The sequence below is a fragment of the Oncorhynchus mykiss genome, chromosome 2 (assembly GCF_013265735.2).
Source record: "Oncorhynchus mykiss isolate Arlee chromosome 2, USDA_OmykA_1.1, whole genome shotgun sequence".
Lineage (NCBI taxonomy): Eukaryota > Metazoa > Chordata > Actinopteri > Salmoniformes > Salmonidae > Oncorhynchus > Oncorhynchus mykiss.
Window position 1 is genome coordinate 35,555,988 of NC_048566.1, and position 72,089 is coordinate 35,628,076.

Below are 72,089 nucleotides of genomic sequence, written 5' to 3' on the forward strand. Positions count from 1 at the left end.
ACAACACAACACTAAACAATACATTAATTGCACTATAACGGTGACAAACGGCACCCACAAACTGTAAGGGGTATGTTAGGGCCTACATAAAGTTGTCCCAACTGCAGTCCCAACAGCAGAGTCCCAACACCTTATCACTGCTAAACATGCTTTAAATGGAGCCTTGTCTGGCAGCGAAACAATTCATTCAGCCTCAGTTACTACCTTAAAAAAACATAGCTGATATGCTGACTTGATTAAACAAATGTGGTTTCTACTGACAATTGAGGTGTACAAACTATGGCATAAGGGGACGACAAGCGGATAAGAGGCTATCTGTAATTTCGATTAAGACTTTAATGAGCGAGCGACGACAGATGTAGTCAATATAACTATTTGTTCAGCACTTTTGAAATGTACAGCGACAAAATTCAGAACATGGGCCGTTCTCACAGTGTTCTCCCTGTACACCAAGTCAGAATCATAGGATAAATAAATGGGGCATATAAAAAGACAATGAAATCTCTAACAATATTCAATGATTACATTTCTCTAAAACAGATTAGGTGAAATTAAGAGGTGGAAATAGACCAAATTATTAGGGTGAGGCACATTGAGCGCCGTTTGGGTCTTTGCGTGTCAAAAAATATACACGTCATATAACACTATTTGAAATGTTAAATAAGCTTTTAATTTGACACGTCAAATAACACAATTCTATTATAGAATGTTGTGTGTGCTGAATTTGCACGTGCAAGCCAAGCGCCACTACTAGTATCAGTAGCACTGTCAAAGCTGTACAAAAAAAGTTTTCAAACAAGCACACATCGGCCACGAACTGTCACGGTCGTCCTCCTCTTCATCTGAAGAGGAGAGGCGAGAAGGATCAGAGGACCAAAATGCGGCGTGGTATGTGTTCATGATGACTATTTAATAGAAGAAAGCACTGAACACTGAATACAAAAACAAATAACGACCGTGAAGCTACAAATGAGACCTGTGCTGACACAAGCCACTAACATAGACAATCACCCACAAACAAACAGTGCAACCCAGGCTACCTAAGTATGATTCTCAATCAGAGACAACTAATGACACCAGCCTCTGATTGAGAACCATACTAGGCCGAAACATACAACTCTCCAAATCATAGAAAAACAAACATAGACTGCCCACCCAACTCACGCCCTGATCATACTAAATAAATACAAAACAAAGGAAATAAAGGTCAGAACGTGACACGAACAATGTGTTTACAATATCGCGTTGGTGAAAATAGACCAAATTATTAGGGTGAGGCACATGGGCTACAGTGGCGGTTCTAGACCATTTCAACAAGGGGGCCAAGCTGGGGCCATTGGTACTGTTAGAGAGGCCAGTTACATTAGACGTTATTGTTGTCACCTTTCTTCTTCACTGCGTTGCAGGTATTAGCAGGCAAAAGACCATGTTCATAATCATCAGTGTCTAATAACGGATGTAAGAAAAGAACAATAGCAAAAATTAGTTATGTAAAAATGATTTCATACTCCACATTTAGGGGGGCCACAAGGGGGTTCAAAATTATTGTCAATTACTGCCCCCCCCAGAACCGCCACTGATTGGCTACCAACAGCTTACTACACAACCTACACTTAGTATTACTTTCTTAGCTCATTATACATTTATCCCTTATATATTGCATAATTTATGCAGCAGCATACCAGACATTGTTGGACTCACCTTGTGAAGGTGGCGCAGCGGTCCTTTGTGGGCAAATGTTGTCATCAAACCTTGTCATCAAAGTCTGGCATTCTCTGGATTTATGGTGGGAGCTTGAAAAAAAAACACAGCAGGCTAACGTTAGTGGTTTCTTTGCAACGCTTGCAGTTAGCCACTGATTCCTTCCAAACGACTCATTGTTGAATTTGCGATTTCCAACTTGTCGTGTAATCTTTATGTACAATGGCCGATGAGCACCGATACGTTTTATCTGTAATTTTTCGTCATTATTTATCTTCATATGACAAGGATTAAAAAAGGATTTGCCAGTAGATTGTTGACTTGATGACAACGGATGATGACTGCTAGCTAAGACTTTGAAAGTAAGATGTTGATATGATTAGTCCAATCAAAGCTAGATATAGCGGGATTTGATGTCATTCTATCTGTTGCCAATGACCTTGAGCCATCTTGGATGGGCACTTCTAATATAACTCTATGCAAAAATCTTCGAGCTCTAACCTTAGATTTGGGGATGACATACTGTCCCATGAGTGACAGAAAACTCAGCCAATCATGACAGAAAACTCAGCCAAAATAACAAGTAAAACAGGCAGGTACCCCTCCCCCCAAAAAGTTTTTATATATATGCACATATGCACATACATTTTATATATATACCTTAAAGTGTGGTGCCCACCTGCCCTGGATGATGGGTCACCACTGTTACTGTACCACTCTGCCATATGCTTCCTCACCAACTGGACCATTCCAAACCCACCACCGTGACCTATACTCCATCAATTTAAAAATCATACAATGTGATTTTCTGGATTTTTGTTTTAGATTCCATCTCTCACAGTTGAAGTGTACCTATGATAAAAATTACAGACCTCTACATGCTTTGTAAGTAGGAAAACCTGCAAAATCGGCAGTGTATCAAATACTTGTTCTCCCCACTGTAAATAAATATATTTTGGTGGTTTGCCTTTGTATGTAAATTTGGCATTAATATGTGTCACATATCAGTTTACAAACAATCTAAAAGATATACATATATATATCATTCAGTTAATAAAGCTGCATACACACATGGTCTCTTTTTTGTTTTCTTGAGAAAGGCAGCTCCAAAATGCAGGTGTTCAGCCTAGCTCAGTGCTTTCTGGGGTGGTAGTGCGAACCAGCAGAAAATAGGAGCATTGCGCTGTGATTGGCTCAGTGTTCTGTCACTCATGGGAACAGTACGTCATAGCATAGTTTAAGTCCTTTAGTAAGGATAGACATCCAAAATGTCAGCCCTTTGGGTCCTGCCATAGAGTTACATTACAATTCCCCTTCCAAGAAGGCTCAAGGTCATTGGCCACAGATAAAATGACGTCAAATCACGTTATACGTAGAGTAGCTTTGATTGGACTGATCATGTCAACATCTTACTTTCAAAGTCTGAGCTAGCAGTCATCATAATGAATCAAGTTGACAATCTACTGACAAATCTTTTTTAATACTTGTCATATGAAGAGAAATAATGAAGAGAAATTATAGATAAAACGTATCGGTGCTCACAGCGAGTTAGAAATCGCAAATTCAATAATTAGTCGTATATTGAGCGCGTCCGTCACTCATTAATGTCATAATCGAAATTAAGGATTGCCTCTTATCTGCTTGTCGTCCCCTTATGCCATAGTTTGTACATCTCAATTGTCAGTAGAAACCACATTTGTTGAAGCAAGTCAGCCATATCAGCTATGTTTTTTTTAGCGTAGTAAATGAGGCTGAATGAACTGTTTCGCTGCCAAACAAGGCTCCATTGAAAGCCAGGTATAGCAGTGGTAAGGTGTTGGGACTGCTGTTGGGACTGCTGTTGGGACTGCCGTTGTTGGGGCAGCTTTATGTAGGCCCAAATAGTTTGTGGGCATCGTTTGTCACCGTTATAGTGCAATTAATGTATTGTTTAGTGTTCTGTTTTGTGGTGGCTTTGCTGGCATCCATCCCACATGATTTTTTTTTGCCCCACCAAGATTTACATGCTAAAATCGCTACTGATGGATATATTGTAAGGTGACGGCTACATTTAGCGTGCATTGAAAGAAATGGAAGTTGTTAAAGAAGTTGTTAAGTTGTTAAAGAAAACATGCTCCGTCCAGTTCAACGAAATGTTGAACGTTTTCAAATATTTGAATGATTCCTATAACGACATGATATCTGAGGAGGATTTTTTAATTTTTTATTGTTAAATTGATATGAACCCAAGGGGGAGCATATTAAAGGCATTTATTACGGTTTCAGGGTGCGGCCCCTAGCACCAGAGAAACATGATGACTGCACTGGTGAGAAAGAGGATGGTAAAGCTACTGACAGCGTGTCCCAAACCTCCAGCCGCAGGTCTACGGGGAGTGTACGCTCACGTGTATCCTCCACATCCTCAGCCTGTATCCGAGGCTGAAACAGCAGCATTGTTAACAAAGGCTGCTGCTCTCAAGTTCAAACACCATCAAGAGGACAAGGAGCAATGAAACTCACAAAAGATGGAACTGAGAAAAAAGAAAGGAGACTTGAGCTGCAAACTGAAAAAGCAGCTGCCTCAGCAAAGCTCATCGTCTAGACATCTGTAGGGAAAGAAATGCCAAGTCGACAACAATAGATGGCGTGAATGACTACTTTGAGGAAATGGCAGAGATGCAGGCTGTCAGACCTTGAATTTCACACAGGGAGGAAGAGCACTGCTGCCAGACATGCACCAAGTGTGCGTACCCAAAAGCAGGACCCAAATTTATTGAGTACATTGACATTCAATCAGCCCAGGCTCACCGTGTTTCAGCTCAATCAGCACAGTCAGGACACAATGTGATTCGGACAGCAGCTCATGGAGAGCACACTGCTGCACAAGACTCTAACCCAAGTCTGCAGACTTACAGTATACAGGACAGGGCCCAGGCAGACACTCTGTGCTGACCGACTCGCATAGAGGGCCAACGGGAGAACAGGTAAGACTCTCCAATTCACAGGACGGTGCTAAGGACATTTCACAGGAAAACATAGAAGAAACCCCTCTCGTCACCATTCTCCATAGACAGAATTAAGTTACTGCTATGTTAGTCAAATAGCAACATCATTCCTTTCTGCCACCCAGAGACATGATGGTGACATTTTACAGTACAGGTCTTTCATTCAGTCATTTGAATATGGTATAGAGGGTAGAGCCCAAACTAGCCAAGACAAAATGCACTTCCTCTAACAATCCACCAGAGGGCAGGCTCGAGAGCTAGTTAGGAGCTGCCAACACATGGCTCCGCATAGGGCTTATTGACGGAGAACTTCAGGAATGAACACAAGATTGCCAATGCATACATGGAGAAGGCTTTTAGCATGTCTAGCATTAAATCCAAAGACTAAAAGGCATTACAGAGCTATGCGTTATGGAAGGAAGTCCAGTGCATGGCAGACTTATTTTGGAAGAGATGCAGGAAAGAACAAACTCTTGCAGGAAAGACAAAAGTGAGAAAGTGAAACGCAGCTTCAGTGAAGTACATGTGGTCCTGGTGGTGGACCCCACGGATACTTAGAAAGGTTTATGAGACCATGCCTTGCTCTAAGGGGTTACCCCTTGAGTCGATGTCTGCGGCCCCGCGGTTTGGCCTGTAAAAAAAAAAGATCATGACCCGTCTATGGAAAGATGAGCCTCTCACACACATGCACATGTTGGTTGATTTGCTCATTGATGCCCACAGGCCTCACAAGACTCGTCTGAAGGTCCACGGGAAAAAATGAATGATTGTACATGTAGAGAATACAGTATACAGTATACAGTATTAACTCAGCAACAAACAAAAAACTTCCCTTTTTCAGGATCCTGTCTTTTTAAAATAATTCTTAAAAATCCAAATAACTTCACAGATCTTCATTGTAAAGTGTTTAAACATTGCTTTCAAATGCTTGGTCAATCACCCACAAACAATTAATGAACATGCAACTATGGAACGGTTGTTAAGACACTAACAGCTTACAGACGGTAGGCAATTAAGGTCACAGTTATGAAAACTTAGGACACTAAAGAGGCCTTTCTACTAACTCTGAAAAACACCAAAAGAAAGATGCCCAGGGTCCCTGCTCATCTGCGTGAACGTGCCTTAGGCATGCTGCAAGGAGGCATGAGAACTGCAGATGTGGCCAAGGCAATAAATTGCAATGTCCAAACTGTGAGACGCCTAAGACAACGCTACAGGGAGACAGGATGAGCAGCTGATCATCCTCGCAGTGGCAGACCACGTGTAAAAACACCTGCACAGGATCGGTACATCTGAACATCACACCTGTGGGACAGGTACAGGATGGCAACAACAACTGCCCGAGTTACACCAGGAGCGCACAATCACTCCATCAGTGCTCAGACTGTCCGCAATAGGCTGAGAGAGGCCGGACTGAGGCCTTGTAGGCCTGTTGTAAGGCAGGTCCTCACCAGATATCACCATCACCTATGGGCACAAACCCACCGTCGCTGGACCAGACAGGACTGGCAAAAAGTGATTTTCACTGATGAGTCGTGGTTTTGTCTCACCAGAGGTGATGGTCGGATGCGTGTTTATTGTCGAAGGAATGAGCGTTACACCGAGGCCTGTACTCTGGAGCGGGATCGATTTGGAGGTGGAGGGTCTGTCATGGTCTGGGGCGGTGTGTCACAGCATCATCAGACTGAGCTTGTTGTCATTGCAGGAAATCTCAACGCTGTGCGTTACAGAGAAGACATCCTCCTCCCTCATGTGATACCCTTCCTGCAGCCTCATCCTGACATGACCCTCCAGCATAACAATGCCACCAGCCATACTGCTCATTCTGTGCATGATTTCCTGTAAGACAGGAATGTCAGTGTTCTGCCATGGCCAGCGAAGAGCCCGGATCTCAATCCCATTGAGCACTTCTGGGACCTGTTGGATCGGGGGGTGAGGGCTAGGGCCATTCCCCGCAGAAAGGTCCAGGAACTTGCAGGTGCCTTGGTGGAAGAGTGGGGTAACATCTCACAGCAATAACTGGCAAATCTGGTCCATGAGATGCACTGCAGTACTTAATGCAGCTGGTGGCCACACCAGATACTGACTGTTACTTTTGATTTTGAACCCCCCTTTGTTCAGGGATACATTATTCCATTTCATGTCTGTGGAAATTGTTCAGTTTATGTCTCAGTTGTTGAATCTTGTTAAGTTCATACAAATATTTACATATGTTACGTTTGCTGAAAATGAACGCAGTTGACAGTGAGAGGACGTTTATTTTTATGTTGAGTTTACTACTGTACTGTTGCGCTAGGAACATGGACTTGATAGGCGCTGTCACGTTCTGACCTTAGTTCCTTTGTTTTGTCTTTTGTTTTAGTATGGTCAGGGTGTGAGTTGGGTGGGTTGTCTAAGTTAGTTTTTCTATGATTTTCTATTTCTGTGTTTGGCCTGATATGGTTCTCAATCAGAGGCAGCTGTCAATCGTTGTCCCTGATTGAGAACCATATTTAGGTAGCCTGTTTTCTATTGTGTTTTGTGGGTGGTTATTTTTAGTCTTTGTGTGTCTGCACCAGATAGAACTGTTTCGGTTTTCACTTCGTTGTTTTGTTTTTGAAAGTGTTCAGTTTCGTTAAAATAAGATGAACACTTACCACGCTGCGCATCGGTCCTCTCCTTCTTCCCAAGACAACCGTTACAGAACCACCCACCAAAAAAGGACCAAGTAGTGTGGTAACAGGCAGCAGCAGCAGGAGCAGCACTATAAGGAGGAATGGACATGGGAGGACATTCTGGACGGCAAGGGTTGCTACACATGGGAGGAGATCCTGGCTGGAAGGGATCGCCTCCCATGGGAACAGGTGGAGGCAGCCAGGAGAGTGGAGGCAGCAGCTAAAGGGAGCCAGCGCTTTGTGGGAACACGGCTGGCAAGGAAGCCCGAGAGGCAGCCCCAAAATGTATTGGGGGGGAGGCACACGGAGAGTGTGCTTACCGTGGAGAGAGAGGGACCGGACAGGCACCGTGTTATGCCGTGAGGCGCACGGTGTCCCCGGTGCGTGTGCATAGCCCGGTGCGGTACATTCCAGCTCCCCGTATCGGCCGGGCTAGAGTGGGCATTGAGCCAGGAGCCATGAAGCCGGCTCTACACATCTGGTCTCCAGTGTGTCTCCTCGGGCCGGGGTACATGGCACCAGCCTTACGCATGGTGTCCCCGGTTCGCCAGCACAGCCCAGTGCGGGCTATTCCACCTCGCCGCACTGGCCTGGCTACGGGGAGCTTTCAACCAGGTAAGGTTGGGCAGGCTCGGTGCTCAAGAGCTCCAGTGCGCCTTCACGGTCCGGTCTATCCGGTGCCACCTCCACGCACCAGCCCTCCGGTGGCAGCCCCCCGCACCAGGCTGTCTCTCCTTCTCCTCCATACAGGTGCTCCCGCCTCTCCAGCGCCACCAGAGCCTCCCGCCTGTCCTGAGCCGCCAGACCCTCCCGTCTGTCCTGAGCCGCCAGAGCCTCCCGTCTGTCCTGAGCCGCCAGAGCCTCCCGTCTGTCCTGAGCCGCCAGAGCCTCCCGTCTGTCCTGAGCCGCCAGAGCCTCCCGTCTGTCCTGAGCCGCCAGAGCCTCCCGTCTGTCCTGAGCCGCCAGAGCTGCCCGTCTGTCCTGAGCCACCAGAGCCGCCCGTCCGGCGCTGCCGGAGTCTCCCGCCTGTCCGGCGCTGCCGGAGTCTCCTGCCTGTCCGGGGCTGCCGGAATCTCCCGTCCATTTGGACCCGTGGCTTGGGTCCTCAGTCCGAGGTCGGCGGCAAGGGTCGCCTCATTAAAGAGGCCACGGAGGCGGGTAGAGAGGCGGAGAAGGACTATGGTGGAGTGGGGTCCACGTCCCGCGCCAGAGCCGCCACCGCGGACAGACACCCACCCAGACCCTCCCCTATAGGTTTAGGTTTTGCGGCCGGAGTCCGCACCTTTGGGGGAAGTACTGTCACGTTCTGACCTTAGTTCCTTTGTTTTGTCTTTTGTTTTAGTATGGTCAGGGTGTGAGTTGGGTGGGTTGTCTATGTTAGTTTTTCTATGATTTTCTATTTCTATGTTTGGCCTGATATGGTTCTCAATCAGAGGCAGCTGTCAATCGTTGTCCCTGATTGAGAACCATATTTAGGTAGCCTGTTTTCTATTGTGTTTTGTGGGTGGTTATTTTTAGTCTTTGTGTGTCTGCACCAGATAGAACTGTTTCGGTTTTCACTTTGTTGTTTTGTTTTTGAAAGTGACCAGTTTCATTAAAATAAGATGAACACTTACCAAACTTTGGTCCTCTCCTTCTTCCCAAGACAACCGTTACAGGCGCATACAGATACCTTACACTACATTGTAACCGCGAAGCGCTTCCTTTTCAGGTTCAGGTGCCTTTTCATTTTAAACACCAGTGGTGCAGCTATTGCTTTCTAAAAGCCAATTTATGCTTGATCCGAAAATGTGGTCGGCTTCATATGGAGAGTGTGACGCAATTACGGAACCCCTGAGACATGCAGAGGCTAAATCGAGCTCCATACCGTGCCTCCCACATTTTGTAACAATGCAGAGGGCGCCACATAGTTCCTCATTGACATGATTGGCTGACGGTAGGTGGGGGTGTGAGGTTCTGTATAAACACAAACTCACTTCTTTGACAACTTCCTTCACAACAGCTCTGAACTGCTCCACAAAGAGCAAGAAGTATAAACGCCCTGACTTCTGCAGAGGCCATATCACTGTAAATGCTGTACGGCCAATGCAGACTCTGACCATGAAGCGCTTTTAAAAGACAATTTATGCATTATCTGGAAATGTGGTCGGAGGTGCCATATGGATGGTGTGACGCAATTGTGGCTCCCCCGGAGGCATGCAGAGGCCAAATGTTGCTCCATACCGCATAGCCATGCACCGCCACAATCTTGTAACAATACGGAGGGCTCAAAATAGCTCCGCATTGACATGTTTGGTGGACGCTAGCTGGGGGTGGGAGGGGCAGAATGCCCAGTATAAGCACAAACTCACTTCCTTGACCACTTCTTTCACAACAGCTCTGCAAAGAATATGCAGTGCATTCGGAAAGTATTCAAACCCCTTGACTTTTTACACTTTGTGACGTTACAGCCTTATTCTAATAAGGTTGAAATAGTTTTTTCCCCATCAATCTACAGACAATACTCCATAATGACAAAGCAAAACAGGTTTTTAGAAACGTTTGCAGATGTATTAAACAAAAAAATCTGAAATATCACATTAACATAAGTATTCTGACCCTTTACTCCCTACTTTGTTGAAGCACATTTGGCAGCAATTACAGCCTCAAGTCTTCTTGGGTATGACTCTACAAGCTTGGCACACCTAATTTGGGGAGTTTCTCCCACTCTTCTCTGCAGATGCTCTCAAGCTCTGTCAGGCTGGATGGGGAGAGTCACTGCACAGCTATTATCAGGTCTCTCCAGAGGTTTTCGAACGGGTTCAAATCCGGCCTCTGGCTGGACCACTGAAGGGCATTTAGAGACTTGTCCCGAAGCCACTCCTGGATTGGCTTGGCTGTGTGCTTAGGGTCGATGTCCTGTTGGAAGGTGAATCTTCACGCCTGAATACTTAAGTAAATAAGGTATTTCTGATTATTTTTTTGATAAATTTGAAAACATTTCTAAAATCCAGTTTTTGCTTTGTTATTATGGGGTATTGTGTGCAGATTGATGAGGATTTTCTTTGAAATCCATTTTGGAACAAGGCTGTAATGTAACTAAATGTGGAGAAAAAAAAAAGTCAAGGGGCCTGATTACAAAACAGTGGCTGCGCCAGAGCAATGTAGCAAACAGAGCAGCTGCATCCCCACTTTCAAAATAGGGGTGCGAATGTATGTTTTTGCACCCCTACTTTTTTTTTTACTAGAAACTATCATGATCCATTGGGTATTTTGATATTTTCAGTGATTAGTAACGTACACAATCTCCCCCGTCGTCTCAAGATGAATGGTTTTGCCCCCTTGAAAGTTTTGAAATTCAAATGCAAAACTGAAGGAATAGAGAAAAAACAAGAAATCGTTTGACCTCTACTTTTCCAAATCACGTCTTTGTCAGTCCTTCCCCATTGTGAAAAAAACAGAAACATTCCAAAAGTAAAATTACACTTCCTTAAAAAACATTACAAAAATACCTTCAAAACTTGCTTCGTTGTGCAACTAGTAAATATTACTTTTTGAAAATGTACAACCACCAGGCACATACAGTACGAGCTGACACAGGACTGTAAAATCAAGCATTTACCAAAACTATTAAAAGAGGCATAGTAGCGTGGATTGAATTATGTTGATTTATGACTACATGCACATTTGCTTTAAAACTACACAAAATTATAGTATTACTGCTTTTGAATAATTTATCGAAATATAAAAGCGATGGGGATTGTAGTGTTGGTTGATCAGTATGAATTGATGGGTTTGGGTTGATTATGGTCTAGATACAGTACAGTATGGCTGGGTGGTATGTGTGGATTGGTGGGGTTTGATGGGTTGGTTGATGTGTTCGACTTCCTCGATTGCAGCACCAGGTTGGAGGGAGAAGTAACAGACTGAGGACATGAAGTGACAGCTCACACCCATCAGAGACTCACACAGGGCTCACAGTCAACAGGAAGAGAGAGCACACAGAGAGAGGTAATGTGCTGATTCAGTCTTATTCTTTGCATGGCAAAAATAAATATGTATTTTTTAAGTGCTTGGAAAAAAATGGGCAACTCTGGGCACAACTTGAAATGCTTTAACAAAACGAGTAACTCCTTGTTCCTTGGTAGAAACAATTGTTACTTTGTTTGTTACAATGACTCCCCATGTGACTTAGGTAAAAAGTAAGTAATTACTCTGTTACCATGTGGTTTTTAAAATAGATTCCAGACAATTAGGGTAAAATAAAACATTACTAGGACTTTGATATCTTCTCTCCATGCATTAAATTACAGTTGGGAAAAAAAATGTGCTAAGAAGTTTGTAACAATTTATAAACGTGTCATGAAAAGATCATGTCAGATGTTAGGAATGCCTCTGTATTCACAGCTGGCAATGGGATGAATTGTTATGGTTATGGTCAACAAGAAGGCCTGCACTCTGTTGAAGCTCCCTATTCACCACTTTATTGACAACGCTACGATCCAAAACGGATCATCATCAAGTCAAACTGAGTGCTCACTTTAAAAAAAAATACACATTTCATCTCACATGATCACTACGCATGACGCATGGTGGGCGTGGAAACAATTCAATTTTGTGCACAATCCATCATAATTCATCACAGAGGTATATATGGTCATATGTATACTCTTTCTGTGCTGCAGAGCTGTGGACACAGACAAGGAGACCATAGAAAGAGGTGAAAGAGGACACATCCTGGTGTTGTGGGTGATTAATCGAGGCAGTGGAGGCAGCATGTGGGTCCTCATCTGGGCAGCTCTACTCTTCTCTCTGGCAGAGAGAGCAACATGTCAAAGTAGGGTCCCTTTAATCATTAAAGTGTCATACATTTTGAAATCATGACTATTTGTATAGATGAGGTAGTTGCAGTGGTAAGGCAATTAAAACCCATTTTAATCTAAAAATGATTCTGTATCATCAAAAATGTTACGGACAAGTGAAGTAGTATCCAAGTGCTTCCTGTATTACTCATGATTATTAATTTCCCTCCATCAGGACAGGTCCCTACTGCAGCAGCTCCATCAGCTGCAAACACAAACAGCATCATCTTCAGTCCAGAAGAAATAACAGCACAGACTGGCCTATGTGCTGTTATTTCATGTACTTTCAATCACTCTGATAGAGTCAAGCAGAACGCAGCAGTATGGTACAAATACCCTGCAAATGGCAAACGTAAAAAGGTTAATCATATAATTTTCCACTCCAAAAATTCCTCTAAAGCTCAGGAGGGTTATAACCACAGAGTGTATCTACTGGAGCCAGACCTGACAAAGGGGAACTGTAGCGTGATCATCAACGACATCAGAGAGAATGATGCTGGACAGTATCAATTCAAAATTAAAGGAAGAACATTTAAACTCACAGTAACAGGTATAGCATGACTATGTACACTGTAACAGGTACAATTAAATGTGTATGCTGACTGCAACATACAGGTTCATACCTCCAATTCACAAATGCCAAGATACCCCTCCCCAAGTCTCCCTTTCCAAAGTCTGCTTTTTTATTAAATAGTGGTGGAATTTTTGGGGCAGTTTAACATGGGTCTAATTATGTTTCTCTGATGTCTGGTGCACATATGTCAAATTCACTTCAGAGTTTGTATTTTCTGTGTCCAGCTCTGACCCAGAAGCCCTCAGTGTTGACTCCTCCTCTGACAGAGGGAGAACCAGCGACCCTGACCTGCACCGCCCCGGGGATCTGCTCTGGAACTCCTCCTAACATCACATGGACATGGAGAGGGACAGGAGACAACATCACTGAGCTCAGAGACAACACCACTACACAAAGGAGAGAGGATCTGACCCGCGTCACAACAACCCACTTCTCAACTTTGACCTTTACCCCCTCAGCTAAGCATCACGGCAACAAGGTCACGTGTCTGGTGACCTTCAATGGAGGCGTCACCACCAAGAAGACACTGAAATTGAATGTGACACGTAAGTACTGTACATTATCTGACCTTGTGCTTCAGCAGAAATGAAGTGGGCAGAGTGAGAGAGAAGCTGCAAGTCACCCTAAAAGAAGAAGAAGAAAAACACGGATGTAAAGATATAAGTTAAGATACTTTGTTAGAGAGCCACAGCTTCCCAGTCCCACCCAATATGAATGCAACATATAGATAGATGTACAGTACATGCTTTGGTTGAGAAAATATGCTTTTTTCTTCAGAGGATTCATAGTATTCTGAGCCACTTCTGAAATCATACATGTGTTGTTCTCTTTGTAGAGGAAGTATCTAAAGACATCTTGGCTATGCTGTTGAACCCACCACTGATTACTGCATTTGTGATTGGTGCAGCCTGCTCAGCCACCATCGGTTGTATCATCCTGTGTTTCACAGGGAAAAATAAAAAGTACATGCATTCTATTACTGTCGAACAGATACTATTCACTGAGTATGTTGTTTTAAAAATCAATTGCAGATTGTCTTACATATCTATATTTACTGTCAAGAACATCAGATTAATTGTCAAAAGTGCCAATGCCTTTCACCATATTGTAATGGAAGTGCTTTCTAACCCCTCCAAAATACAGTTATTGAATAATTTAATTTGTAATATTTTCCTTAGGCGCAAAGAGAGGACCCCAAAGAACTCAGACTCCAAAAGCCCTTTCACGAACCTGGAGATGGTGGCATGTGAAGACCAACAGGTGCCGTACCAGTTTCTTTCTTTATTCAGCTTTACCAACATTCAGTTGGCATTGACATGCCAACAGGAGTTTACAAGACAACACGAACAGGTCTGGGACCACCAAGCTAACAAAAGACTCCCAACACAGTTATTTATGTAATGTTCTCCATAGAGAGATGCAGGACAGGCAGTGATGGGCGAACAGACACATCTGCAGGTGGAGCTGAGGGAGGGAACTGAAAACGGAGGGCTCCAGACCAGTGGAGCTGCGGGACACTCGGCCCCAGGGGAAGAACCAAAAGAGGTGGACTACGCCAGTATCAACTACTCCCTACTGAAGAAGAAGACACCTGAGGAGGCAGAGAAGAAGACCACTCCCACAGAGTCCGACTACGTCGAAATCAAACGAGAGAAGAAGAATGAGGGGGGAAAAGATGGTGGAGAGGGGAGTGGCGTGATGGAAGAGGTGGAAGGGGAGAAGGGGGAGGAGATGATAGGGAAGGACGTGGAGAACGAGAACGGTAAGCCAGTACGAGAGACAGATGAAGATACAGCACTTTACTCCAACGTCAAGGCTATTATTGGTGGAGAGTGACACAGCAATTTTGTCTAAAAACGTGGGAGATAGCACACAGTACTATCGCTTCTATTATACAGCACTGCTGTGTTTTCTCATATTCCAGACTGAATGTTTTATGATGATACAGAGACTTTGTTTAACTAAAGCTACTGTGGGTAATAGTTTTGGTACTTCTTTATTTTTCAGCCCTGTGTCAGCTGAAGCAAGTATTTCTGGGAGGGTTATACATATTTTTTAAGGAAGTTCATGTAATGTTACTTTTGTAATGATTCTGTCTTGTGTCACCATGGGAAGGACTGACAAAGACATGGTTTGGAGAAGTAGAGGTCAAACCATTTCATGTTTTGGCATTTTGATTTAATCCTAAACCTATTTATTGAGGTACTACCTTACTTTTGATGGTTGTGTGTATTTATAAATGTATGAGGAAAAGGAAGTAACCAGCACATTGCCCTTGATAGTACCACTGATCTTTAATAAGCTTTTGTGAGTTTTTTAAAATAGCACCCTTATGTAGACCTAGCCCCACCCACATCCGTTCCACGCATCGAATGGGGTTGGAGGCAAGGTGAAAAACAAATCAGTGCTACCAAATATAACAATATGCATTTCATAAATATTCGAATAAAGTGTGTACATAAAACGTATTAAAACACGTCTGTAAAACCACAATGAGGACATCAACCTACCAAGCAAGTTTTCATAAATCCTTGGGTACAGTGTAAGAAAAACGTCAGAGTAATCTGAAATAGGGGCATAATTCATTTTCAAATGTACAACATAAAATACATAGGCATTTCAAATTTAAGACCTTAAGGAAATAGTGTATGGAGGGTGAAAATCCCAAAACATTCTCCTTTGCTCAGAGTATTATTTATCTCACCTCCCCTGTCTGATATCTTAACCTTCTCTATGCCACAAAATCTAAAGGTAGAAATGTCATGTTTAGGTCATTAGAATGTACTGCGACTGTATAATCCCGGTCGTTTCTACTAATTGAATTTGTATGTTCACTGATTCTCTGTTTGAGAGAACGATAGGGTTTTACCTACATAGCACAGCCCACATGGACATTTAATAATGTAGATAACATGAGTGGTGGCAACACAATCTCACATTCAATACGTGCATTTGTGTACATAATGCATTTTAGCAAATTGTGTGCGTATTTGTGTTGCTTAATTCGTGAGAAAATACACGAATTGATGTGCTACTTATTTCGTTCGAAAAGACTAATTTAACCACTAGGCTCCATACAAGCCTTTGCAAAAACCATTGACACGACAGCCTATATTTAATTGTTGTTCTTCTTTATGGCTAATTCGTCGTTATGAATATACAAAAATGTTGCCTTCATTTTATCCTGTTTTAAAATGTGTATTTGTATGCCTATATGTACTGTTTTAGACTTGCTGAACAGAATTTGTGAGAAAATACACACATTACGTGCGACTTAATTCATGGGAAAAAAATTGTTTTATTAATGCCAATGCTGTTTTCTATGCTTGATTTCGTTTAATACTTTGGGATACTGGTGCACTTGTAATCAGAAAGGGCATTTTTTCGTATAGGCAACAGTACACGATTTTCGTCATTACGCATTACATATTTCGTGGAGCCTAAATTACACAATTGTCTTCATAATGCATTTATTACATGTTAAACAAGTTAATGTAAAATAATGAATTATGTTGGCTTACACTTATGGCACTTCCAAGGCCTTTCCATGATGATTATTACGGTCATGCCAATCATGTTATATACTTAGGCTACTGTAACGCGTTCAAACCGTTAGCAAGTCAGAATGTCAGTTTCCAGGTACCGACGAGCACTTAAACGCTGTATTATGCTGGCTTCACATTCTCGTGGGAAATGGGAAGTTGTAACTCCGACATGATTGTGTTCAAGTGCTTTTGAATTCGGAACAATGTTTAAACCGATAAGATTGGCAATATAATTTTCTAATTTCCCACTTGTTATTCCTATTTGGGGGGTCATTCAAGTGAAACATCCCAGTAGGAACTAGGAATTTCTGAGAACTCCGATAGCATTTGAACGAGGCATTAGTATGTGTAATAGACAACAGTAGGGTCTGGGTCGCAGGGTGTCCAGCCCTCATACCCATTCACGACCACCGCGGAGCGAGTGTCAGTAGCCTACTGTGTGTCCGTAAAGTCAACTAGTATAATTATTGTTTGTGAAGTAAGTATGGTGATTATTATTAAGGTTCTGGTCGTCTGAGATTCCAACAGGCTATACAACAAACAGTATAACTATAGAATTAAGAAACTAAGTAAATAAAGTAATAATGAAATTAATGCACAAAATAAAATATAACATTGACAAATGTTTGGTTGCTTTAACATATCTACACAATTCTATTTTCAAGAAGCGGTACCAATGTTTAGCCTACATCCAATGTCTAGGCTACTGTCTTCAGATGTCTTATTCGACTAGTAGTTGTTCTGAAATGTTTATTGCTTGCCTACATTTTACTCCATCCTCTATGTTTAATATAACACACACATACATGAATTATTAATTTCGGGTATCCTACCCTGATGTGAAGTTTGTTCTATGGAAAGTATTTGACTCTGGCCACAAAATGCGGGAAATTAGAAGGGGGGGGGGGGGGGGGGCTCTTTCCTGTTGAAATCACTTCTATTTTGGGACTGCAAGGCCTGGCACACGTCAGAATCATTTTGGTAGCTCATGTTGACCAGTATTGTGTGCTGCAGAAAGTATTTGACAAGAGCCGCAAAATTAAGGAAATTAGAAATCTACACACCTGATTAAACTAGTTTGAGTGGTTCATTACTTTAATCCACATGTGTCAAACCCCTATGGGAGGTCCGAGTGTCTGCAGGTTTTTGCTCCAACCTTGAATGATAAATCAAGGTCACGAATTACTAGGGAACTCCGCTCACCTGGTTAGGTTGTCGAGGTGTTAATTGAAATGAAAAACCAAAAACCCGCAGACACTCGGTCCTCTGTGGAATGAGTTTGACACCCCTGCCTAATAGAGCTAAACTCAGCAATAAAAATAAATGTCCTCTCATTGTCAACTGCATTAATTTTCAGCAAACTTAACATGTGTAAATATTTGTATGAACATAACAAGATTCAACAACTGAGCCATAAACTGAACAAGTTCCACAAACCTGTGACTAACAGAAATTGAATAATGTGTCCCTGAACAAAGGGGGGGTCAAAATCAAAAGTAACAGGCAGTATCTGGTGTGGCCACCAGCTGCATTAAGTACTGCAGTGCATCTCCTCCTCAGGGACTGCACCAGATTTGCCAGTTCTTGCTGTGAGATGTTACCCCTCTCTTCCACCAAGGCACCTGCAAGTTCCCGGACATTCCTGGGGGGAATGGCCCTAGCCCTCACCCCCCGATCCAGGTCGGGGGGTGAGGTCCCAGAGGTCCCAGACATGCTCAATGGGGTTGAGATCTGGGCTCTTCTCTGGCCATGGCAGAACACTGACATTCTTGTCTTGCATGAAATCACGCACAGAACAAGCAGTATGGCTGGTGGCATTGTCATGCTGGAGGGTCATGTCAAGATGAGCCTGCAGGAAGGGTACCACATGAGGGAGGAGGATGTCCTCCCTGTAAAGCACAGCGTTGAGATTGCCTGCAATGACAACAAGCTCCGTCCGATGATGCTGTGACACACCGCCCCAGGCCATGACGGACCTTCCACCTCCAAATCAATCTCGCTCCAGAGTACAGGCCTTGGTCTCGCTCTCTCTCTCTCCCCCCCCCCCCTCTCTCTCCCCCCCCCCCTCTCTCTCTCCCCCTCTCCCTCTCTCCATCCATCCTCTGGCTGCATTTTAAGTGGAGACCTTTTCTCTTTTAATTCAGCTTTCTTCCCATTTCTTGTGTTTTCAAAAACCAAACCAGGTTGTAGTTTAAACATGCCAACCAACTGGAGGAGATTATTCAAACAATTGTAGCTTAAAATAAGTAACCAAATCCCACTGGCCCAGGTACTGTTTAATCTGTCAACTAACAACACTCACTATGCACCTGAGGCTATGGCAGGTAACCTATATCTAGGTTACAATAGTAGTCAACAGTTTGTATGACACATTTTTACATTACAGTCTGACGTGTCGTCGGAAGAAGAAGAAGAGGACCAAAGTGCAGTGTGGTACGTATTCATAATAATTTGAATGAAGATGAATACTGAACAAACACAACAAACCGACAAACGAACAGTTCTGTAAGGTGCAACAAAAACACTAAACAGAAAATAACTACCCACAACCCATAGTGGGAGAACAGGCTACCTAAGTATGGTTCTCAATCAGAGACAACGTTTGCCAGCTGCTTCTGATTGGGAACCATACCAGGCCAAACACATAGAAATAGAAAACATAGAACACAAAACATAGAATGCCCACCCCAACTCACGTCCTGACCAAACTAAAATAGAGACATAAAAAAAGAACTAAGGTCAGGACGTGACAATGTGGGGTAATGTTAAAGCCTCAAGCTTAGTTTTAGTACCAGGCAAGGTCCATTATCAGATCTGACCCATATGACTGAGTCATTGAAACCCATGTCACCTTCAAACACACACACAGCACTTCTTTAATGGGGTTGAAAAGGGTCAGGGCTTGACGTTTAATGTGAACTCAACATCATCTCCTTAGTTGGCCAAACTCTCTTTATGAATTGCTATTCTTAGTAGAGTTTGTATCTCACAATTCAAGCCCCATGCCAGAGTGGACCTCCCCTGGTGCATTCCATCAGTCAAAGTTATGTGTATAGGGCTATTCTTTCTGACACTTTCGTATCCACCTTTCATGCAGAATGGCTCCTGGCTCCAGCTGTAAGCTGTGTCCTAGTTATAACACATCAATAGGAGTCGCATCAAAGAAGTGCCTGTTCTGTGGTGCAACAATAAAGCTAAAGGTCAAGTTAGATGCCCAAAAAATGAAGGCAACTGATGAATGGACAAATAAGACAATGAAGACTTGGAAGATATGCAACCTTAGTTAATGCAGCAAACAAGCTGGTAAGCTTTATTATGTTTTCCTCAAAAAATATTTCTGCATTTCTAGCATAGGGAAATGATTGGCCCTATGCACTTATTTGTTATTGTCTCATTGTGTAATTTACACATATTCTAAGTCAGAACCGTCCAGAGTAGTGATGCTAGTCGGGCGGGTGGGTGCGGGCAACGATCGGTTGAAAAGCATGCACTTAGTTTTACTGGCTTTTAAGAGCAGTTGGAGGCCACAGAAGGAGTGTTGTATAGCATTTAAGCTCGTTTGGAGGTTTGTTATATATGAATGAGTGATGGTGCAGAACGGCATAGGCAAGATGCAGTAGATGGTATAGAGTACAGTATATACATATGAGATGAGTAATGTAGGGAATATAAACATAAAGTGGCATAGTTTAAAGTGGCTAGTGATACATGTATTACATAAAGATGGCAAGATGCAGTAGATGATATAGAGTACAGTATATACATATACATATGAGATGAGTAATGTAGGGTATGTAAACATTATATTAAGTGGCATTGTTTAAAGTGGCTGTGATACATTTTTACATCAATTTCCATTATTAAAGTGGCTGGAGTTGAGTCAGTAGGTTGGCAGCAGCCACTCAATGTTAGTGGTGGCTGTTAAACAGTCTGATGGCCTTGAGATAGAAGCTGATTTTTAGTCTCTCGGTCCCTGATTTGATGCACCTGTACTGACCTCGCCTTCTGGATGATAGCGGGGTGAACAGGCAGAGGCTCGGGTGGTTGTTGTCCTTGATGATCTTTCTGGCCTTCCTGTGACATCGGGTGGTGTAGGTGTCCTGGGGGGCAGGTAGTTTGCCCCCTGTGATGCGTTGTGCAGACCTCACTACCCTCTGGAGAGCCTTACAGTTGTGGGTGGCGCAGTTGCCGTACCAGGCGGTGATACAGCCCGGATGCTGTCGGTTGTGCATCTGTAGAAGTTTGTGAGTGCTTTTGGTGACAAGCCAAATTTCTTCAGCCTCCTGACGTTGAAGAGGAGCTGCTGCGCCTTCTTCACAACGCTGTCAGTGTGGGTGGACCAATTCAGTTTGTCCGTGATGTGTATGCCGAGGAACTTAACTTACTACCCTCTCCACTACTGTCCCGTCGATGTGGATAGTGGGGTGCTCCCTCTGCTGTTTTCTGAAGTCCACAATCATCTCCTTTGTTTTCTTGATGTTGAGTGTGAGGTTATTTTCCTGACACCACACTCCGAGGGCCCTCACCTCCTCACTGTAGGCCGTCTCGTCGTTTTTGGTAATCAAGCCTACCACTGTAGTGTACTTGATTGAGTCTCCACAATGTCTGTGCGCCAGTCACTCCCTCCTTTTCCCATTGGGGGAGGTGTATGGCAGTGTCTGGAAACATTGTAGGTCCTCTCTGATCTTACACTTATCCTGGGATAGTGGCTCACTCCCCTCAGTGAGTTTGTCCAGGAGTGAGGTCGAGAGGGGGTTTACTTGATTTGGGAGTATCTAGAGTTGACTATTGATATATGCCATTGGATGAGTTGGTGTTTTTATACTCTGAAGTACCAGGAACGAGATTAGAACCTTGTCTTCGAGACCAAACTGAACGATCATTTATAGCGAATGCTATCTGGCTATGGGATACTCCTCTCTCAAGTAAAAGTCTTTCTTTGTGAACAGTTCCTATTATCTGTGGTTTGTCATGTCGACTAGGGGGATGGATCTTTGCTATAAAATATCTCAGTTGCCATTATGTTGACACTCTCAACGGTTCATTAGAGATGGTGAATTGTTGAAAGTCAAATGCTATTGCAATGCTTAATTATTATTAAAGATGTAGTTAAAGTATAACTCTGACTGGTGTGTGAAGTTTGTCTCTCTCTTTAATAATACAGAAATGAATCCACCACACTAATCCAAGTTTATCATTTTAAAAGGCTAATTGATCATTAGAAAACCCTTTTGCAATTATGTTAGCACAGCTGAAAACTGTTTGGATTAAAGAAGCAGTAAAACTGGCCTTCGTTTGACTGGTTGAGTATCTGGAGCATCATCATTTGTGGATTCAATTACAGGCTCAAAATGGCCAGAAACAAAGAACTTTCTACTGAAACTCATCAGTCTATTCCCCGCCTGAGAAATGAAGGCTATTCCATGCAAGAAATTGCCTAGAACCTGAAGATCTCGTACAACACTGTGTACTACTACCTTCACAAAACAGTGCAAACTGGCGCTAACCAGAAAAGAAAGAGGAGTGGGAGGCCCCGGTGCACAACTGAGCAAGAGGACAAGTACATTAGAATGTCTAGTTTGAGAAACCGACGCCTCGCAAGTCCTCAACTGGCAGCTTCATTAAATAGTACCCGCAAAACACCAGTCTCAACATCAACAGTGAAGCGGCGACTCCGGGATGCTGGCCTTCTAGGCAGAGTTCCTATGTCCAGTGTCTGTTCTTTTGCCCATCTTAATCTTTTCTTTTTATTGGCCAGTCTAAGATATGGCTTTTTCTTTGCAACTCTGCCTAGAAGGCCAGCATCCCAGAGTCGCCTCTTCACTGTTGACGTTGAGACTGAGGTTTTGCGAGATACATACACTATATATACAAAAGTATGTGGACACCCCTTCAAATTTGTGGATTCGACTATATCAGCCATATGTATAAAATCAAGCACACAGCCATGCAATCTCTATAGACTAACATTGGCAGTAGACTGGCCTTACTGAAGAGCACAGTGACTTTCTACGTGGCACCGTCATAGGATGCCACCTTTCCAACAAATCAGTTAATCAAATTTCTGCTCTGCTAGAGCTGCCCCGGTAAACTGTAAGGGCTGTTAGTGTGAAGTGGAAACGTCTAGAGGCAACAACGGCTCAGCCGTGAAGTGGTAGGCCTTACAAACTCACAGAATGGGACCGCGGAGTGCTGACGAACGTAGCGAGTAAAAATCATCTGTCTTCGATCGCAACGTCAGCCCAAACCTGTTCGTCGGAAGCTTCATGAAATGGGTTTCCATGAGCGAGAAGCCACACACAGGCCTAAGATTACCATGTGCATTGCCAACCGTCGGCTGGAGTGGTGTAAAGCTCGCCGCCATTGGACTCTGGAGCAGTGGAAACGCATTCTCTGGAGTGTTGAGTCACGCTTCCCCATCTGGCAGGCTGACGGAGGAATCTGGGTTTGGCAATGCCAGGAGAACGCTACCTGCCCGCTACCTGCCTACTGTAAAGTTTGCTAGAGGAGGAATAATGGTCTGGGCGGTTTTTCATAGTTTGGGCTACGCCCCTTAGTTCCAGTGAACGGAAATCTTAATGCTATAGCATACAATGACATTCTAGCCAATTCTGTGTTTCCAACATTGTGGCAACAGTTTGGGGAAGGCCTTTTCCTGTTTCAGCATGACAATACCCCTGTGCACATAGCAAAGTCCATACGGAAATGGTTTGTTGAGATTGGTGTGAAAGAACTTGACTGGCCTGCACAGAGCCCTGACCTCAACCACATTAAACACCTATGGGATGAATTGGAACGCTGACTCTGAGTCAGGCCTAATCGCCCAACATCAGTGCCTAACCTCACTAATGCTCTTGTGGGTGAATGGAAGCAAGTCCCGCAGCAATGTTCTAAGATCTAGCGGAAAGCCTTCCCAGAAGAGTGGAGGCTGTTATAGCAGCAAAGGGGGGACAAACTCCATATTAATGCCCATGATTTTGGAATGAGATGTTCGACGAGCAGGTGTCCACATACTTTTGGTAATGTAGTGTATTTCAAAATTGCCTTGTGAATGTAATATGCTACAGTTTTCACACCCATCAAAATAGACTGAAAATCACATTTCCATGATTTCTATCCATTGTGTGATCAAATCATTGATGCAAAAAAAGTATGCATTTTTAATATAAAAATACACTTTAAAATCATAACAGGAACTCGTTTTCATCAAGTCTGTCTTGATCATTTGGCCATAGGCTCTCATCAACATCACAGTAGATGTCACAGTAGCTCAAGCACCTGGGGAAAAACCTTTAGGCATGGTGAATCTAAGCCCTAGATACTCTAGGTCTGGATTGCTGTCATTGCATGCCTCATCCATGGCTTGAAAGAGTTTGACATGCTCATATGGATGGCAATCATACACATTCCACCTGTTTTGTAATCATATACAGTATTTTACAGTATTGTAGTGTACTTATGTATTTTAGTGGCCGTTTGTGGCTCAGTTAGTAAGAGCATGGCACTAGCAACATCTGAGTTGTGGGTTCGATTCCCACTGGGGTCACATACAAAAATGTGTAGACTCACCGTTATCACTTAGGATAAAAGTGCTTGCTATGTTTAATGGCATACAGTTGAAGTCACCTTAGCCAAATACTGTGAAACTCAGGTTTCACAGTTCCTGATATTTAATCCTAGTGAAAATCCCTTAACTTCCTGACTGATGTCTTGAGATGTTGCGTCAATATGTCCACATAATTGTACGATCTTTGTCCCCATGTACAGTTGCAAACCGTGGTCTGGCTTTTATGGCGGTTTTGGAGCAGTGGCTTCTTCCTTGCTGAGCGGCCTTTCAGGTTATGTCGATACAGGACTCGTTTTACTGTGGATATAGATACTTTGGTACCTGTTTCCTCCATTATCTTCACAAGGTCCTTTGCTTCCAATTGCTTCCAAGGATGCACCATACTTGGGGAGGTCTACAATTGTTTTGCTGAAGTCTTGGCCCTCTTTGATTTTCCCATCATGTCAAGCAAAGTGGCACTGAGTTTGAAGGTAGGCCTTGAAATACATCCACAGGTACACCTCCAATTGACTCAAATGATGTCAATTAGCCTATCAGAAGGTCATTTTCTGGAATTTTCCAAGCTGTTTGAAGGCACAGTCAACTTAGTGTATGTAAACATCTGACCCACTGGAATTATGATACAGTGAATTATAAATCAAATAATCTGTCTAAACAATTGTTGGAAAAATGCAGGTCACAAGCTCACTCATAAGTGTATGTAAACTTCCGACTTCAACTGTACAGTACCTGTCAAAAGTTTAGACACACCTACTCACTCAATGGCTTTCTTTTTACTATTTTCTCCATTGTAGAATAATAGTGAGGACATCAAAATGATGAAATAACACAAGGAATCATGTAGTTACCAAAAAGTGTCAAACACTGTGACGGTCCTCATGAGAGCCAGTTTCATCATAGTGTTTGATGGTTTTTGCGACTGCTCTTTATTAAGAAACTTAACATTCTTGAAGTTTTCCAGATTGACTGACCTTTTTGTCTTAAAGTAATGATGCTGTTTCTCTTTGCTTATTTGAGCTGTTCTCGCCGCCATAATATGGACTTGATATTTTACCAAATAGATCCATCTTCTGTATACCACCCTAACTTTGTCACAACACAACTGATTGGCTCAAACGCATTAAGAAGGAAAGAAATTGCACAAATTAAATTTTATCAAGGCTAATCTGTTAATTGAAATGCATTCCAGGTGACTATCTCACAAAGATGGTTGAGAGAATGCCAAGAGTGTGCACAGCTGTCGTCAAGGCAAAGGGTGGCTACTTTGAAGAATCTTAAATATAAAATGTATTTTGATTTGTTTAACACTTTTTTGGTCACTACATGATTCCATATGTGTCATTTCATTTTGATGTCTTCACTGTTTTTCTACAATGTAGAAAATAGTACAAATAAAGAACAACCTGGAATGAGTAGGTGTAAACTTTTGACTGGTACTACATATATCATATACATAAACATAATAACTGTTTAGGGGATAGATTTGTTACATACATCTCTGATCTTGTCAATATCATTTTTTTTTACTTACTGTGAATATAATCAGAATAGTCATCATCATAATAATACATTAAAGTATCATACTTTATATGTTCATACATTACGAGACCAACCTATTTAAAATCTATAGGTTTACCAAACGGTTAAGTGATTATAAATTAAGAGCAGTCGGATTAAGTAATCGTGAAATGTATTTGAACAAATGAGAAGACCATCATATCAAAAGTAATGTGAGTATTGCATTGTGAAAAGCAATTACTTTCTATGAACATGTGAAACAGGTTTTTCTCGATGAAACACTAATTAACTTTAGTGAAAAAGTGACTGTATGATTGTGTGTGTTGTACTTAGTCTATTGAAAATGTGCTTAGAGTTTTGAAACTGCCTTTTTGATAAATCTGTTCAGAGTTGTTTACTAAGCATTGTGACAATGTACCATATACTTGGGAAAATTGCATACAAAAAAACTGTACTATTCTAATCTTGCTTTCCTCTTTGTCCATCATAGTTTCCTTTTGCAAACTTGAAATACCCTTCAACATAACTGGAGAGCTTGACCGCAAAGGAGGGTTCCTGCATTACAATCAAATGCACTGTTGCCAGGTTTATAAAAATGAACAAGATCAATGGTTTTGGATGAAAAACGCAAAGTGGAATGACACCATGCATGATTTCACTGCCACAATTATAAACAGTAACACAAAGGCCCAAACCCCTGTCCCTGAATTTGCCGACAGAATAAAGCAAATTGGTTCTGTGAATTTTGGATGGGCCACACAAAGCGACTGCATCCTACTCATCAACAACCTGGAAAAGACCGACAGTGAGATCTACAAATCCAGATATATAGGAAAGGTTGGAAAATTGATGACTGAAGCAGGTGTGAATCTTACAGTTGAAGGCAAGTTCACCTTATAGATACATCTGGATATCAATTTCCAATAATAATCCAAATAATCACAGTTATTCGATTGACAGTGTTGTCTGTACCTATATGCACCGGTTACAATATATATTAGTGTACATGATGCTTTTTGCAATAGGGTAGAGGTCTTGAACACACCCATGGTCTTAGAAAATGTACCTTGGACTGACGGAGGCACAATGCTGCGTTCAAGATCTATACCCTCTTACATTTTGTAATGTACAATATAATGTTCTGTCTCTGTCTGATGTCTTGCCACTGCAGATGATCCGTGCCAGGTTAGAGTTGAGAAGTTGAACCCATCAACAGTTAGAGTCGATGCTTCACGTCACGGGCATGTGGATCACACCCAGAGTTCACAGGGCTTGGTCAGACCGTAACGCCTTTCCACCTACGAGGAAAACCGTGAAAGCAGTATGGTCAGCTTTAATGCTAGCTGGCAGGATGATGGGAGGGTGCTGTCCTGTCAACCACAGGGGACCAAACACCAGTGTGTGAGCAAGAGCATCAAGCTGAAGGTTGAATGTGAGTTCATTACTGACTTTCTAGTTCAAACTGTGTTCATCATATCGCGGAAGTTCAGCGTGATTGAAATATAAAGGCAATGTTCCCGTGTATTCACGGTAAACGCTGCATATGTCGGCTCAATCTGGAATTACCTTTAAATGTATATGTTTTAGCGATACAGATTGAATAAAGCGCTTGATTGGCCTTATCATGTCCATTGCATTATTTTTGTTTAAACCATTTTTTTTATAACAAAGAAATTACCCTACTAATTTGATATGATGTTTTGTGCTTCTTGTTTTCAGAATTTAGCCATTTTTATGATTACTTTTTTGTCTTCTCTTTGAAAGATTCCCCTAAGGAGACGAAGGCTGTTGTAAATTTGTCAAATGTGAAGGACGGTCTGTCAATCCTTACTTGTCCCAGCAGAGGGCACCCCAATGCTACCCACTCCTGGTTCAGTCAAAAGTCTGTGGAACAGAATTGTTGATGCCATCTATCACATCTACACAGGGCGGGAATTACTACTGCAAAGCTGTAAACCAACATGGGACCCACGACTCAAATATTGTTACAATCAAATGTTAATTGTGAGATATTCCCTATTTGTGTAGTCCAGACATACATTTTGTATCATTAGGGAAATAATTAATTTAAATAATGTTTTTGGCAGTCTCTGTCTCACATCCATGCTTATATTGTGGAATTGACTTTTTAATACATAGACAATGAAGGCAGCCTACACAGTTTTTATTCAATTGGAATACTCTCTCTTTCAGATGCTCCTGTAGGAGTGCACATTGAAACAAATAAGGATTTGTCTACAATCAAAGAAGGAGATCAAATCAAATTAACTTGCATAGTGCAGAAAAGCAACCCTGAAGTGCATTCATGGTCTTGGTTCAAAGACAAGGACAAAATAACCAATATTTTAAATGAGTATACCTTCAGCAGTGTACAGCCAGAGGACAGAGGTCATTACTACTGTGAGGCGAGCAATGATGTTATCAGGAACTACTCAATAATATATACTGTGCTGTAGAAATTAATATACAGTACCTGTCAAAAGTTTGGATACACCTACTCATTCAAGGGGTTTTCTTTATTTTTTTACATTGTAGAATAATAGTGAGGACATCAAAACTATGAAATAACACATATGGAATCATGTAGTAACCTGTCAAGTATACTCCCTCTCCGGCCTCTAGGTCACCAGACTGGTGATTATTACACACACCTGTCACTATCGTCACGCGCACCAGCACTTGTTGACACTCACCTGGACTCCATCACCTCCTTGATTACCTGTACTATTTATGTCACTCCCTTTGGTTCCGTCCCCAGGCGTTATTGTTTCTGTATCTGTTTCCTCGCAAGGCTGCTGGCCCAGACGGCATCCCTAGTCGCGTCCTCAGAGCATGCGCAGACCAGCTGGGTGGTGTGTTTACGGACATATTCAATCGCTCCCTATCCCAGTCTGTTGTCCCCACATGCTTCAATATGGCGACCATTGTTCCTGTACCCAAGAAGGCAAAGATAACTGAACTAAATGACTACTGCCCCATAGCACTCTCTTCTATTATCATGAAGTGTTTTGACAGACTAGTTAAGGCCACCTTACCTGCCATCCTAGACCCACTTCAGTTTGCATACTGCCCCAACAAGTCCACAGATTATGTAATCGCCATCACACTGCACACTGCCCTATCCCATCTGGACAAAAATAACACCAATGTAAGAATGTTGTTCATTGACTACAGCTCAGCATTCAACACCATAGTACCCTCCAAGCTCATCATCAAGCTGTCGAACTGCTTTGCTTTATCTTGGCCAGGTCGCAATTGTAAATGAGAACTTGTTCTCAACTTGCCTACCTGGTTAAATAAAGGTAAAATAAAATAAAATAAAAAAAGCTGGATGCCCTGGGTCTCAACCCCGCCCTGTGCAACTGGGTCCTGGACTTTCTGACGGGCTGCCCCCAGGTGGTGAAGGTAGGAAACAACATCTCCACTTTGCTGACTCTCAACACTAGGGCCCCACAAGGGTGTGTGCTCAGCCCTCTACTGTACTCCCTGTTCACCCTCGACTGCATGGCCATGTACGCCTCCAGCTCAATCATCAACTTTTCAGACAACACAACAGTAGTGGGCCTGATCACCAACAACGATGAGACAGTCTACAGGGAGGAGGTGAGGGCATTCGGAGTATGGTGTCAGGAAAACAACCTCTCACTCAACGTCAACAAAACAGAGGAGATGATTGTGGGCTTTAGGAAACAGCAGAGGGAGCACCCCCCGAACCACATCAAAGGCCCGGTGGAGAAGGTGGAAAGTTTTAAGTTCCTGGGCGTACACATCACAGACAAACTGAAATGGTCCACCCACACAGACAGTGTGGTGAAGAAGGCGCAGCAGCGCCTCTTGAACCTCAGGAGGCTGAAGAAATTTGGCTTGTCACCTAAAACCCTGACAAACTTTTACAGATGCACAATCGAGAGCATCCTGTTGGGCTGTATCACAGCCTGGTACGGCAACTGCACCGCCCTCAACCGCAAGGCTCTCCAGAGAGTGGTGTGGTCTGAACGCATCACCAGGGAAAACTAGATAATAAAAAAAGATAATCAAGGACAACAACCACCCAAGCCATTGCCTGTTCACACCATTATCACCCAGAAGGCGAGGTCAGTACAGGTGCATCAAAGCTGGGACCGAGAGATGGAAAAACAGCTTCTATCTCAAGGCCATCAGACTGCTAAACAGCAATCATTAACTCAGAGAGGCTGCTGCCGACATTGAGACCCAATCACTAGACACTTTAATAAATGCCACTTTAAATAATGCCACTGTAATAATTTGTACATATCTTACATTACTCATGCCACATGTATATACTGTATTTTATACCATCAACTGCACCTTGCCTATGCCGCTCGGCCATCGCGCATCCATATACTTACAGTATACAGTGCCTTGCGAAAGTATTCGGCCCCCTTGAACTTTGCGACCTTTTGCCACATTTCAGGCTTCAAACATAAAGATATAAAACTGTATTTTTTTTGTGAAGAATCAACAACAAGTGGGACACAATCATGAAGTGGAACGACATTTATTGGATATTTCAAACTTTTTTAACAAATCAAAAACTGAAAAATTGGGCGTGCAAAATTATTCAGCCCCCTTAAGTTAATACTTTGTAGCGCCACCTTTTGCTGCGATTACAGCTGTAAGTCGCTTGGGGTATGTCTCTATCAGTTTTGCACATCGAGAGACTGAATTTTTTTCCCATTCCTCCTTGCAAAACAGCTCGAGCTCAGTGAGGTTGGATGGAGAGCATTTGTGAACAGCATTTTTCAGTTCTTTCCACAGATTCTCGATTGGATTCAGGTCTGGACTTTGACTTGGCCATTCTAACACCTGGATATGTTTATTTTTGAACCATTCCATTGTAGATTTTGCTTTATGTTTTGGATCATTGTCTTGTTGGAAGACAAGTCTCTGTCCCAGTCTCAGGTCTTTTGCAGACTCCATCAGGTTTTCTTCCAGAATGGTCCTGTATTTGGCTCCATCCATCTTCCCATCAATTTTAACCATCTTCCCTGTCCCTGCTGAAGAAAAGCAGGCCCAAACCATGATGCTGCCACCACCATGTTTGACAGTGGGGATGGTGTGTTCAGCAGCTGTGTTTCTTTTACGCCAAACATAACGTTTTGCATTGTTGCCAAAAAGTTCAATTTTGGTTTCATCTGACCAGAGCACCTTCTTCCACATGTTTGGTGTGTCTCCCAGGTGGCTTGTGGCAAACTTTAAACACCACTTTTTATGGATATCTTTAAGAAATGGCTTTCTTCTTGCCACTCTTCCATAAAGGCCAGATTTGTGCAATATACGACTGATTGTTGTCCTATGGACAGAGTCTCCCACCTCAGCTGTAGATCTCTGCAGTTCATCCAGAGTGATCATGGGCCTCTTGGCTGCATCTCTGATCAGTCTTCTCCTTGTATGAGCTGAAAGTTTAGAGGGACGGCCAGGTCTTGGTAGATTTGCAGTGGTCTGATACTCCTTCCATTTCAATATTATCGCTTGCACAGTACTCCTTGGGATGTTTAAAGCTTGGGAAATCTTTTTGTATCCAAATCCGGCTTTAAACTTCTTCACACCTGCCTGGTGTGTTCCTTGTTCTTCATGATGCTCTCTGCGCTTTTAACGGACCTCTGAGACTATCACAGTGCAGGTGCATTTATACGGAGACTTGATTACACACAGGTGGATTGTATTTATCATCATTAGTCATTTAGGTCAACATTGGATCATTCAGAGATCCTCACTGAACTTCTGGAGAGAGTTTGTTGCACTGAAAGTAAAGGGGCTGAATAATTTTGCACGCCCAATTTTTCAGTTTTTGATTTGTTAAAAAAGTTTTAAATATCCAATAAATGTCGTTCCACTTCATGATTGTGTCCCACTTGTTGTTGATTCTTCACAAAAAAATACAGTTTTATATCTTTATGTTAGAAGCCTGAAATGTGGCAAAAGGTCGCAAAGTTCAAGGGGGCCAAATACTTTCGCAAGGCACTGTATGTACATATTCTCATTCACCCCTTTAGATTTGGAACTAGAAGCACAAGCATTTCGCTACACTCGCATTAACATCTGCTAACCATGTGTATGTGACAAATACATTTGATTTGATTTTGATTTTGATTTGTGTGTCTTAGGTAGTTGTTGTGGAATTGTTAGATATTACTGCAGTGTCGGAACTAGAAGCATAAGCATTTCGCTAAAATCTCATTAACATCTGCTAACCATGTGTATGTGACCAATGACATTTGATTTGATGTCGGTGCGCTGTCAGTGTTTCTTGTTTTGTTAATTTATTATTCAATGTATTCACTCCCTGAACTTGCTTCCCGACTCTCAGCGTACACCGTTACCAAAAAAGTGTTAAACAAATAAAAATATATTTTAGATTCTTCAAAGTAGCCACCCTTTGCCTTGATGACAGCTTTGCTCACTCTAGGCATTCTCTCAACCAGCTTTGTGAGGTAGTCACCTGGAATGCATTTCAATTAACAGGTTTGCCTTGTTAAAAGTGCATTTGTGGAATTTATTTCCTTCTTAATGTGTTTGTGCCAATCAGTTGTGTTGTGACAAGGTAGGGGTGGTATACAGAAGATAGCCCTATTTGGTAAAATACCAAGTCCATATTATGGCAAGAACAGAACAGCCCATCATTACTTCAAGACATGAAGATCAGTCAAACAGGATCATTTCAAGAAATTTTAACGTTTCTTCAAGTGCAGTTGCAAAACCCATCAAGCGTTATGATGAAACTGGCTCTCATGAGGACAACCACAGGAAAGGAAGACCCAGAGTTACCTCTGCAGCAGAGGATAAGTTCATTAGAGTTAACTGCACCTCACATTGTAGCCCAAATAAATGCTTCACAGAGTTCAAGTAACAGACACATCTCAGCATCAACTGTTCAGAGGAGACTGTGTGAATCAGGCCATCATGGTCGAATTGCTGCAAAGAAACAACTACTAAAGGACACCAATAACTTGCTTGGGCCAAGAAACACGAGCAATGGACATTAGACCGGTGGAACTCTGTCCTTTAGTCTGATGAGTCCAAATGTGAGATTTTTGGTTCCAACCACCATGTCTTTGTGAGATGCAGAGTAGGTGAATGGATGAACTCTGCATGTGCGGTTCCCACTATGAAGCAAGTAGGAGGAGGTGTGATGGTGTGTTGCTGGTGAAACTGTCAATTATTTATTTTGAATTCACCACAGCATTCTGCAGCGACGCGCCATCCCATCTGGTTTGCGCTTAGTGGGACTATCATTTGTTTTTCAACAAGACAATGACCCAACACACCTCCAGGCTGTGTAAGGTATATTTGACCAAGAAGGAGAGTGATGGAGTGCTGCATCAGATGACCTGGCCTCCACAATCACCCGACCTCAATCCAATTGAGTTGGGCTGCAGAGTGAAGGAAAAACAGCCCACAAGTGCTCAGCATATTTTTGATTTAACTAGGCAAGTCAGTTAAGAACATTCTTATTTACAATGATGGCCTACCCCGGCCAAACCCTAACGACACTGGGCCAATTGTGTGCCACCATATCACGGCCGGTTGTGAAAGAGCCCGGAATTGAGCCAGGGTCTGTAGTGACGCCTCTAGCACTGAGATGTAGTGTCTTAGACTGCTGCGCCACTCGGGAGGAGTGAGAACTCCTTCAAGACTGTTGGAAAAGCATTCCAGGTGAAGCTGATTGAGAGAATGCCAAGAGTGTGCAAAGCTGTCATCAAGACAAAGTGTGGCTACTTTGAAGAATCTAAAATACATTTTGATTTCTTTAACACTTTTTTGGTTAAGTGTTGTTTCATGGTTTTGATGTTTTCACTATTATTCTACAACGTACAAAATAGTAAAAATAAGAAAAAATATAAAAATACATATTGTATCCATTATCTTTTGCAGATGTTCCAAGAAACACTCAGATCAACCACATTGGAGATTCCCACGACAACCAGGTGAAAGCAGGCTCTCAGCTGTATCTCAACTGTACAGCTGATGCCCATCCTGCTCCCAGTGTCTACCCTTGGTGCCACAGTAGTAGAGTATTACCACGGAGACTACGCTCCCACACAGGCCACACACAGACCCTACTCTGGGATAGGGTGGGCATAACAGACGAAGGGTGTTACATGTGTAGTGCCACCAATGACATTGGCACGGGACAGAACAGCAGCATGTCATGCTTCAGTGTTCTATGTGAGTATTATTCATCACAGCTGTAATATCTGTTCTTATTGTATAAATGTATCCAGATCTCAAATCAGCCTCCTCTTACTCGATATCTGAGCATTGCTCTTTCCCCTCTCAAAAGAACAGCTAATAGATTTTTATTTGATTTGATTTATTTCACCTTTATTTAACCAGGTTGGCCAGTTGAGAACAAGTTCTCATTTACAACTGCGACCTGGCCAAGATAAAGCAAAGCAGTGACACAAAAACAACAAAACAGAGTTACACATAAACAGATGTACAGTCAAAAACACAATAGAAAAATCTATGTACAGTGTGTGCAAATGTAGAAGAGTAGGGAGGTAAGGCAATAAATAGGCCATAGAGGCTAAATAATTACAATTTAACATTAACACTGGAGTTATACATGTGCAGATGATGATGTGCAAGTAGAGATACTGTGGTGCAAAAGAGCAAGAGGATAAATAACAATATGGGGATGAGGTAGTTGGGTGTGCTATTTACAGATTTTTTGTGTACAGGTACAGTGATCGGTAAACTGCTCTGACAGCTGATGCTTAAAGTTAGAGAGGGAGATAAGACTCCAGCTTCAGTGATTTTTGGAACTCGTTCCAGTCATTGGCAGCAGAGAACTGGAAGGAAGGAAGGCCAAAGGAAGTGTTGGCTTTGGGGATGACCAGTGAAATATACCTGCTGGAGCGCATGCTACAGGTGGGTGTTGCTATTGTGACCAGTGAGCTGAGATAAGGTGGGGATTCACCTAGCAAAGACTTATAGATGACCTGGAGCCAGTGGGTTTGGCAACGTAAATGTAGTGAGGGCCAGCCATCGAGAGCGTACAGGTTGCAGTGGAGGGTAGTATATGGGGCTTTGGTGACAAAACGGATGGCACTGTGATAGACTACATCCAGTTTGCTGAGTAGAGTGTTGGAGGCTATTTTGTAAATGACATCGCCGAAGTCAAGGATTGGTAGGATTGTCAGTTTTACAAGGGTATGTTTGGGAGCATGAGTGAAGGAGGCTGTGTTGAGAAAAAGGAAGCCAATTCTAGATTTAATTTTGGATTTGAGATGCTTTGTGTGACTCTGGAAGGAGAGTTTACAGTCTAACCAGACACCAAGGTATTTGTAGTTTTCCACATATATTAAGTCAGAACCGTCTAGAGTAGTGATGCTAGTCTGGCGGTCGGGTGCGGGCAGCAATCAGTTGAAGAGCATGCACTTAGTTTTACTAGCATTTAAAAGCAGTTGGAGGCCACAGAATAAGTTTTGTATGGCACTGAAGCTCGTTTGGAGGTTTGTTAGCACTGTGTCCAAAGAAGGGCCAGATGTTTACTGAATGGTGTCGTCTGCGTAGAGGTGGATCAGAGAATCACCAGCAGCAAAAGCAACATCATTGATATATACAGAGAAAAGAGTCGTCCCAAGAATTGAACCCTGTGGCACCCCCATAGAGACTGCCAGATGTCCGGACAACAGGCCCACTTGACACACTGAACTCTATCTGAGAAGTAATTGGTGAACCAGGCATGGCAGTCATTTGAGAAGCCAAGGCTATCGAGTCTGCCGATAAGAATGCGGTGATTGACAGAGTCGAAAGCCTTGGCCAGGTCAATGAAGACGGCTGCACAGTACTGTCTTTTATCAATGAAGGTTATGATATCGTTTAGGACCTTGAGCGTGGCTGAGGTGAACCCATGACCAGCTCGGAAACCAGATTGCATAGTGGAGAAGGTACGGTGGGATTCAAAATGATCAGTAATCTGTTTGTTAACTTGGCTTTCAAAGATTTTAGAAAGGCAGGGCAGGATGGATATAGGTCTGTAACAGTTTGGGTCTAGAGTGTATCCCCCTTTGAAGAGGGGGATGACTGCAGCAGCTTTACAATCTTTGGGGATCTAAGATGATACGAAAGAGAGGTTGAACAGGCAAGTAATAGGGGTTGCAACAATTTTGACGGATAATTTTAGAAAGAGAGGGTCCAGATTGTCTAGCCCAGCTGATTTGTAGGTATCCAGATTTTGCAGCTCTTTCAGAACATCAGCTGTCTGGATTTGGGTGAAGGAGAAGTGGGGGAGGGGCTTGGGCAAGTTGCTGCAGGGGGTGCTGAGCTGTTGGCCAGGGTAATGGTAGCCAAGTGGAAAGCATGGCCAGCTGTAGAAAAATGCTTCTTGAAATTATCAATTATCGTAGAACTATCGGTGGTGACAGTGTTTCCTAGCCTCAGTGTAGTGGGCAGCTGGGAGAAGGAACTCTTATTAGGAGCTTTGGAATTAGTGCTACAGGATGCACATTTCTGTTTGAATAAGCTAGCCTTAGCTTTCCTAACTGACTGAATATATTGGTTTCTGACTTCCCTGAAAAGTTGCATATCACGGGGGCTATTCGATGCTAATGCGGAACGCCAAAATATGTTTTTGTGCTGGTCAAGGGCAGTCAAGTCTGGGGTGAACCAAGGGATATATCTGTTCTTAGTTCCACATTTGTTAAATGTGGCATGCTTATTTAGATGGTGAGGAAAGCACTTTTAAAGAGCAACCAGGCATCCTCTACTGACGGGATGAGGTCAATATCCTTCCAGGATACCCGTGCCAGGTCGATTAGAAAGGCCTGCTCGCTGAAGTGTTTTTAGGGAGCGTTTGACAGTGATGAGGTGTGGTCGATTGACCGCTGACCCATTACACACTCAGGCAATGAGGCAGTGATCACTGAGATCCTGGTTGAAGACAGCAGAGGTGTATTTGGAGGGCAAGTTGGTCAGGATGATATCTAAGAGGGTGCCCATGGTTACGGATTTGGGGTTCTACCTGGTAGGTTCCTTGATAATTTGTGTGAGATTGAGGGCATCTAGCTTTGATAGTAGGACGGCTGGGGTGTTAAGCATGTCCCAGTTTAGGTCACCTAACAGTACGAACTCTGAAGATAGATGGAGGGCAATCAATTCTCATATGGTGTCCAAGGCACAGCTTGGGCTGAAGGGGGTCAAAAACAAGCGGCAACGGTGAGAGATTTGTTTCTGGAAAGGTGGATTTTTTTTTTTTTTTAAATTAGAGGCTCGAATTGTTTGGGCACAGAACTGGATAGTAAGACAGAACTATGCAGGCTATCGCTGCAGTAGATTGCAACTCCGCCCCCTTTGGCAGTTCTATCTTGTTGGGAAATGTTATAGTTAGGGATGGAAATTTCTGCATTTTTGGTGGCTTTCCTACGCCAGGATTCAGACACGGCAAGGACATCCGGGTTGGCGGAGTGTGCTAAAGCAGTGAATGAAACAAACTTAGGGAGGAGGCTTCCAATGTTAACATGCATGAAACCAAGGCTTTTACAGTTACAGAAGTCAACAAATGAGAGTGCCTGGGGAATGGGAGTGGTGCAGGAGGCTGCAGGGCCTGGGTTAACCTCTACATCACCAAGGAACAGAGGAGGAGTAGGATAAGGGAACAGCTAAAGTCTATAAGAACTGTCCGTCTAGTGCATTCGGAACAGAGAGTAAAAGGAGCAGATTTCTGGGCGCGGAAGAATAGATTCAAGGCATAATGTACAAACAAGTGTATGGTAGGATGTGAGTACAGTGGAGATAAACCTAGGCATTGAGTGATGATGAGAGAGGTTTTTCTCTAGAGGCACCAGTTAAACCAGGTGAGGTCACCGCATGTGTGGGGGGGTGCTTAACTAGCAGTATTGCTAGTTAAGCAATATTGGGCAGGGCTGGAGGCTCTACAGTGAAATAAGACAATAACCACTAACCAAAACAGCAATAGACGAGGCATATTGACATGAGGGAGAGGCATGTGTAGCCGAGTGATCATCGGGTCCAGTGAGTAGCAATAGACAAGTAGGGAGCCAATTCAGTAGTGCTGCTACGCTAGGCGAGCTGGAGACATGGTGATTCAGACAGCTGGCGGGCCGGAGCTAGCAGATTGGCATCCGGGGACGTCGCAACGGAAGAGCCTGTTAAAACCACCTCGGACGGTTACGTCGGTAGACCAGTCATGATGGATAGGCTAGGCTCTGTGTAAAGGGTCCAGGCCTATTGGCAAACAAAAGTATTTTAGCCCAAGAATTGGCTGATGAACCTCTTCGGCTAGCTGGGAGATTGGCCTCACTCGAGGCTAGCTCCAGGCTATCTGATGCTTGCTTCGGGACAGAGACGTTAGCCAGGAGTAGCCTCTCGGATAGCAGCTAGCTAGCTGTGATGATCCGGTGTAAAGATGCAGAGCTTGCGGTAGGAATCCGGAGATGTGGTTGAGAAAAAGCAGTCCAATATGCTCTGGGTTGATATCACGCTGTGCATACGGGCAGGAATTGACCGGGCTGAGGCTGGCTGATGTCCGAGTTAACGGTGATGGCCGCTAGCAGTGGGTAACTGACTACTAGCTAGTAGCTAGTTAGCTGGCTAGCTGCTGGTGGGGGTTCCAGTTCTAAAGTATAAAAATAGCAGATCCATTCCACTTTTGGTGAGGCGGGTTGTAGGAGAGTATGTTCAGTCCATAGATGGAAATTGAGATTAAAAATATATGCGAAATATATACGAAGAAAACAATGTACACACTGGATGGGATGGGACAAGACAAAAACAGACGTCCGACTGCTACGCCATCTTGGACTAAGAAAAATTCAGATAAATAGATATTATATAAGATATTTTGGTTGGCTTATTCATGGGGACTTTTTATACATGGCAGCCTCTATATTCATGTTTGTGTTCATATTTGAAACGTGTATATTTGAACAGGTGGTTATTTCAAAACTCTCCTCCTCTCCACAAATCAAATCAAAATCAAATCAAATGTATTTATACAGCACTTCATCAGCTGATATCTCAAAGTGCTGTACAGAAACCCAGCCTAAAACCCCAAACAGCAAGCAATGCAGGTGTAGAAGCATGGTGGCTAGGAAAAACTCCCTGGAAAGGCCAAAACCTAGGAAGAAACCTAGAGAGGAACCAGGCTATGAGGGGTGGCCAGTCGTCTTCTGGCGGTGCCGGGTGGAGATTATAACAGAACATGGCCAAGATGTTCAAATGTTCATAAATGACCGGCATGGTCAAATAATAATAATCACAGTAGTTGTCGAGGGTGCAGGAAGTCAGCACCTCAGGAGTAAATGTCATTTGGCTTTTCATAGCCGATCATTAAGAGTATCTCTACCACTCCTGCTGTCTTTAGAGAGTTGAAAACAGCAGGTCTGGGACAGGTAGCACGTCCGGTGAACAGGTCAGGATTCCATAGCCGCAGGCAGAACAGTTGAAACTGGAGCAGCAGCACGGCCATGTGGACTGGGGATAGCAAGGAGTCATCATGCCAGGTAGTCCTGAGGCATGGTCCTAGGGCTCAGGTCCTCCAAGAGAGAGAAAGAAAGAGAGAAAGAGAGAGAGCATACTTAAATTTACACAGGACACCGGATAAGACAGGAGAAGTACTCCAGATATAACAAACTGACCCTAGCCCCCCGACACATAAACTACTGCAGCATAAATACTGGAGGCTGAGACAGGAGGGGTCAGGAGAGACTGTGGCCCCATCCGATGATGGGCCAAACAGGAAGGATATAACCCCACCCACTTTGCCAAAGCACAGCCCCCACACCACTAGAGGGATATCTTCTTAAACTTACCATCCTGAGACAAGGCCGAGTATAGCCCACAAAGATCTCCGCCACGGCACAACCCAAGGGGGGGGGGGGGGAGCCAACACAGACAGGAAAATCACATCAGTGACTCAACCCACTCAAGTGACGCACCCCTCCTAGGGACGGCATGAAAGAGCACCAGTAAGCCAGTGACTCAGCCCCTGTAATAGGGTTAGAGGCAGGGAATCCCATTGGAAAGTGGGGAACCGGCCAGCCAGAGACAGCAAGGGCGGTTCGTTGCTCCAGAGCCTTTCCGTTCACCTTCACATTCCTGGGAATCAATGATGATACAGGTCTTAAAAACCATCCTTCAAAATGTGAAATTGATTGTATGCATACAGTAACACAGTATGTAACAACATTTTGGTGGCATTGGCATTTAGTCACAGTTCTACACAAAATGCCAGACTGTAGCCAAAATGTCGGAATGGTCCACTATTGACACACTTCTCTTTTTACCATGTCTCCTCCCTCTCTTCTCTCACCACAGGAAGTGTCTTCCATGTCCTCCCTCGTCCTTCGTTTCTGCTGTGTTCCGCTTGTTCTTTTACTCATCTTTTTGGTCTACACGTGAGTCCTCCTTCAACACTCACTCATGTCACTCCTCTTATTTATAAAATGCATATATTTCTTAATCATACCTGTTGACTACAGTTAGTAATGACTGGAAACTCACCACAACACCACTGTTTGTGTGAAATGTCCACTTTTTGTTTAGCGTTTTTTCAGACACAAGAGAAACAAATCGCAGGGGACATCAAATAAACTGCCATGTTGTGTTCACTTTGGTTTTCTGGTACTGTTGCATTTCACAAATACCGCATTGTTCTCTTCTATTTATTCTGTAGTTCATTTTGTGAAAACTCCTAGTTAATTGTACATGTTTGTGTGTGTGTTTGTGTGTGTGTGTACACCTATGCCTGTGTGTCTTCTTACTTGGGTGTGTGTCATTGTCAGGGCTGGCGTAATGGCACAAGTGAGAACCTGGTGAGTGAAGGGGGTGCAGCAGCATCAGACCCCCCGGGGAGCAGCAGAGATCAGCTGTGACCAGACGGCCCGTACCACCCAGAGCCCTTACCCCAACCGCAGCATCCCCATCCCAGCAGGACGTTGGGTCCAGACAGCACGTAAGAGCATCAGGCATGGTGTCACACAGACAAGAACACACTGTAGACAAACACACATAAGCACCCACGTTTGCATGCACACACACACACAGACACACACGTCTGGATGGGGAGACATACGCAAGTCTCAATGAGTTCATTTAGCAGGCCTCCCTCACTCACAATGGCATTCCATTATACTAGTTACTGTGGATCACCACTACTTTCTGTCTCAGTTTGAACATCTAAAGGAATATATATAGTCCTGTCAGCCTTGGCAGAGTGATTCAATTTGTTTGTTATTTCTTTAAAGGTTGACCTCTGACATGTACACTGTGTAGTGTTCTGAAGGTACCAGGTGGAAAGCAGGTGAGAGAAATAAAAAAATGTTTTTGAAGGGGTTAAATATGGAAGAAAGAGGCCTTTATATGCTGTATATACTGTAGCTCTATAGTCAATCAATGACTATTTACAATCATTCAGTATTCAGTACTCAGTAAGTCATGAATGACTGAGCATAGCATATACATTGTACAGTTATGAATGAAGGGATGAATGAACTATTTCAATACTTGACATCATTTAAATGCAATCCGTCTAATTTATTCAGGGTCTTTCACCTAGCCATCCAATCAGAAACAAAGATGGACACACAGGACATACGCAGGAACATGAAGTCAACTATGCCTCTCTGCAATTCAGGGGCCAGGAGATGTAAGATTGACAATTTTTCTGAGAATGTGAGGAACCAGAATAGGTTCAAATTAAAACACATCACATTGGCATCCCGAGTGGTGCAGCGTTCTAAGGCATTGCAGATCTGGGTTCCATCCCGGGCTGTGTTGAAGCCGGTCGCGACCAGGAGACCATGAAGTGGCGCACAATTGGCCCAGTGTCTTTAGGGTAGGGTTTGGCCAGCCGGGATGTCCTTGTCCCATCGCGCTCTAGTGACTCCTTGTAGCTGCCGGGTGCATGCACGCTGAATTCGGTCTCCAGCTGTACAGTGTTTCCTCTGTCACGCTGGCTTCAGGGTTATGCGAGCAGTGTGTCAAGATTCAGTGCAGCTTGGCGGGGTCGTGTTTCGGAGGATGCATGGCTCTCGACCTTCGCCTCTCCCGAGTCAGTACGGGAGTTGCAGCGATGAGACAAGACTGTAACTACCAATTGGATATCACTAAAAAGGGGTAAAAAGTACCAAAAAATTATTATAATAATAATAATACTTTTTTACATTGACAGCTACAGTACGGTATCCATTTTAGTGCACCCCCAGGCTCAAGCCTAACTTTTTGAGGCTGATGGTGTCCTAAAATGGACACCATACTAAAGTACCATAGAGAGCATTCTTCAGTCATTCCAAACAGTGAATGCATATGATGTGGGAAAACATACAAATGACCGAAAATACATCATACATTTATACGTATTATCCTACACTAATGTAGTAATGTATTGAAACCACTACTGTAGTAGTCGACCAAAACGTACATAGGGAAATAACCTGATGCGACAACAAATATGAGTCAAACGCTTACAATGACACAACTTGTCTTCCAGGGGTAGCTTGGGTCCTAGAGACCAAGCGAGAGAGGGTGACGTCAATGCTAAGGATGCCAAGCCAAAGCTGAAGGAAAAGGTCAGTCAACTGTAATAACAAATGTGTAAAACAAAACAATGGGCAACATCACACATTAGCCCTTATGCCATGAAGTTACACAGTAACTTCTTTGATCACCAGAATGTTATTATTCAGCTTTACACTGTAACTGCAGCTAAGATATGCCTGCATATAATAATGAGTGCTTTTTAAGGAAACTTGTCAAATTATGATTCAATTTAATTATTTGAATAGTTACTCTGTAACTATGTAACCACATGTCAGCTCAACTGAATATAAAGTTAAACTGAACATTTTGAATGGAAACTTTGAAGTGATGTGTCATAATCACTTTGTTGCAAATATACTAACAAACCAAAACGGCACTGTTACTGTCACGACTCCCGCCGAAGTTGGCTCCCCTGCCTGTTCGGACAGTGCTCGGCGGTCGTCGTCACCGGCCTACTAGCCGCCACCGATCCCTTTTTCCTTTTCTGTTAGTTTAGTCTTATTAGTTGCACCTGTTCCTATTTGTGTTTTCTTGATTTTCTCGTCTATTTAAGCTTGTTAGGCCCGCTCTAGTTTGTGCGGGATTATTTTGTGGTCATGTTTAGTGTTGGATGTGGTTTTGTGCTCTGGACCGTTTTACCCTGTGTTTTGAGTTGGTCAGTGTTTTCCGCCCTGTGTTTGGGCATGACCGTTTGTGCCGGAATAAATTACCTAGTTTTCTTGAACCCTCTGCTCTCTGCACCTGACTCCTACCTTCCACTCCATGACAGAGCAGCCGCACCTCCTCTCCCATCGATGAAGGAGAGGGTCCTCCATCACACCACCATTCTTCACCGGATTGGGTCGGCTATGGATCCGATGATGGAGAGGATGGACCGATGGGAGAGGAGTGGCCTTCCTACCTCTCCTCCAGTGCCCCTTCCACCAGCACCACCTACCCCTGCTTCAGCGTCCGGCTCCGGTGCCCTGCGTCTGGCGCTCCCCAGGGAGTACGATGGGACGGCGGCTGGGTGTCAGGGGTTTCTCCTACAACTGGAGTTGTACCTAGCTACCGTTCGTCCGACTGCCTCAGGGGAGGAGAGCATGAGCGTCCTCGTCTCCTGTCTGACTGGGTGAGCCTGGAGTGGGCCAACGCAGGGTGGAATGGCCCAGACTCGGCGAGATATCACTACCCCCGAGTTCACCCGCCGATTCCGGGCTGTGTTCGACCACCCACCGGAGGGCCGAGCGGCGGGTGAACGGCTGTTCCACCTGCGACAGGAGACGAGGAGCACGCAGGACTTTGCACTGGAGTTCAGGACCTTGGCCGCAGGGTCGGGGTGGAACGACAGGGATTTGATGGACCACTACCGTTGTAGCCTCAGGGAGGACGTCCACAGGGAGCTAGCGTGTCGGGACACCACCATCTCCCTGGATGAACTGATTGACATGTCCATTCGTCTGGACAACCTGCTGGCTGCCCGCGGGCGTCAGAACGGGCCCTGTGGATTCCACCTCCAGGCCCTCCTGCTCCCATCCCCATGGAGTTAGGGGGGGCTGCATCGAGGGGGACCGGAGGAGGAGTTTCCTCCTGCACCAGTTGTGGTCGGTGAGGACACACTGCCGATCGGTCCTGGAAGAGCTCGTCTGGGAGTCGGGAACTCAGGCAGAGCACTCCTCGTTCACCCCAGGTGAGTCAGCACCAGACTCACCCAGAGCTTCCTGTCGGCCATATGTTTTTGCTAACTTCTTTTCCTGGGTTTTCTCCCTCTCTACAGCATAAGGCGCTAGTCGATTCAGGCGCAGCTGGGAACTTCATGGATTGTGGGCTCGCGCTAAGGCTAGGGATTCCCCTGGTGTCGTTAGACCAACCTTTCCCCGTGCACGCCTTAGATAGCCGACCATTAGGGTCAAATCAAATCAAATCAAATTTTATTTGTCACATACACATGGTTAGCAGATGTTAATGTGAGTGTAGCGAAATGCTTGTGCTTCTAGTTCCGACAATGCAGTAATAACCAACACGTAATCTAGCTAACAATTCCAAAACTACTACCTTATAGACACAAGTGTAAGGGGATAAAGAATATGTACATAAAGATATATGAATGAGTGATGGTACAGAGCGGCATAGGCAAGATACAGTAGATGGTATTGAGTACAGTATATACATATGAGATGAGTATGTAAACAAAGTGGCATAGTTAAAGTGGCTAGTGATACATGTATTACATAAAGATGCAGTAGATGATATAGAGTACAGTATATATGTATACATATGAGATGAATAATGTAGGGTATGTAAACATTATATTAGGTAGCATTGTTTAAAGTGGCTAGTGATATATTTTACATCATTTCCCATCAATTCCCATTATTAAAGTGGCTGTAGTTGAGTCAGTGTGTTGGCAGCAGCCACTCAATGTTAGTGGTGGCTGTTTAACAGTCTGATGGCCTTGAGATAGAAGCTGTTTTTCAGTCTCTCGGTCCCAGCTTTGTGGCACCTGTAATGACCTCGCCTTCTGGATGATAGCGGGGTGAACAGGCAGTGGCTCGGGTGGTTGTTGTCCTTGATGATCTTTATGGCCTTCCTGTGACATCGGGTGGTGTAGGTGTCCTGGAGGGCAGGTAGTTTGCCCCCCGGTGATGCGTTGTGCAGACCTCACTACCCTCTGGAGAGCCTTATGGTTGTGGGCGGAGCAGTTACCGTACCAGGCGGTGATACAGCCCGACAGGATGCTCTCGATTGTGCATCTGTAGAAGTTTGTGAGTGCTTTTGGTGACAAGCCAAATTTCTTCAGCCTCCTGAGGTTGAAGAGGCGCTGCTGCGCCTTCTTCACGATGCTGTCTGTGTGGGTGGACCAATTCAGTTTGCCGAGGAACTTAAAACTTACTACCCTCTCCACTACTGTTCCATCGATGTGGATAGGGGGGTGTTCCCTCTGCAGTTTCCTGAAGTCCACAATCATCTCCTTAGTTTTGTTGACGTTGAGTGTGAGGTTATTTTCCTGACACCACACTCCGAGGGCCCTCACCTCCTCCCTGTAGGCCGTCTCGTCGTTGTTGGTAATCAAGCCTACCACTGTTGTGTTGTCCGCAAACTTGATGATTGAGTTGGAGGCGTGCGTGGCCATGCAGTCGTGGGTGAACAGGGAGTACAGGAGAGGGCTCAGAACGCACCCTTGTGGGGCCCCAGTGTTGAGGATCAGCGGGGTGGAGATGTTGTTGCCTACCCTCACCACCTGGGGCGGCCCGTCAGGAAGTCCAGTACCCAGTTGCACAGGGCGGGGTCGAGACCCAGGGTCTCAAGCTTGATGACGAGCTTGGAGGGCACTATGGTGTTAAATGCCGAGCTGTAGTCGATGAACAGCATTCTCACATAGGTATTCCTCTTGTCCAGATGGGTTAGGGCAGTGTGCAGTGTGGTTGAGATTGCATCGTCTGTGGAGCTATTTGGGCGGTAAGCAAATTGGAGTGGGTCTAGGGTGTCAGGTAGGGTGGAGGTGATATGGTCCTTGACTAGTCTCTCAAAGCACTTCATGATGACGGAAGTGAGTGCTACGGGGCGGTAGTCGTTTAGCTCAGTTACCTTAGCTTTCTTGGGAACAGGAACAATGGTGGCCCTCTTGAAGCATGTGGGAACAACAGACTGGGATAGGGATTGATTAAATATGTCCGTAAACACACCAGCCAGCTGGTCTGCGCATGCTCTGAGGGCGCGGCTGGGGATTCCGTCTGGGCCTGCAGCCTTGCGAGGGTTAACACGTTTAAATGTTTTCCTCACGTCGGCTGCAGTGAAGGAGAGTCCGCATGTTTTGGTTACGGGCCGTGTCAGTGGCACTGCATTGTCCTCAAAGCGGGCAAAAAAGTTATTTAGTCTGCATGGGAGCAAGACATCCTGGTCCGTGACTGGGCTGGTTTTCTTTTTGTAATCCGTGATTGACTGTAGACCCTGCCACATACCTCTTGTGTCTGAGCCGTTGAATTGAGATTCTACTTTGTCTCTATACTGACGCTTAGCTTGTTTGATTGCCTTGCGGAGGGAATAGCTACACTGTTTGTATTCGGTCATGTTGCCGGTCACCTTGCCCTGATTAAAAGAAGTGGTTCGCGCTTTCAGTTTCACGCGAATGCTACCATCAATCCACGGTTTCTGGTTTGGGAATGTTTTAATCGTTGCTATGGGAACGACATCTTCAACGCACGTTCTAATGAACTCGCTCACCGAATCAGCGTATTCGTCAATGTTGTTGTTTGATGCAATACGAAACATATCCCAGTCCACGTGATGGAAGCAGTCTTGGAGTGTGGAATCAGATTGGTCAGACCAGCGTTGAACAGACCTCAGCGCGGGAGCTTCTTGTTTTAGTTTCTGTCTGTAGGCAGGGATCAATAAAATGGAGTCGTGGTCAGCTTTTCCGAAAGGAGAGCGGGGCAGGGCCTTATATGCGTCGCGGAAGTTAGAATAGCAATGATCCAAGGTTTTTCCAGCCCTGGTTGCGCAATCGATATGCTGATACAATTCAGGGAGTCTTGTTTTCAGATTAGCCTTGTTAAAATCCCCAGCTACAATGAATGCAGCCTCAGGATATATGGATTCCAGTTTGCAAAGAGTCAAATAAAGTTCGTTCAGAGCCATCGATGTGTCTGCTTGGGGGGAAATATATACGGCTGTGATTATAATCGAAGAGAATTCCCTTGGTAGATAATGCGGTCGACATTTTATTGTGAAGAATTCTAAATCAGGTGAACAGAAGGACTTGAGTTCCTGTATGTTGTTGTGACCACACCACGTCTCGTTAACCATGAAGCATACGCCCCCGCCCCTCTTCTTACCAGAAAGATGTTTGTTTCTGTCGGCGCGATGCGTGGAGAAACCAGCTGGCTGCACCGACTCCGATAGCGTCTCTCCAGTGAGCCATGTTTCCGTGCAAAGAACGTTACAGTCTCTGATGTCCCTCTGGAATGCTACCCTTGCTCGGATTTCATCAACCTTGTTGTCAAGAGACTGGACATTGGCGAGAAGTATGCTAGGGAGTGGTGCACGATGTGCCCGTTTCCGGAGTCTGACCAGAAGACCGCTTCGTTTCCCCCTTTTACGAAGTCGTTCTTTTGGGTCGCCGGCTGGGATCCATTCCGTTGTCCTGGGTGAAAGGCAGAACACAGGATCCGCTTCGCGAAAGTCATATTCTTGGTCGTACTGATGGTGAGTTGACGCTGCTCTTATATTCAGTAGTTCTTCTCGACTGTATGTAATGAAACTTAAGATGACCTGGTACCAAGGCCGTTGTGGAACGGGGAGGGGCTGTAACTTCCCTCTAGGCAGGTGTCAGGGAGCCTTGCTCTGAGCGCACACCGAGCAGGAGGAGACATAAAACCTCACGTCCTTCACCAACGTGGGCAACCAGTACCTCCCCCTAAGACTCTGCACTGTCCTCGCGATGCCAGGATGACCCGAGGAGGGTAAAGTATGGGCCCAACGAATTAACCTATCACGGACACCCCGCGGCACTTACTGAGCCCCTGCTGGACACTGAGGGGGTGCAAGCTCCAACCGTGATGCCCCCTCGATCTCCGCGTCCACCTCCCATACCACCTTGTGTGGGGCCATTTAAATTCCTGAGGAGGATAAACGAGGTGTGTTATAGGTTACAACTTCCTACTTATTATTGTATTAACTCCTAGTTTCATGTGTCTCTCCTCAGGCCGGTGGTGGCTGGTCCCCTGCAAGAGGGTGAGGTGCCTGAGGTCCCACCCTCTGGACATCGAGGGGTCCCCGGCGTACACAGTACGTGCCATTCTGGACTCGAGACGCCGGGTGAGGTGCCTACAGTACCTCATGGACTGGGAGGGGTACGGTCCGGAGGAGAGGTGCTGGGTACCGGTGGGGGACATTTTGGACCCTTCACTTCTGAGCTACTTCCTCCACCTGGATCGCCTGGCACCTCGCCCCCCAGGTCGCCCTCGAGGCCGGTGGTGGCGTGCTGCGTGAGCCGTGGGTCAGGTACTGTCACGACTCCCGCCGAAGTTGGCTCCCCTGCCTGTTCGGACAGTGCTCGGCGGTCGTCGTCACCGGCCTACTAGCCGCCACCGATCCCTTTTTCCTTTTCTGTTAGTTTAGTCTTATTAGTTGCACCTGTTCCTATTTGTGTTTTCTTGATTTTCTAGTCTAATTAAGCTTGTTAGAACCGCTCTAGTTTGTGCGGGATTATTTTATGTTCACGTTTAGTGTTGGATGTGGTTTTGTGCGCTGGACCATTTTACCCTGTGTTTTGGGTTGGTCAGTGTTTTCCACCCTTTGTTTGGGCATGACCGTTTGTGCCGGAATAAATTACCTAGTTTTCTTGAACCCTCTGCTCTCTGCACCTGACTCAAACATTCCACTCCTATTAATCCATGACAGTTACTGAAACAGAATATTGAGGTAAGAGTACACAGATATCCTGTAAAATATGTAATTCTATTGGTGGTGCATCTTACATCATAGAAAATGTGTAGTAGGAGAAATACTGATGGAAAAAAAGCAAGAGAACGTTTAGAAGGACGTTTGTACAGACAGTCCAGCAGTAGCAGAAGGGGTATCACAACCGCAAAGAAAATGGAAAATTACTTAATGTGTTTTACTGGACCTTGATGTTAGCACTTGATAGTTTGGAAAAGGTAAATTAATTCACACAGCCTTAAGATATTTGCTAAGAATAATTTACAAAGAAATCTGACTGCCCAAGACAGTTAATATTCTCCACGTTTACAAAATATCAACATTTGAGCTGCTTCATTGGGGATCCTTTTTGTATAAATCTCTTTCTATATTTAGACTGATAAGTGCGATGACTACGAGAACATTAAGAAAGCGTGTGCTTCGAAGCCCACCATCGAGCCTAACATGGACACAGAGACAGGAAGAAGTGAGGATGACGTGGAGATCAGCTACTCTGAGGTCTCGTTCAGAGCAAAGCCAGGACACCAGACAGTCTGTAGTTCTGACCCTCGCCACTGCAGGGCAAGCCACAGCAGCAGCTCAGATGAAGAAGACTACACAACCCAGTATACTGATGTTAAAATATCAGAGGAAGTTTCATTCATAGTCAAAAAAAAAGTATTAAGGTTTGTAAATATCTGTATCACACCCAGTCAAAAGTGTGGACACACCTACTCATTCAAGGGTTTTTCTTTACTATTTTTTGGAGGACAGAGGAGCCTCTTAAAGAAGAAGTTACAGGTGTGTGAGAGCCAGAAATATTGCTTGTTTGTAGGTGACCAAATACTTATTTTCCACCATAATTTGCAAATAAATTCATTAAAAATCTTACAATGTGATTTTATGGAATTTTGTTTCTCATTTTGTCTGTCATAGTTAAAGTGTACCTCTGATGAAAATTATAGGCCTCTCTCATCTTTTTAAGTGGGAGAACTTGCACAATTGGTGGCTGACCAAATACCTTTTTGCCCCACTGTATGTGGGAACTCCTTCAAGACTGTTGGAAAAGCATTCCTCATGAAGCTGGTTGAGAGAATTCCAAAAGTGTACAAAGCTGTCATCAAGGCAAAGGATGGCTACTTTGAAGAATATAAAATATATTTTCAACACTTTTTTTTTGGTTACTACATGATTCCAAATGTGTTATTTCATAGTTTTGATGTCTTCACTGATATTCAACCATGTAGAAAACAGTACACATAAAGTAAACCCCTTGAATGAGTAGGTGTGTCCAAACCTTTGACTAGTGCTTTATATCTGGATTGTTAGCAATAAAAACACATTCATGTGCCGGTCGTTGCCTTGTACTGTACTTTTAAATAATAAGTCAGTCAAGACCAAAATGGCAGGAAACAGAATTTATTGACGTCATTCAAAGTGGGTTTGAACATTGTGTGTTACATCAATGCAATATGTGCTTACTTGGCTGTCAAAATAGAAATGCTTCACTGTTTAGGAATTTCCCATATTTCAGGATGTGCTATTGTGTAGATGCTATGCAACTGACACCATGTTTTAATATTTGTTCAACATTGTAATGTACATCATTACTGTCTTCTTACTTTACATAATTACTGCTTCATGCTGAAATGACTGACTGCTTGTAACCTATATTCACCTGTATTCATTGCAAATACATTTTAAAAAAACACACAAAAAAACATTAATAACAAAAATACAACATGTTGAAGTGATTCTTAACCATCACACACAATTTGTAAGTTCATAAATACACATTTTCTGTAACACTAAGTTACATATTCATAGAAGCGGAACAACTCAGGGGAAAACAAACAAAAATATCACGCTCTTAAAAACTGTTGCGAGATTAAATGGAATTAATTGAAAATGTATGTAAGGAATGACACTAATCTATAAAAACACAGTTAAAAAGTCAGAATAAAGATAACATACACAGAGCCTAGTGAAAGTCTTTAAGTTAAAAAAAAATACATTTGATTGTTTTCCTATGGATGTACACAACTTACACAACATTTTAAAAGTGAAAGAAAAATTATAAAACATTTTCCAAATGAATAAATAAAAACGTTTAACGGAGCTGTCTTAATTACGTATGTTTTCACAACCTAGAGTAAATTCTTGGTGGAAGCACCTTTGGCAGTCATTAGGGCTGTGAATAATTTTGAATTAGATTCTAACAACTTTGCACACCTCATAGGGCAACATATACACATTGTTTTTGTCAAAACTTCTCAAGCCCAGTAAATTTGGTTGGGAGTCATTGATGGACAGCAATATTCAAACCTTGGGCTGGATTCAATCCGTATCGCTGAAATATCACAGAAGATCTACTTAAAAATGTCATTTCAGATTGAGCCGACATTTGCCGCGTTTAACGTTCATGCAGTCTCCGCGAACGCGGGAACATTGCCTTTAAATTTCAATCAAGCTTTAAGACGGATCTTCCGGAGACAGTACAGGTGCATCAAAGCTGCGACTGAGAGACTGAAAATCAGCTTCTAGATTTGATGTTCATTTGATTTGACTTCGGCGATACAGATTGAATCTGAATTGAATCCAGCAGATTTAAGTCAGGACTGAGACTGGGCCATTCAGAAACACTCAACAGCTATTGGAAAGCCATTCTTGTTTGTCTTTGAGATTAAAATGTGTATAATTGACTCGCTGAAAAATACAACTCTATCCCAGTGTTTGGAATTCAGAAGACTGGGAGGGTTTCTAACGTTTTATCTGGGCTTTGCTACTTTCATATTTATTATGATCCTGACAAACTCCCCAATCCCTGCCGGGGTCAAGCCTACCAATAACACGATGTTGCTGCCACAAACAGGAGGATAAACAACATTGCATTCACTCCACATTACTGGCCTGTATAGAAAAGTAAAAAGGAGGAAGCCTGTGTTTTTTTTTTAAACACTCCAAATCATCCATTCTGTTTGCTACAAGGCTGTTAAGTAATGCTGCAAGAAAACACAGCAAATAAATGCACTTTTTGTCCTAAATTAAAAACCACAGGCCAAATCCAGAACTACACAACACAGAGTGAAACCCACTGCATTTTCAAGTATTGTGGATTGTGCTGACATATCTGCTTTACAATCAGTGACAAGGTTTGAATATTGCTGTCCATCAATGACTCCCAAACCATATTTACTGAGCTTGAGCTATTTGGACAAAAACAATGGGTATGTGTTACCCTAAGAGTTGTGCAAAGTTCGTAGAATCTTATTCAAACTGATTCACAGCTATAATAGCGGCCAAAGGTGCTTCCACCAAGTATTATCTCTGGGGTGTGAAGACATACGCAATCAAGACATCTTTGGTTTTTATGTTCTATTCAATTGTAAATAAAACATTTTTTATAATTGTTCTTTCACTTTGAAAATGTGGAGTTGGTTGTGTAGATCAGCAGGACAAAATCTAATGTATTCCCTAATTGGATTTAATGTTAAGCCAAATCCACTCATTTGAAGGGGTGTCCACATACTTGTATATATAGAGATGAAAATCTAACTAATGAACAGACACTGTAGAATAACTGGTGTTAAAAAAAAGGTGGACATAGTGTTTCTACAGTTTGAAAGGTGACGATGATGTCTCTGCAGTGCATTATGGGTGATTTTTCACAACCTTGCACTAGCTTATCTGCACATAAGCTTTCCACCCTCTATACAGCAGCTTACTGTGCCTTTATACTCTCCTCCTCTTCCTCCTATCTAACTGAGGTTTTCCCTAATTTGTCTCAGATATGACCTGACCATGACATATGTTCCCATACCTTACCTCCTCTTCACCATTAGAGGAATCTTTCTACTCAGAAAGCAGTGTCACCTCATCCACAGTGGTTTCTGCTGTGTTGTGCTGCTCAGATTGTCCCAATGGAGCCTCTGTAGACTCCTGGACACTGAGGGCAGAATTAGTCATGCCCTGTAGCTTTGGCAGCGCAGAATCCTTTGCAACTTCTTCTTCCCCATCACTCTTGTGCCCTGCCTGAGTTTCTTCTAAGACTTTCGCTCCATGGTCTTCAGCGTGATCCCCCTGCTCCAGAGCAGGATTGGCCTCCTTCTTCCCAGCCCCTCCCTCGATACTACCTGTGGAGTGCAGACGGATCACTGCGTACTCTGCCGGTTTGGAGGCGACTCCCCTGATCTCTCCCTCCCCCTCCCCCTGCTTGGCCACCTTGGCCTGGAGTTTGGAGAAGTTCAAGTTGGCGTAGTGGAGTATGTCTGTGTCGTCAATTTCCCTGTCCACTGTCCTGTTGGGCCCGAGGGCCTCATCCAGCATGGCTTTATTGGCATAGACATTGTCCTCTTCCTGAAAGAGGGCCTGAGGGGTAAGCATCACATTAGACGGGTTTATAAGCTAACTGAGTTTTTTTTGTGTGGACTCCTATTAGCTGTAACTGCCTGGTGTCCACACAAAACACAATGCAAAACAATCATATGAGCAAATCAACCACGGGATAGGAAAGGGCTTTGTTGTTCGTTAGTTGTTTAACATGAGATCCAGACAATATGGCTGCAAAAGACTCAATTACAGTAATGAACCACTGCAGCCTAAACTGACTTGAGTTCCTCTTCATGCACACAGTTGATTTTTTGCATATTTACGTTTTTATTTCCACCAGCCAAGCTACCTCCAATCTTTCACTGCAACAACAATACCAGTGCTGAAATGTGTGCGGCATCTAGGATATGTAATATCATGCACACTCTTCGGTGAAATATGTATATCAATGCCTTCCCACATTGCTAAGACTGTGAGCACATACACATGTGCAATGTCGGAATGTCAGTGTAGTTACTTACCTCATCAGTCACTATGAACTCTGCTGTGTCCTTCTGTCTTTTGTTTGGTGATTGCCTGGATCTCCTATGCCCGAGAGCAAAACAACAGAGATGTTAAGATAATGTCGTCAAATACCAGTCCAGACAAACATTGGACCAATCTATCCAAAGGTCTTTTACATGATCGTACCTGCCCTGGCCCCTGTGTCAGTCACTTACTTGCAGATGAGAAGCAGTGGGATACATAGGAGCATCATCACTCCAGCCCCCACACCAGCCCCGATCAACAGAGAGATTAGGTGGAAACCTGCACAATCACAACATAGAGAAAACAAATGAGGTGTAAAACAAGCACCGCCATTCCTTCTTTGTATTAAATATCCTTCTTATTTGGCGATGTGAGAGCTTGGGACTATGAGGTTCTATCTGCATAAAGATGTTTCTGAGATAATTGGCTTTAAAGTTCCGAATCCTCATTGGTTTGAATGGTGTCAGACATTTTTTATCTTGTATTCTTTTGAACTGAACAACATGAATAGGGGTATTTTTACTATATACATAGAGAACATTTAACAGAACAACGCTATGTCAATAACTCAATTTTGACAAAAATAAAGATAGACCCTTATAGTTCCAAGCTCTTGTATGGTTAGTGGGACCGGGGGGACTGTTAGGAACTAATTCTGTTGTAGAGCAGGACAAACGTCTCCCATCTGTACCTTCATATGTTTCCATTGATGTTAAGTTAAATGAGAAGCTGTCAAAACCATCCATGTTGGAGCTGAGGCAGACCAGACTCGGTATTTCCTCTTCCTGTGATTGGCGGATGGTGAGGGAGCTCCTCAGCCCGGCTCGGCCCATTGGCTCCTCCCTGATGATGGTGTTAGTGGAGTGATTGACAGACTCTCCAGCCAATTGCCACACCACTGTGGGAGCAGGGTTTCCAAAGCTATCACAGAAACATCTGATCTGAGATGTAGCTGAAATCCTGATGCAGCGAGAGGTGTTCTGGATCTCTGAAGCAACTACCCCGAACAGACAGGGAGGACACAACTATTGTTAATAGTTCATTCACATTAATGAGTGATTGTGATTCATAATCAGTAGAATAAATACTGTACAGTACATACATGTCACATCGATATTGATGGCCTCAGAGTTCTGCAGTCCATGGACATTCTGAGCCTCACAGTAGTACTGTTCATTTGAAAGCCTGGTTACATTGAAGATGTTGAGGTTCTCTTCAGACCCTACAATGTCCTTCTCCCATCCCTCAACTCTGTACCAGGTGTAGTTATTCACTGCTGGGTTGGCATTGCTGCTGCAGGTCAGAGCCACAGAGCTGCCCTCTGCTACTGAGCTAGAGGGACTGACTGACACTGAGGTGTTCTTGGGGGGATCTGGAAGAAAACAGTGTATTATACACTTCTCAACAGTGGTGTTAGTCTGCCTATCCATACTTCCCATGCTACATGTCTGTAATTCTATACAATAAAGCCAGCTGTGAGCCAGATTCAGTTGCCATACCTAAGCCAGATCCTTTCCACAATAAGGGCCAAACTTGGGCTGGCATATACTGTAGATGTGGCCCAGTTACTACTTTGAATTACACCAGAAGTGGGCCGTATCCAACTTGATAGGCTAGGTCTAGCTTTTCATGGCAATGATCTGGCTAAGTTATGGCAATCAAACCTGGCCCACTTCTGGACCGTAATTCCAAGTGTTTACAAGGCCACATAAACACGCTGGAGGATTGTAAATGGAGGCTGGATTTGGGCAATAATAATTTTGCTTTCTAGGTTTGTCTTCGGAAACCCTTCATTTGAGATAAAACACAAATCTTGACTAGATTGCCAATGGCAATACAGAACAAACAGCCATGCATAAACATATTCACACTGCCATACAAACTCAACAACAGGCTTCAGTGATGGAGGTCCATTGACACACACACACACACACACACACACACACACACACACACACACACACACACAGACACACACACACACAGTAAAGATTCATGGTTGTCACGCAACAGGACAATGGCTCACTGTCATTGGACCAGACAGTCTGGACACTGGCGTGAACCCATGACCCAGACGTTGGCTACACACCAGGTGTGGCTGGTCACAGCAGCTGGATGTGTGCCTCAACACAGAGTCATATTCAACCAGTTATCAATAGACAGTTTTTAGCATCTTGGTAACACAGCATCTTGGTAACACTTTACAATAAGGTTATGGATTAGAATCAACTATATTAGTGAAAGGTTCTAGATGTACCATTTCAAAATGATGGCTTAAATATGACATGTTCCTTTACCATTAGTAAATGATTACCAAATGCATTGACACAATTTAACGATACATTAGTTGATGCCAAATAATGTAGCCTTATGGTAGCGTCTTGATGCTTCTATGTTTCTGGCCCTACACTAGGAGCTATACTGTATTATACCATGGGATGGAAATTAAGCTAGCACACTAACCCGTGACTAGTACTTTTCAGACCGGGCTACTAGAAAATGTGCCCGACTAGCCCGCCAGCTACTGACATTTTGTCTTTTCAAATATTGCGTGGCAAATATTTTGGACCCAGGCTAGTAAAAATTGCAGTCTACTATCCTGGCTGGCCAGTGCCCCAAATCCTTCAATTACATCCCTTATCATACCACTGCAAAAGTATAATGTATATAACTTACATTGAATATCCAGCTGAACAACTGTGGCTTTTTCCGCACCAAGGGCATGCAGTGCTTCACAGCAGTACTCCCCACTATCACTTGCTTTACTGTCTAAGGTGAAGCTCTCTCCAGATCCTAAAGTGACAGCCTCAGTCCCATTGACTCTGTACCAGGTGTAGTTTTTCACTGCTGGGTTGGAATTGCTGTTGCAGGTCAGAGTCACAGAGCTGCCCTCTACCACTGAACCAGAGGGACTGACTGACACTGAGGTGTTCTTGGGAGGGTCTGGGGGAAAGAAACAATAGATATTGTATGTCAAGAGTCAATTTAGTGTGTGTTATGATACTGTCCATAGTTGAAAATATTGTTCATATTTGGTTTCATTGTGTACATACACATTCCATCTAGTTGAAGGACAGATGAGTTCTCGGCTCCATGGTCATTGATGGTTTCACAGTAGAAATAACTGTCATCTGCTGGTACCTGGACAGTTAGCATTCTGCTAGCCCCCACTGTTGAAACCTGTTCTCCAATAACTCTGTACCAGGTGTAGCTCCCCACTGCTGGGTTGGCATTGCTGCTGCAGGTCAGAGTCACAGAGCTGCCCTCTAACACTGAACCAGAGGGACTGACTGATACTGAGGTGTTCTTGGGAGAGTCTGAGGGAGAGTGCACAGAAAGTTGTCAAATTCTATAGAAATAAACCACTTACCATACATGAATCAAACTGACCATGCATGAATCAACTTACAAAGAACAGTGACTGTCAGATACGTTTTGGATGATTTATCACTCTTGCCAGCTTGTCGTTTGTACAGCGCAGTGCAGGAGATCTTCTCCCCATGGTGGACATGTGAAGCGGTAAAGTTCAGGAGAGAAGTTATGACTCGATTCGGAGTCTCCTGCAAATCCTCCACACTGTCACTCAGTGTGGGGGTCCATGTCAGAGTTGGAGGGAGTGAGGGACAGGGGGCTGCGGCAGAGCAGACCAAACTCACTGAGGCCCCCTCCATCACATCCACTGTTGCTGGACTTAGAGTGGGTTTGGATGGATACTCTGAGGGATAAATAAAAAAATAAAAAAACATATTACATGAACAGTGCATTAAATACAGCAAGTTCAAACCTGCAACTTAAGTGAACACAACACAAGACAGAAATAGCATATTCTAATGATACTCTACCTTTAACATCAATTGTGACACGTCCTGGAAAATTATATTTCAGAGCATTGTCACATTCAAGTCTGAAACAAAAGTAGTCATTGAAATAAGATGTGAAGTCATTCAGGATTGTGGTGCATTCCTTCTGCTGCAAGTTCCCAGTTAGATTCCCTTGAATGGTGTTTAAGCCTGTTCCTGTGAGACTAGAATCAAACACGTGTACTCTTCTCCACCCTTTCCTCCATATTCCTTTACATGAAGCTGTGAGGGACGACTCATATCCAGATCCCAGTGTAAATGAGCAGGGAATGGCCACACAAGATCCACTGAGAGCCTCTATATTCTGAGGCATCAGAGCTGCAAAGTCTAGGCACAGAACACCTGAAATACACACAACAAACGTATTAGACTGGGGTGTTAGGTTCTTTTCAACTAAAATAATATGTGGGCTAGTTATTTAGCGATGTGCAGAATAATCTGGCTAGTATTTTGGGGGGATGTAGCAATGCTAGTAGACATGGATTGTATTAACTATAGCTTTAAAAACCAAGTGCAAATGTTTTTATCTCAATTTGACATTATTTCTGGCTAACAATAAAGCAACTTACTGTAATAGTTTTTTAAAAATGTTTAAAAAAAATGTATTTCTCAAGCAATAATTTTGCTAGGACTGTCTTGGAGTTGGGAAGGGAACAAAATTGTGCATTAACCACAGTGTGGATCAATCCACCTGAGCAGAGAATGGATATGTAACCTTAAAACGAAGTTATTGGCAGACAGGTTTGTTATCTTTGTTATTGGTCTATTAACTTGACCCCCCCTGGTGATGTCACCAGCGAAGCCAAAACTCCACCCACGCAAAACCTGCTGTTTAGAAGGTCCTGTATTTCAACCAGCAACTATCAGAAAATAACACCAATCACATTTGTACAGTGTTAGTTCATCAGCTGTTGTATAAATACGATACAAAACACAGGAAAAACTGAATGTTGACTGCGCTGGGCTTTTAATAAGGATCAGAACACTAACCATGTTTCCATCCAGTTTTCATGAGAGTAAAGTCATATCGTATTAAAAATAAATAATGAGGGCAGTAGCTAGGTTTACATTCAATTGGCGACACATTTTCATGCGTCCGATAAAGAAAATATGTGCAATTTCCCACCAGTGGTGTTTCCACCAAATGGACTTGTTGCAGATAGAAATCAGTGCATGATGACATAGTGCACACAACATGTACTTGTTTGCTTACATTTTCAAGTACCAAATAAAAATCTAAAGTTCATAGTGTTTCCATCGCATTCTCATATTTTCAAATATTCACATGATAATGTGTCTCCAATTGGATGGAACCTAGCTACAGATAACCTATCAAATGTAAATGGTAGCGTGCAATGGGAGACGCCAGAAAGCAGTGCATCAGACCCAGCCTTTCCCACAGCGACCCACCTTGCAGTAGATAACCAATGAGGATGAGTCTTTCAGCTCCTGTGATGTGCATGATTCTCTGTATCAGAAATGGCAAGATGAGCTCACTGTCTGGACAGACAGACACACACACATTCAGTACATTATCTTATTTTTTTAAAAACATAATACTAACAGTGAAAATAACTTTTAATTAAAGTTAAACACATCAAAATGTTGACATTTTAGTTTTGATTTGTCGTTAATAGAATGATTCCACACAGATTGAGTGTAGAGTACTGAAACCACATTGACCCTATTCTCCACAAGACAGTGTGAGTTTTCTTGCTTTTTTATTTGACATGTTGGCTACACCACAATAATTTGTATCAGAATGAGATTTGAATCATAATAATATGAACATATTTCTCACATAATAAATATAGAATAAAAAAATACATTATTCAATTATACCCTAAAGCCAATGAAGAAGATTTGTGTTGATTCTGAGTAGGTATAAATACCTAAATTGAGCATAATAAAGTCAAACAGGTTCATGTTTTGGGTGTAGATTCATTTCCATTGAAAATAATGACCAATAGAAATGTATTAAGTGTATAGAGCTATGAGCTGATTAGGTTGATTTTGGGAAAATGTAGATTTAGCCTATACCTGACACACTAAAGAAAATGTAACCTAGTTGAACTTGACAATATCTACAATTCGATTTTAATTTGATGCAATAAATATCTGAAATGTGTTCCCAAATCCAACTCATCCGAAAATATCAACACCTGTGAACATACACTTCAACATGTTGCACTCCACATTGCAAAACCATAACAGTCGCATTAATTACCATAACAGAAATAGTACAAACAGAAATAGTGTCTCCGACCTCTTACCAGTATTCACGCGATGGTCATCTGTTCAAATCCAATGCACAATTCAGGCTTTATAAATGATACCTGAAGTGGTGTTCTGTTGTCCAGCTGCCTGTCACTGTAGTAGACGGTCAGAAGAAGTGGTGCTGCTGTTTGCAAGACACAGACATTTCCTTCACTGAATAAGCGCCAACCCCCAAGCGCTAGCCTTCCTCTGTAATATCAAATGATCATCAGATTTTTTTACTCATATTTATCAGTGAGATATATCAAGCTTCACAAGGAGGGCAACATCCACTGATTCCTCTAAATGTATGCAGATATATAACCCAGTGGCTAGTAAATTACACAGAAAGCTATAGCCCCTTGCAATATTTATCTTTACTTCTCCTTTTTATATTTAAATACACAAATGTAATGAAATATTCAAGTTTCAAGTTTAGTTTTTACAACGAGTTCCAGATTAATGGGGCAATAACTGTTCAAGACATATGTGGCTGATGGATATTACACATTTGACATTTTGCATAACTTCCTGCTTTCCATAGCTACTACTCAATGGGCTACATTTCAAAGAAGGTTTAAAAGCAGACTTTAATGTGGATATCATAAATGTACAATTCAGGCTTAGAAAAAGAAAAAATAACATGAATACATTTGTAAAAGTCTCTTTGATGATGAATTGATATAAATGTTTCCCTACACAATTTATACAGAGGCTTGCGAAAGTATTCAACCCACTTGGCATTTTTCCTGTTTTGTTCCCTTACGACCTGGAATTAATATAGATTTTGGGGGGGTTTGCATCATTTGATTTACACAACATGCCTACCACTACGAAGATGCAAAATATTTTTTTTATTGTGATACAAACAAGAACTAAGACAAAAAAAAAACAGAAAACTTGAGCATGCATAATTATTCACCCCCCCAAAGTCAATACCTTGTAGAGCCACCGTTTTCAGCAATTACAGCTGCAAGTCTCTTGGGGTATGTCTCTATAAGCTTGGCACATCTAGCCACTGGGATTTTTGCCCATTCTTCAAGACAAAACTGCTCTAGCTCCTTCAAGTTGGATGGGTTCCACTGGTGTACAGCAATCTTTAAGTCATACCACATATTCTCAATTGGATTGAGGTCTGGGCTTTGACTAGGCCATTCCAAGACATTTAAATGTTTCCCCTTAAACCACTCAAGTGTTGCTTTATCAGTATGCTTAGGGTCATTGTCCTGCTGGAAGGTGAACCTCCATTCCAGTCTCAAATCTCTGGAAGACTGAAACTGGTTTCCCTCAAGAATTTCCCTATATTTAGCCCCATCCTTCAATTCTGACGATGAAAAACATTCCCACAGCATGATGCTGCCACCACCATGCTTCACTGTGGGGATGGTGTTCTCGGGGTAATGGGAGGTGTTGGGTTTGCACCAGACATAGCATTTTCCTTGATGGCCAAAAATCTACATTTTAGTTTCATCTGACCAGAGTACCTTCTTCCATATGTTTGGGTTGTCTCCCACATGCCGTTTGGCGAACACCAAACATGTTTGCTTATTTTGTTCTTTAAGCAATGGCTTTTTCTGGCCATTCTTCTGCAAATCCCAGCTCTGTGGAGTGTATGGCTTAAAGTGGCCCTATGGACAGATACTCCCATCTCCACTGTGGAGCTTTGCAGCTCCTTCAGGGTTATCTTTGGTCTCTTCGTTGCCTCTATGATTATTGCCCCCTTTGCCTGGTCCGTGAGATTTGGTGGGCGGCCCTCTCATGGCAGGTTTGCTGTGGTGCCATATTCTTTCCATTTTGTTATAATAGATTTAATGCTGCTTCGTGGAATGTTCAAAGTTTCTGATATTTTTTTATAACCCAACCCTGATCTGTACTTCTCCACAACTTTGTCCCTGACCTGTTTGGAGAGCTCCTTGGTCTTCATAGTGCCGCTTGCTTGGTTGTGTTAAAGACTCTGGGGCCTTTCAGAACAGGTGTATGTATACTGAGATCATGTGACAGATCATGTGACACTTAAATAAAGTCCACATGTGTGCAATCTAACTAATTGTTATGACTTCTGAAGGTAATTGGTTGCACCAGATCTTATTTAGGGGCTTCATAGCAAAGGGGGTGAATACATATGCATGCACCACTTTTCAATGTTTTATTTTTTTCATTTCACTTCTACAATTTGGACTATTTTGTGTATTACATGAAATCCAAATAAAGTCCATTTAAATTATAGGTTGTAATGAAACAAAATAGGAAAAACGGCAAGGGGGTGAATACTTTTGCAAGGCACTGTAAACCCTTCAGTGTTGCGTATATAATATATACAGTATATATATTATAAATGCCATTTAGCAAACACTCTTATCCAAAGTGACTTAAGGACCGTACGAAAAATTCTAGGGGGAGGGGAGGTCCAAAATAGGGGAGAGCGTGCAACTTATTTTTTGCTTTGGGGAGGGTTGTGTGTTTTTTTATTGGATACAGGGGAGGGTGGTTTTTTATTGGACACAGGGAAGGGGAGGGCGGTTTTTTATTGGACACAGGGGAGGGGAGGGTGGTTTTTTATTGGACACAGGGAAGGGGAGGGGAGTTTTTTATTGGACACAGGAAAGGGGAGGGTGGTTTTTTATTGGACACAGGGAAGGGGAGGGTGTTTTTTTATTGGACACAGGGGAGGGGAGGGTAGTTTTTTATTGGACACAGGGAAGGGGAGGGTGGTTTTTTATTGGACACAGGGGAGGGGAGGGTAGTTTTTTATTGGACACAGGGAAGGGGAGGGTGGTTTTTTATTGGACACAGGGAAGGGGAGGGTGGTTTTTTATTGGACACGGGAGGGGAGGGTGGTTTTTTATTGGACACAGGGGAGGGGAGGGGAGTTTTTTATTGGACACAGGGGAGGGTAGTGTGTTTTTTTATTGGACACAGGGAAGGGGAGGGTGGTTTTTTATTGGACACGGGGGAGGGGAGAGTAGTTTTTTATTGGACACAGGGGAGGGGAGGGGAGTTTTTTATTGGACACAGGGAAGGGGAGGGTGGTTTTTTATTGGACACAGGGGAGGGGAGTTTTTTATTGGACACAGGGAAGGGGAGGGGAGTTTTTTATTGGACACAGGGAAGGGGAGGGTGGTTTTTTATTGGACACAGGGGAGGGTGGTTTTTTATTGGACACAGGGGAGGGTAGTGTGGTTTTTCTTGGGCACAGGAGGGTAGTGTGGTTTCTTATTGGACACAGGGGAGGGTAGTATGGTTTTTTTGGGGCACAGGAGGGTAGTGTGGTTTCTTATTGGACACAGGGGAGGGTAGTGTGGTTTTTTTGGGGCACAGGAGGGTAGTGTGGTTTCTTATTGGACACAGGGGAGGGTAGTGTGGTTTTTTATTGGACACAGGGAAGGGGAGGGTGGTTTTTTATTGGACACAGGGGAGGGTAGTGTCGTTTTTTATCAGATACAGGGGAGGGGAGTTTTTTATTGGACACAGGGGAGGGTAGTGTGGTTTCTTATTGGACACAGGGGAGGGTAGTGTGGTTTCTTATTGGACATAGGAGGGTAGTGTTTTTTTCAACAACACAACCGCCATTCTGACCCTCAACACGAGGGACACTCACACTCACTGTTTATATGTAGTTCCCTCTTGCTTAGCCAAGGGCAGTATTTTGGGGGTGGGGATGCTGCGATATGTTGTAGACAGCTGTATAGAAATTTGCAATAAAATCTGAAATACACATGAACTGAAAGAAAGAAAGGGTGGAAATTGATGGATAAACTAAAATATTTGGAGATGACAAGGTGAAAAGCTTGATTTAAGCTTGTTATTTACATTTATCTGATAGATTAAAACGATTCTGATGAGGTCTAATACCACAGTTCACGTCTCTCAGGTTGAGCGGAAACCGTGAATGCAGAGCTACGCTCATGGTGTGACTGCCGCTCTCCCCTCTGCAGCGTTCACATATCGCTGCCACTGGGCTCTCTCCGTGCTCCTCTGTAGCCACACTCTTTCCTCTGTCACACACACAAACACATGCATGCTCGTACCCATGCACACACACACACATGTACAGTGGGGCAAAAAAGTATTTAGTCAGCCACCAATTGTGCAAGTTCTCCCACTTAAAAAGATGAGAGAGGCCTGAAATTTTCATCATAGGTACACTTCAACTATGACAGACAAAATGAGAAAAAAAATTCCAGACAATCACATTGTAGGATTTGTTATTAATTTATTTGCAAAATATGGCGGAAAATAAGTATTTGGTCAATAACAAAAGTTTATCTCAATACTTTGTTATATACCCTTTGTTGACAATGACAGAGGTAAATACTAAATACTTTTTTGCCCCACTGTATGTCATGTGTGGTCAAATAAATGATAATTGTATACGCAATTCCAAAAGTGCTAGAACTACTTTGATTTTTGTGGTGTGCAAATCACTAATACTAGCCTAAAGAGTGCTTTCGCCTGTATGACCTCATAAGTAGAGGTCACGTTGGAGATCTGTAGTGTGGCGTATGTGTCACCTACTGCCTGTTGGCAGACATGGGGACATGTCACACAATAAGTAATTCTGTAATACAGTATTTAAGCACCATAAAAAGAAAACATAAAGACTGCTACCATGTAATTTCTAGGTAATTACAATAAGATGAAATAATGAAATACAAGATTCTACTTGCTTAGCAATTACAGGAAGTCCATTTTACCTGATATATTTATATTTATAGAATCCACAGGACAATGACCATTCCACAGATTATGGATGAAACTGATATTTGAGCTACAAGACATGTTTGTTAGTTACCAAATTCAGTCTCTATACTTTTTGTATGTTTACCAATAGTCTTTATAACAAATGTATGAAGGTAATAGCATAATCTTAATCAATTTAATTATACACAATAATCTGTTTAGTCTATGATGGAAATAAAGTACATTCGTATTGTTACAGCAGTATACCTACCTGTAGTTGTGGAGGGGCAGTGGTGCAGATACACAAAGAACTTGGACCTATCTTTGCCATAGCTATTTTGTGCTTCACAGCAGAACAGAACTCTCACTGATATCCTGCAGGACCAGAAACTGAGATCTAGAATCCATTGGGACCATCTTGCTCTCATTGACTCTGTACTAGGTGTGAGGTCTTCGCTGGTGGGTTGGCATTGCTGCTATACAAGTCAGAGTCACAGAGCTGCCCTCTACCGCTGAACTAGAGGGACTGACTGATGCTAATGTGTTCCTGGGAAGGGCTAAAAAGTTAGAGAGAGAAAAAAAAATAAAAAACTACATTTTTTGGTGGGCACCATTTCACTCTGACCCATTGCTAGCAGTGGGTCAATCTGGTTCATGCTACAATACAGTTTTTGGTTAAAAAATGTTTTTTTAATGTACATGGCACACCTAGTTGAATGATAGTAGACTTCTGCAATCCAAAATAATTGCTGGCCTCACAGTAGAACTGTCTGTTGTCTGCAGACACCTGGAGAGTACGAACTCTTTTAGACCCCGGTGATGTGAACTGTTTTCCATGAACTCTGTACCAGGTGTAGGTCTTCACTGCTGGGTTGGCATTGCTGCTGCAGGTCAGAGTCACAGAGCTGCCCTCTAACACAGAGGGACGGACTGACACTGAGGTGTGCTTGGGAGGGTCTGGGGGAAAAGAAAAACATCATGACTTTCCTATCAACACAAATGTGGCCTAACTTATTCCATTATAACCAGAATAACAATTGGACATACATCGAACAGTGATTGTGAGACCTTTCTCAGACGACACATTGTTGCCAGCTTCTCGTTTGTAGAGAGCAGTGCAGGAGATTGTCTGTCCATGATGGAGGTATGATGCAGTAGAAGGTCAGAGTAGAACTCATGACTTCAGTTTGGTCCCGTCTCTTGTTTTTTTCTTCTTCTCCACACTGTCACCCAGTCTGGGGGTCCATGTCAGAGTTGGAAGGAGAATGGGACAGGGGGCTACAGTAGAGCAGATCATACTCACTGATTCCCCCTCATTCACGTTCACTGTAGCTGGGATTAGAGTGGGCTGGGGAGGAGTGTCTTCAGGAGATAAAGATGTAATCTAGTTTATAACACAAGCAGACATAGGCTACATCAATGTATTACTGTAACTGACATGGCACAAAGAAATGGCATATTCTAATGCATGAAAATTGATTGAGTAGCATTTGTGTCATTTTTGCTGAAGTAGTATTCCTGAATTTAGTGACAAGAACTTTGACACTCTTTCTCCACCCAATTGATCATTCCTCCACTTAATTAACCACCTGCATAAACATGTGAACACAGTAACTAACCTCAACCACCAGAAATAACAACACAGAACTGTTTTAAACAGTAATAATGTACCTTTAACATCAATATTGATGCTTTCAGGAAATACAAATGGAAGACTTTTGTCAAGGTTGAAGAAATATTGGGATAGGTAGGGAGGGGGATAAGGGATGTTCAGGATACTGGTGCAGTCCTTCTCAAGCAAGTCATCTCTTGTGGGTGCCATTAACACTGGTTTCACAAATCTTCTGTTCCATGTTCCTTTACATGGACGAGAGAGGGATGACTCAAATTTAGGCTCCAATGTAAATCTACATGGAATGAGCACATAAGGTCCACTCAGAGCCTCTATACAGCTGGGAATCAAGACTTTCCCCTTTTGGCACAGAACACCTGAAAATCACAACTGAATGTTTAGACTGAGATAAATAGCAAAAACACACCGGTTATGGCTTGCATCTAGAATGCAGTAACACATTAAGCGATATAGAACATTATATATCTAAACCCTTTAAACCTTTTCTCAACTGGCTTGCAGAGCATGTTTTGGCAATGCATTTCAGAAGTGGATATGAAAAAAAATGGTAATTTGAACTTGATTGGTCAACTAAATAAACATACTTTATGATGCATCAATTAACATAATTGATATCATTTTGGGTTGCTGCATTTCAGTAATGGCACTCTAACTATGCCCCTTCAAATGACTGTAGGAAACTCAAAATCAGTCACCAAAGATATGGCATAAAAGGTACAAATTCAGTTAGTTGAGGGATTGGCCTCCCACTCCTCTTTCTATTCTGGTTAGTGCCAGTTTGCGCTGTTCAGTGAAGGGAGTAATACACAGCGCTGTACAAGATCTTCAGTTTCTTGGCAATTTCTCGCATGGAATAGCCTTCATTTCTCAGAACGAGAATAGACTGATGAGTTTTAGAAGAAAGTTATTTGTTTCTGGTCATTTTGAGCCAGTATTCGAACCCACAAATGCTGATGCTCCAGATACTCAACTAATCTAAAGAATCAGGACAACAGTTTCAGCTGTGCTAACATAATTGCAAAAGGGTTTTCTAATGATCAATTAGCCTTTTATATTGATATACTTGAGTTAGCTAACACAACATGCCATTGGAACACAAGAGTGATGGTTGCTGATAATGGGCCTCTATACGCCTATGTAGACATTCCATAAACAGTCTGCCTTTTCCAGCTACAATAGTCATTTACAACATTAACAATGTCTACACTGTATTTCTGATCAATTTGATCTTATTTCAATGTACAAAAATTGCTTTTCTTTAAAAAACAAGAACATTTCTCAGTGACACCAAACTGTATGTACTGTATGTATGTATGTATGTATGTATGTATGTATGTATGTATGTATGTATGTATGTATGTATGTATGTAGATAAATAGATACAGTTGAAGTCGGAAGTTTACATACACTTAGGTTGGAGTCATTAAAAGTCGTTTTTCAACCACTCCACAAATTTCTTGTTAACAAACTACAGTTTTGGCAAGTCGGTTAGGACATCTAATTTGTGCATGACAAGTAATTTTTCCAACAATTGTTTACAGACAAATTATTTCACTTATATTCACGGTATCACAATTCCAGTGGGTCAGAAGTTTGCATACACAAAGTTGACTGTGCATTTAAACAGCTTGGAAAATTCCAGAAAATGATGTCATGGCTTTAGAAGCTTCTGATAGGCTAATTGACATCATTTGAGACAATTGGAGGTGTACCCATGGATGTATTTCAAGGCTTACCTTCAAACTCCGTGCCTCTATGCTTGACATCATGGGAAAATCAAAAGAAATCAGCCAAGACCTAAGGAAATAAATTGTAGACCTCCAAAAGTCTGGTTCATCCTTGGGAGCAATTTCCAAATGCCTGAAGGTACCATGTTCATCTGTACAAACAATTGTACACAAGTATAAACACCATGGGACCACACAGCCGTCATACCGCTCAGGAAGGAGACACTTTCTGTCTCCTAGAGATGAACGTACTTTGGTGCAAAAAGTGCAAATCAATCCCAGAACAACAGCAAAAGACCTTGTGAAGATGCTGGAGGAAACAGGTACAAAAGTATCTATATCCACAGTAAAATGAGTCCTATATCGATATAACCTGAAAGGCCGCTCAGCAAGGAAGAAGCCACTGCTCCAAAAGCGCCATAAAAAAGCCAGACTACGGTTTGCAACTGCACATGGGGACATAGATCGTACTTTTTGGAGAAATGTCCTCTGGTCTGATGAAACAAATATATAACTGTTTGGCCATAATGACCATCGTTGTGTTTGGAGGAAAAAGGGGGAGGCTTGCAAGCCGACGAACACCATCCCAACCGTGAAGTATGGGGGTGGCTGTAACGGTTTTCTTCTATCTCCTCCTCTGACAAGGAGGTGTAGCAAGGATCGGACCAAAATGCAGCGTGGTTGTTATTCATGTTTTTTTAATGAAGAAAAACTATACTAAATATTATACTAAATAAATACAAAACAAAGGAAATAAAGGTCAGAACGTGACTCCGGCCGCAAAACCTTGACCTATAGGGGAGGGTCTGGGTGGGCGTCTGTCCGCGGTGGCGGCTCTGGCGCGGGACGCGGACCCCACTTCACCATTGTCTTAGTCCCCCACCTTGTCCGCTTCCGTGGTCTCCTACCCACGGCGACCCTACTTAATGACCCCACTGGACTGAGGAGCTGCTCGGGACAGAGGGGCAGCTCGGGACAGAGGTGCAGCTCGGGACAGAGGTGCAGCTCGGGAAAGAGGTGCAGCTCGGGACAGAGGGGCTCTGGAGCCGCTGGGCTGATGGGCTCCGGCACCTCTGGGCTGAGGGGCTCTGGCGCCTCTGGGCTGAGGGGCTCTGGCAGATCCTGGCTGGCTGGCAGTTCTGGCAGATCCTGGCTGACTGGCAGATCTTGGCTGAACGGCGGATCCTGGCTGAATAGCGCATCCTGGCTGACTGGCGGATCTGGCTGCTCCATGCTGACTGGCGGCTCTTGCTGCTCCATGCTGACTGGCGGCTCTGGCTGCTCCATGCTGACTGGCGGCTCTGGCTGCTCCATGCTGACTGGCGGCTCTGGCTGCTCCATGCTGACTGGCGGCTCTGGCTGCTCCATGCTGACTGGCGGCTCTGGCTGCTCCATGCTGACTGGCGGCTCTGGCGGCATCCTGCAGACTGGCATCTCTGGCGGCATCCTGCAGACTGGCAGCTCTGGCGGCATCCTGCAGACTGGCAGCTCTGGCAGCATCCTGCAGACTGGCAGCTCCTTGCAGACTGGCAGCTCCTTGCAGACTGGCAGCTCCTTGCAGACTGGCAGCTCTGAACAGGCGGGAGACTCCGGCAGCGCTGTAGAGGCGGGAGACTCCGGCAGCGCTGTAGAGGCGGAAGGCTCTGGCAGCACTGTAGAGGCGGAAGGCTCTGGCAGCGCTAAACAGGCGGGAGACTCCGGCAGCGCTGTAGAGGAGGAAGGCTCTGACTGCGCTGAACAGGCGGGAGACTCCGGCAGCGCTGTAGAGGAGGAAGGCTCTGGCAGCGCTGGACAGGCGAGGCGCACTGTAGGCCTGATGCGTGGTGCTGGCACTGGTGGTACTGGGCCGAAAACACGCACAGGAAGCCTGGTGCGGGGAGCTGCCACCGGAGGGCTGGTGCGTGGAGGTGGTACTGGGTAGACCGGACCGTGCAGGCGCACTGGAGCTCTTGAGCACCGAGCCTGCCCAACCTTACCTGGTTGAATGCTCCCGGTCGCCCTGCCAGTGCGGCGAGGTGGAATAGCCCGCACTGGGCTATGCAGGCGAACCGGGGACACCATGCGCAAGGCTGGTGCCATGTAAGCCGGCCCAAGGAGACGCACTGGAGATCAGCTGCGTAGAGCCGGCTTCATGGCACTTGGCTCAATGCTCACTCTAGCCCGGCCGATACGCGGAGCTGGAATGTACCGCATCGGGCTATGCACCCGCACTGGGGACACTGTGCGCTCCACAGCATAGCACGGTGCCTGCCCGGTCTCTCTAGCCCCCCGGTAAGCACAGGAAGTTGGCGTAGGTCTCCTACCTGGCCTCGCCATACTCCCTGTGAGCCCCCCCCCCCCAAGAATTTTTTGGGGCTGACTCTCGGGCTTCCATCCGCGTCGCCGTGCTGCCTCCTCATACCAGCGCCTCTCCGCTTTCGCCGCCTCCAGTTCTTCTTTGGGGCGGCGATATTCTCCAGGCTGAGCCCAGGGTCCTTCTCCGTCCAATTCGTCCTCCCATGTCCATTCCTCTCGCTGCTCCTGCTGCCGTTTCTCCTGCTGCACCTTGGGGCGGCGACACTCCCCTGGCTTTGCCCAGGGTCCTCTCCCGTCGAGGATTTCTTCCCAAGTCCAGAAGTCCTTATTATGCAGCTCCTGCTGCTGCCCGCTACCACGCCGCTTGGTCCTGTTGTGGTGGGTGATTCTGTAACGGTTTTCTTCTATCTCCTCCTCTGACGAGGAGGTGTAGCAAGGATCGGACCAAAATGCAGCGTGGTTGTTATTCATGGTTTTTTAATGAAGAAAAACTATACATGAATAAACTAAACAAAACAAGAAAAGTGAAAACCTAAACAGCCCTATCTGGTGCAAAACACAGAGACAGGAACAATCACCCACCAACACACAGTGAAACCCCAGGCTACCTAAGTATGATTCTCAATAAGAGACAACTAATGACACCTGCCTCTGATTGAGAACCATACTAGGCCAAAACATAGAAATACCCCAAAACATAGAAAAACAAACATAGACTGCCCACCCAACTCACGCCCTGACCATACTAAATAAATACAAAACAAAGGAAATAAAGGTCAGAACGTGACAGTGGCAGCATCATGTTGTGGGGGTGCTTTGCTGCAGGAGGGACTGGTGCACTTCACAAAATAGATGTCATCATTAGGACGGAAAATTATGTGGATATATTGAAGCAACATCTCAGGACATCCGTCTTGTTAAAGCTTGGTCGCAAATCTGTCTTCCAAATGGACAATGACCCCAAGCATGTTTCCAAAGTTGTGCCAAAATGGCTTCAGGACAACAAAGTCAAGGTATTGGAGTGGCCATCACAAAGCCCTGACCTCAACCCTATAGAACTTTTGTGGGCAGAACTGAGAAAGCGTGTGCGAGCAAGGAGGCCTACAAACCTGACTCAGATTCACCAGCTCTGTCAGGAGGAATGGGCCAACTTATTGTGGGAAGCTTGTGGAATGCTACCCGAAACATTTGACCCAAGTTAAACAATTTAAAGGTAATGCTACCAAATACTAATTGAGTGTTTGTAAACTTCTGACCCACTGAGAAAAAAATTAAGCTGAAAAAAATCATTCTCTCTACTATTATTCTGACATTTCACATTCTTAAAATAAAGTGGTGATCCTAACTGACCTAAGACAGGGGATTTTTACTAGGATTAAATTTCGGGAATTGTGAAAAACGGAGTTTAAATGTATTTGGCTAAGGTGTATGTAAACCTCCAACTTCAACTGTATATATATTTACCCAAAGAATATATGGAGGATTGGAAATGATGCAGACAATTACATTGATGGAAGCAATATTAAAGCTGATCCACCCCTAAAAATAAATACAATTACAAATAAAAAAACTGTGATGTGGCGTAATATGCCATTAATGTAATCATTGTGTATAGAGTCTCATCTCGCTTGCACTTAAAAATACACAGCATCTGTTTTTATCTGTGATGAGAATAAAGTACATTCTCAAAACGCATATGCTTTGATTGTTACAGGAGCAGGCCTACCTGCAGGTGTGGAGGTGCAGTGGTGCAGATGCACAAAGATCTTGGACCTATCTTTGCCATAGCTACTCTGTGCTTCACAACAGAACAGTCCGCTCTAACTGATATCCTGCAGAACCAGAGACTGAGATCTAGACTCTATGGGGACTATTTTGCTCCCTCTGACTCTGTACCAGGTGTAGGTCTTCACTGCTGGGTTGGCATTGCTGCTGCAGGTCAGTCACAGAGCTGCCCTCTACCACTAGGGACTGGCTAATACTGAGGTGTTTTTCCTGGGAGGGTCTGTAAAAAAAAAGATAGAGACAATGTTTGAAAAAAGTCAATTCAGTGGGTGCCACCATTGCACCCTAACACCATGGCTACGCCGGTCCTGTGGGTGTGTCTGCGTGCACCATCCTGTGCATGTGTATGTTGTGTATCCCCATCAGGCGTGATCATGAAACACAGGTTAAAATGCCAAAACCATCTGTGAACCAACCATAATCATTTGGGGACAGGTCGAAACACACAAACATTCATGGACATTTAGCTAGGTAGCTGTTGCTAGCAGTTTCTCCATAGAGATGAACATTTGGTTGTTATTTTACCTGCTTATGCTGCTAAAAATATTGTCCCCTTTTCTAGCTGGTTCTTTGTTGAATTTTGACAATTCTCCTAACCTGCCAAGTTAATTCTCCTAACCTGTTGCGTAAGTTCTTCTAACCTGCTACGAAAAAGAAAAGTCACTTTTGCTAGTCAAAACTGGCAG

At 43.6% G+C, this 72,089-nt stretch overlaps 3 protein-coding genes across 3 annotated transcripts; 1 reads left to right on the forward strand and 2 right to left on the reverse strand.

The window, feature by feature from the left end:
* The first annotated feature begins 11,214 nt into the window (after positions 1–11,214).
* On the forward strand, positions 11,215–17,173 carry LOC110488583 (myeloid cell surface antigen CD33). The gene is made up of 7 exons (XM_021560852.2): positions 11,215–11,329; positions 12,004–12,155; positions 12,356–12,730; positions 12,979–13,299; positions 13,590–13,716; positions 13,933–14,014; positions 14,168–17,173. Exons 2-7 carry the CDS (start codon positions 12,095–12,097, stop codon positions 14,588–14,590), a joined length of 1,389 nt encoding a protein of 462 aa, XP_021416527.2. The 5' UTR covers positions 11,215–11,329; positions 12,004–12,094; the 3' UTR covers positions 14,591–17,173.
* A 34,380-nt stretch (positions 17,174–51,553) lies between these two features.
* On the reverse strand, positions 51,554–53,442 carry LOC118939553. The gene is made up of 3 exons (XM_036947128.1): positions 53,359–53,442; positions 53,161–53,224; positions 51,554–52,678 (listed from the first exon to the last, which is right to left on the reverse strand). Exons 1-3 carry the CDS (start codon positions 53,394–53,396, stop codon positions 52,163–52,165), a joined length of 618 nt encoding a protein of 205 aa, XP_036803023.1. The 5' UTR covers positions 53,397–53,442; the 3' UTR covers positions 51,554–52,162.
* Positions 53,443–53,641: 199 nt separating this feature from the next.
* LOC110534863 (myelin-associated glycoprotein-like) lies at positions 53,642–54,810 on the reverse strand. Its single transcript, XM_021619801.2, has 3 exons — positions 54,270–54,810; positions 53,859–54,164; positions 53,642–53,661 (listed from the first exon to the last, which is right to left on the reverse strand). Exons 1-3 carry the CDS (start codon positions 54,604–54,606, stop codon positions 53,642–53,644), a joined length of 663 nt encoding a protein of 220 aa, XP_021475476.1. The 5' UTR covers positions 54,607–54,810.
* Between the last annotated feature and the right edge of the window lie 17,279 nt (positions 54,811–72,089).

Bases quoted from the DNA above. Each gene is read 5' to 3' on its own strand.
- LOC118939553 (XM_036947128.1), bottom strand. From the start codon at position 53,396: ATGATGCTCCTATGTATCCCACTGCTTCTCATCTGCAA. The intron at 53,225-53,358 runs GTAAGTGACTGA...TCTCGGGCATAG, and splicing joins CCACTGCTTCTCATCTGCAA to GAGATCCAGGCAATCACCAA. The intron at 52,679-53,160 runs GTAAGTAACTAC...CTTACCCCTCAG, and splicing joins AGTTCATAGTGACTGATGAG to GCCCTCTTTCAGGAAGAGGA.
- LOC110534863 (XM_021619801.2), bottom strand. From the start codon at position 54,606: ATGGGAAGTATGGATAGGCAGACTAACACCACTGTTGAGAAGTGTATA. The intron at 54,165-54,269 runs GTATGTACTGTA...TGTTCGGGGTAG, and splicing joins CATCAATATCGATGTGACAT to TTGCTTCAGAGATCCAGAAC. The intron at 53,662-53,858 runs GTACAGATGGGA...CATGTTGTTCAG, and splicing joins ATCAATGGAAACATATGAAG to TTCAAAAGAATACAAGATAA.
- LOC110488583 (XM_021560852.2), top strand. From the start codon at position 12,095: ATGTGGGTCCTCATCTGGGCAGCTCTACTCTTCTCTCTGGCAGAGAGA. The intron at 12,156-12,355 runs GTAGGGTCCCTT...TCCCTCCATCAG, and splicing joins AGAGAGAGCAACATGTCAAA to GACAGGTCCCTACTGCAGCA. The intron at 14,015-14,167 runs GTGCCGTACCAG...TGTTCTCCATAG, and splicing joins TGGCATGTGAAGACCAACAG to AGAGATGCAGGACAGGCAGT.